This window comes from Bidens hawaiensis, unplaced genomic scaffold, assembly GCF_021521415.1.
Source record: "Bidens hawaiensis isolate Kalapana, Puna unplaced genomic scaffold, B.hawaiensis_p1.1 tig00021383_1, whole genome shotgun sequence".
NCBI classification, from domain to species: Eukaryota; Viridiplantae; Streptophyta; class Magnoliopsida; order Asterales; family Asteraceae; genus Bidens; species Bidens hawaiensis.
This window is the reverse complement of record NW_027493322.1, coordinates 206,753-276,383: the sequence shown is the minus strand read 5'-3', so window position 1 is coordinate 276,383 and position 69,631 is coordinate 206,753. Positions and strand designations below refer to the sequence as shown.

General features: G+C 37.3%; 4 protein-coding genes and 1 pseudogene across 7 annotated transcripts; 2 read left to right on the top strand and 3 right to left on the bottom strand.

Annotated features, from left to right (window-relative positions):
• The first annotated feature begins 22,837 nt into the window (after positions 1-22,837).
• LOC143563450 (uncharacterized) lies at positions 22,838-24,679 on the top strand. The gene has a single exon (XM_077050986.1). The coding sequence runs from the start codon at positions 22,838-22,840 to the stop codon at positions 24,677-24,679; it is 1,842 nt and encodes a 613-aa protein (XP_076907101.1).
• Positions 24,680-35,477: 10,798 nt separating this feature from the next.
• Positions 35,478-40,973, top strand: LOC143563444 (uncharacterized). Of its 2 annotated transcripts, XM_077050983.1 has the most exons (7): positions 35,478-35,649; positions 35,839-35,903; positions 37,819-38,376; positions 38,488-38,801; positions 38,924-39,022; positions 39,422-39,589; positions 40,431-40,973. In XM_077050983.1, the coding sequence occupies exons 3-7, from the start codon at positions 37,848-37,850 to the stop codon at positions 40,572-40,574; spliced, it is 1,254 nt and encodes a 417-aa protein (XP_076907098.1). In that variant the 5' UTR covers positions 35,478-35,649; positions 35,839-35,903; positions 37,819-37,847; the 3' UTR covers positions 40,575-40,973. The 2 variants fall into 2 exon arrangements, with proteins under 2 accessions (XP_076907098.1, XP_076907097.1); XM_077050982.1 differs by having other exon boundaries at positions 35,478-35,903.
• A 939-nt stretch (positions 40,974-41,912) lies between these two features.
• Positions 41,913-46,430, bottom strand: LOC143563443 (uncharacterized). The gene is made up of 9 exons (XM_077050981.1): positions 45,951-46,430; positions 45,050-45,169; positions 44,838-44,920; positions 44,302-44,717; positions 43,061-43,233; positions 42,889-42,974; positions 42,663-42,796; positions 42,282-42,578; positions 41,913-42,193 (listed from the first exon to the last, which is right to left on the bottom strand). Exons 1-9 carry the CDS (start codon positions 46,290-46,292, stop codon positions 41,997-41,999), a joined length of 1,848 nt encoding a protein of 615 aa, XP_076907096.1. The 5' UTR covers positions 46,293-46,430; the 3' UTR covers positions 41,913-41,996.
• A 2,044-nt stretch (positions 46,431-48,474) lies between these two features.
• LOC143563442 (cysteine-rich receptor-like protein kinase 10) lies at positions 48,475-58,485 on the bottom strand. 3 transcript variants are annotated; one of them, XM_077050978.1, is made up of 7 exons: positions 57,651-58,485; positions 50,568-50,711; positions 50,261-50,385; positions 49,958-50,168; positions 49,411-49,648; positions 49,152-49,302; positions 48,475-48,994 (listed from the first exon to the last, which is right to left on the bottom strand). In XM_077050978.1, the coding sequence occupies exons 1-7, from the start codon at positions 58,483-58,485 to the stop codon at positions 48,632-48,634; spliced, it is 2,067 nt and encodes a 688-aa protein (XP_076907093.1). In that variant the 3' UTR covers positions 48,475-48,631. The 3 variants fall into 3 exon arrangements, with proteins under 3 accessions (XP_076907093.1, XP_076907094.1, XP_076907095.1); XM_077050979.1 differs by having other exon boundaries at positions 50,568-50,695; positions 57,659-58,485; XM_077050980.1 differs by having other exon boundaries at positions 50,568-50,695; positions 57,674-58,485.
• Positions 58,486-61,537: 3,052 nt separating this feature from the next.
• Positions 61,538-67,035, bottom strand: LOC143563449 (glutamate receptor 2.2-like; annotated as a pseudogene).
• Positions 67,036-69,631: the final 2,596 nt, after the last annotated feature.

Below are 69,631 nucleotides of genomic sequence, written 5' to 3'. Positions count from 1 at the left end.
ACTGTGAAGAAACACTAAGTGACCCCGGGCAGATTATAGGTAATCTGGGGGCTAAGTAATGTTTCCCACGAAGGTTAGGTCCAGCAGAGTAAGTTGTACTTCAGGGAACCTGCAAAACAGACACCGTAAGCTCGTCACTGAGAAGGGGGGGGGGTTCCTCCTTGTGACCACCCTCCGGCGTGAGAATCAGTCTATATTGCTCTTTGAATATAAAAGTATGTGAATACTATTAGAGCAGTTATCAAGTAAGTTATACGAGATAGTAGATGATGAAATGATAATACCATTTGCTGTCTTTTATAGCCGAATGTGGGTTTCCAAGGGGTTTAGCCGGCCCAACACGCTACCAACTGTAACCTATGCACGTGCCCTACCTGTGAGTGGTGGATAGGTAGCGGCTGACACAGAGCAGGCGTGCCGTGCACTCTTCGTCTTCTACCAACTGCAGGCTAGGCACGTGGTCTGGCAGGAGTTGGTGGGCAGGCGGCGGCTATTGGTCACAGTGCTGTGGCGTGCTGTCTGCCACGCTGCTGTCAGTGAGCTGTCGCATTCTTGGTCAGATCTTTTGTCTTTACCTCGTCAGGTATCACGCAAAAGATCCTCCATCATACGGACTGGCCCATTTTGGCGGGAGTTTTCCCCCTCCCGCCTTTGCTCATTCTTTCAGGTGACACTGAATATTTGTAAGTGTTAAGCCTGCGTGTAGCTATGCTGTGCGGGTAGCCTTCCCTGATGGCTTGTATCCGCAACTGCGGGAACAGGCGGGTTACTTTACCATTGGGAGGCTTTTCCCTGCGTATGCAGCTTGCATACTGCGCGTAGGCTTCTCTGAGCATGGTGGGTCCTGCGGGAGTAGATGGTCTTTGCGCAGACATCCCTGTTCAAGGTGAGTCATGCGGGACCAACTGAGCCCTGCTGGGACCTACCTCTTCAAGTCCCCCCAGTCCAATGTTCTTCTCACGAATGTCTAATAAAGTGAGGTGAACTTTTGGACTTAAGCAAAGGGTTTTGAAAAGGGGTTTTTGTAAGGTTTTCCATGGGAGTTCTTCCCGCGGAAGTCCTTGTCACTTGCAGAAATTCCCGAGTTTCCTGCTTGGTCTTTGGGTATGATGCGGGTAGGTCTGTAACCTCCTCGCAAGTCAGGAGCATTGAGTCTTAGTTGTGCGGATTTTCCCTGTGGTTCTGGTAGTTTTTGAACATAGTGATCAATTATGTTTAAACCACCAATTCCATCTTGGAGCCTCAAACAACGTAGTACTCGATGTTCCCGCAATGCGGGGATATTACTTCCGTTTTCACAAGCATTGCCCAGAAGATCCTTCCTGGTTTCAATTCTCAGCGGGTGCTAGGTATGTGAAGGGTTTTGCCTTTACACTGTACCTGCGTCCGTCTTACGGTTACTTCACTTCCAAGGTATTCCTGGCGTCCATTCCCTGCGGGTGCTAGGTATGTGAAGGGTTTTGCCTTTACACTGTACCCGCACCCGTCTTATGGTTACTTGGTTGCCAAATATTTTGGCTTCAATTCCCTGCGGGTGTTAGGTATGTGAAGGGTTTTGCCTTTACACTGTACCCACACCCGGCTTATGGTTACTTGTTTGCCAAGGTAAGGGATATTTTCCCGCTTACTTTTTTGAACCTTGGTCTTCAAATTTTTAAATTTTGAAATTTGAAGAGTTGGATGGATAACAACCCAATACCTCAAACGTCGTGCGACGGTTTCTTCTGACTGTGTCAGGACGTGCCAGAAGTTATGGCGACATGACATTATGTGGTCATTCCAGTTGCTTTTTCAGGCGCGTGGGCACGGGATTTCGGGCGCGTAGCCGCGAAATCTCTGGCACACGTCCTTTTTGACAGCTGTTGCCAGTTTGCTTTTGCCACGCGTCATAGTTTCATTGCACCTTTGATTTCTCTCTCTTCCGTATTAAATTCATCGCATTAATTGCGATTGCTATATAAAGGGGGAGAAGGTTATTTGCAATTCACACTTTCCACTTTCATCTCTTCTTCTCCAGTAATTTCCGGCGAATTTCTCTTTTTCAGTAAAGCATTGCTCTGAAATCTCTTCTTTCTTCCACCATGTCTTCTCACGATGCTGATGATCAGAAGACTGCTGGCGAATGCCAGTGTTATCTTCCTGTCGAGCTGTACCAGTATATCGTCAGGAAGTTCATGCTCGAGTCTCTCGAGCCTGAGTTTCCTGAGCCCCACCATACTGTGTACGATGCCCCTAGTGGCAAAATCGGGGTTTATGCTGCATTCTTTGTCTACGGGAACCTTAGGTTTCCGTTGACAAAGTTTGTGTACCGTGTCCTAGAGAGGCACGGTGTGCACCTGACAGAGGTGCACCCCATGGCCATTGCCAAGGTCCGGCACTTTGAGTGGGTGTGCCGGATATTGGGCCTTGAGCCCCTTGTTGACCGCCTGATGACCTTCTATACTTGGAGGTGCATCCAAGGGTGGTACACTCTTACAACCCGTATCAAGGGTTTAAAGATTTGTACCACCGAGCGGAGTCTTCGCTCATGGAGAAGAGAGTTCTTCTTTATATCCGCTCGAGCCATCCCTATTGCCATGAAGTTCAAGAATGGCCAGCCGCTTCCGAACCTTCCCGCCATCAACTACGAGGAGGCGGAATGGTTCGCGAAGATATCCCGGGTCCAGTCCCCGGTTTTCCGTTTTCCGGAGTCGGCGATGGTGATGCTGGGGATGAGCCGGGTGTGGAAGGCGGCGTATGCGGATAAGGTTCCGATCGTCCTTGAATATGGTTCGAACTCTACCCCTTATGGTATGTCTTGTTTCTTTTTTGCTGACTACGATTTTTTCTAACTTTCTTGTTGATTTCAGAGGGTAACGATCTTCAGTCGCTCCTGAATCCGCGGGAGGAAGATGGTCCTGCGCGGATGGGTACTCGTGCTCTGGACGAGAACGAGTTGCCCATCTTAGAGCAGACTGCGGGTCGGTTCGTGGAGGTTTACCCGCCAGGCCAAGAGATCCTGAGCCACCGACGGCCAGGTAAGCCTATCTTCTACCCTGAACCTCTCAATGCTGTGCCTGCTGCTGGAGTTCATGACATTTCTTCTTCTGAGGAATCCGCAGAAGGTCCTCCACTGGTGCGGAAGAAAAAGGCTGCCGTCGGGAGAGGTAAGGAGAAAGTGGCCTCTACGGCCGACCCGGTAGTCCTATCTGACTCGGAGTCAGATAACGCAGAGGTGGCGGGGAAGCCCGGTGGTGAGGAGACCACCGCTCCGGAGGCTGCAGGTGTTACCTCCGGGGAGGCAGCGACGACGACGGTTACCGGTGTCAAGAGGCCGGCTCCATCGGGTTCGCCCCCGCTCGTCCGTGCGTTCAAGCTCAAGAAACCCCGTAAGTACCCCCATAATTCCTGTCTATATTTGTTGTTTCAAATAAATTTTTCTAACACTTTTGCTTGTGCAGGTGTGGATGTTGACGCATTCCAGGGTGGAGTTGGAGTAAGTATTCCCCCGCCAATGACGGTAGGCTCGGTCAGCCTTCCCGAGGCGTCGACCCAGGCGTCTACGCTTGCTTCCGCTGGTTCCAGCCTTCCTGAGGCTGTTCCAGCTGAGAAGGTGTCTCCGCCGGCCGTGAGTGCAATTTTTACAGCATCTTTCACGGAGCCGGCGGTTACTGTTGCTGAGGAGACGGCGCCAACAATGGCTACCACGGCGGCTGCCACTATACCTGCGCCACCGGCACCGACGGCCGGACCATCAGGTACGCGCCGGGCTTCCCGCCGATCTACGCCACCTTCCCGTCTGCCTGACCTGTTGGATGGATTTCCTTTAGGTTCAGGTGATGGGTTTGGCGGCTATCGGCCTGTTATTGACCCTACAGGTACGTAGGGTTCTTTTTTCTTTGTATATTTTTGTCATCTTTTCCTAACTGCCTTTGTTTCTTTTGCAGTGTCGGATTCCAATGAAGTGTATGTTCCAAGATGGAACATACGCCGAGGAACAACCCTTCGCACCCCTGTGGAGTGCGTGGACTGGGCTCGCCACGCTGCTCCTCATGGTGCGTTGGGGGAAGCCATGGCTAGCTACCAAGAGGGTAGGCTAACCAATGAGCTTCGGGTTCTCCAGGCCCGAACGCAGCCCCGCGTCGAGCTGCTTTGTCGTGAAAACGACAAGTTAAAAGCAGCTCGCGCCAAAGATGTATCTGAAGCGCGGGCTCTTCGGGAGGAGAACCGGCAGTTGGCCGCTGCCGCAGCCGAGAAGGAGAAGGCATTCAAGGCCCTCGAGGTTGAAGTCCAGGCGCGACTCGAGGCCCGCTCCAAGGCTGCCCAAGCTGTGAATGAACAGCTTCGGCTGGCCAAGGAGACTGCGCGAAACTCAACTGAGAGGGCTGCCAAGGCTGAAGCTGTTGTTGAGCCACTTCGCGAAGAGAATGAGCAGCTTAAATGCAAATTAAAGGCTCTTCAGCATGCTCATGACGCCTTGGCAATGGAAGATGCCAAGAAGCTGCAGGAGATCCTTGACCAGAGGGGTATGCTTGACCGTACTGAAAGGAAACTCAAAAGCGTCGAAGAAGCTGCCGCCAAGGAAGTTCAACTTGCCAACCTTGATAAAAGCGGAGCCGAACGTGCTTACAAAGAAAGTCAAGCTACCCTCCAATGGCTGCTTCGAGAAGCGTTGCCTGAGGTATCTTTATCTTTTTCTTTACGCTTTCCGCTCGTAATTAGAAAATGTTCTAACTTGTAATATTCTTTTGTAGGTTGTGCGTCGGGTCCTTTCAGAGACCTCTTACGACGATGCAATGAGCGCAGCCCTCAACGCTTCTCATGAGGATGGGCAGAAGACTGGCTTCCTGCTTGGTCTAGGGTTTGCTGAGAGAGGCTTTCCGCCCTCCAACTTCCCTTTATTCAATGTTAATACTGAAGCTGCTTATGACCAAGCTGTGAATCAGTACGCTGCCTTCCCGCATCCAGTGGTGGAGAAGGTGAATGAAGCTGCTGCTGCTGATGATGGGCTAAGCATCCTTAAGGCTTTCCTTGGGCAGCCGCGCTCTGACGGTGCTGGTCCAAGCGGAGGTGGCCCTGAAGCCTGATCTTGAAGATCCCTTCCCCCTGCTAGGATAGACAGCCTTGTATAGATTTCTTTTAGGCGGGTAGTTACCCAGCCATTCTTGTAATTGATTGTGAAATATTAATCTCTTTGCGTATAAGATTGTTAATTCCTTGGGTTCTTTGCTTTATAAACTTATGACTTGCATACTTAGTTTAAATTAGCAATTTCCCAAGTGTTTAGAATAAGAACCTTTGAACGTGGTTGATGATGGGTTAAAGTTTCGCCTCCTCCTTCGTGATTGTGCGGGTAAAACCGTCACTTGCACTTGGTAGGATGGCTAATCTTTACCCTCTATCTGACCTGCGTGTAGGTTTTCCTTTTCGAAATTTCTAAGGCATTAAGTTAAACCTTTGAACGTGGTTGATAATGGACTAAAGTTTTCGCTTCCTCTTTCGTGATTGTGCGGGTGTAACCGTCACTTGCACTTAGTAGGATGGCTTTAACTTTAGACCTATATCTGACCTGTGTGTAGGTTTTTCTTATCCTTTTAAGTGTTCATAAGTTAACCTTTTAACGTGGTAGACGGTAAGTTAAGTTTGGCTTCCTTGTTCGTGATTGTGCGGGTAAGACCGTCACTTGCACTTACAAGGATGGCTAAACTTTACCTACATCTGACCTGCGTGTAGGTTTTTCTTAGAACTTTTTGACATTTTGGCGTTGTGTTTATGCGGGTATTGCCGCCATCCACACGCAACTACTTCTTCCCGTAAGGGAAGTTCATAGGTTACAAGCTATTAATACATCATGAAAGGAGAATCATTTCCATTAGAAGTGGCTCTAGGCCTTTTCTTTACAAGTTGGAATTGATCTACATATAACATTTGCGTAATTGAGCTCCATTCAATGTTCTAGGGATGGGAGTGCCATCGAGCCTTTCGAGCCGGTACGCGCCCTTTCCCAGAACTTCTTTGATAATGTATGGCCCTTCCCAAATCGGGGCCAACTTTCCTGGGCGTTGTTGGTTCGAAGCCTCGTTGTTACGCAGTATGTAGTCTCCTTCCTTGAAGTTGCAGAGTTTTACCCGCGTGTTGTAGTATTTTTGCATTTGTCGTTTGTAGTTTTCTTCACGCACGGCGGCTAAGTCTCTGCGCTATTCGGTTAGCATAAGGTCTAACCGTCTTTCCGCATCATTGTCTTCTGGTTGGATTAAGACCCTTGGTGAGGGTAAACCGATTTCGACTGGGATCATGGCTTCAGTGCCATAAGTGAGACTGAACGGGGTTTCTCCCGTACTGGTCTTCTTCAGCGTTCTGTTTGCCCAAAGGACTGTGGAAGCTCGTCCACCAACCGGATCTATGTTCCAAGAGTCTTCTCTTTATGCCTTCGACGATGCTCTTATTTGCTCTTTCCACCTCACCGTTACCTTGCGGGTGTGCCACTGAGGTAAAGGTGTGGGTGATTTGAAGTTCTTTCAGCCAATGCTGTAGCTTCTTGTCAGCAAAGTTGGTGCCATTGTCGCTTACCAAATTCTGTGGAAGTCCAAAACGACAAATAATAAATTCCCAAATAAATTTTTTGATATGCTTTGCGGTTGTTTGGGCTAAAGGTTTCGCTTCTATCCATTTGGTGAAGTAGTCAATGGCTACCACTAGGAACTGAACATTCCCAGCTGCTGTTGGAAATGGGCCTGTCACGTCAATGGCCCACTTCTGAAATGGCCACGAGGAAGTGACAGGAACAAGTTCGTTTTTCGGGCGATGCGTGTTGGGTGCGTAAAGCTGGCAAGATCTGCATTTTCTGATGTATGCCAACGCGTCCATATGCATCCCCGGCCAGAAGTATCCCGCGTTGTTTAGCTTGGCTACCACAGCGCGGGGGCCTGCGTGTACTCCACAGATGCCTTCGTGAACCTCCCTTAGGAGGTAGTCAGCATCTTGGTTGTCCACGCATCTTAACAATGGGCCAAGAAAGTTACGTCTGTAAAGGGTGTCATTGACCAGCTGATAATTCAGTGCTTTACAGCGTAGTTTTCTTGCCTGTGACTTCGACTCTGGTAACGTTCCTGCTTCAAGGTATTTTATTATTGGGGTCATCCATGTTTCTGTACCGGTTTGGATGACACAAATTTCCTTGTGCGGGACTGATGGTGTTTCGAGGAGTTCCACGCGGATGTCCTTCCCCAAGTGGGTGAAGGCCAGTGATGCAAGCTTGCTTAACGCATCCGCAGATTTGTTTTCGCTGCGCTTGACGTGTATCACTTTACAATCATTAAAATCGCGCATGATGGCTTTGGCTTGGGCAAGGTACAGGGCCATTGTGTCGTTCACAGCCGTGTACGTCCCGTTTATTTGGTTTGCCACTAGCATGGAATCTACGTGGGCTTCCAAATTTTTTACACCCATCTTTCGCGCAATCCTCAATCCGGCCAGGAATGCTTCATATTCAGCTTCGTTATTCGTACTTGGAAAATCCAGCCGAATAGCATAAGTATATTCCTGTCCTGCTGGATTTGTTAATTTTAACCCTGCGCCTGAACCCTCGTTACTAGCTGCTCCATCAGTGTAGAGTCGCCAGACTTCATCGATTTCGTGTGCTGGGGAGGGTTGAACCTCCTCCTGGCACTCTTTCTCCCGTGAAGCGGGGACTTCTGCAATAAAATCAGCCAGGACCTGACCTTTAATGGCTGGTCTCGGCTTGTATTGAATCGCATATTCTCCCAATTCAATTGCCCATTTGGCTAGACGTCCCGATAACTCGGGTTTGCCTAGAACATTTGAGAGTTTGAAGTTGGTGAGAATAGTGATTGGGTGACCCTGGAAATATCGTCTCAACCTGCGTGAAGCGTGTATAAGTGCCAAGACCAGTTTTTCCAGGGTAGAGTACCGGGTTTCCGCGTCTGCCAGCACGCGGCTAACATAATAGATTGGCATCTGGATGCCTTTTCGTTCTACAAGCAGGACTGCCCCGGTTGCTCTATCTGTTGCGGAGAGGTATAAGATTAACTCCTCCCCCGCTTGTGGTGCCGTGAGTGTTGGGAGTTCGATCAGGCGTGATCGAATCTCCTGAAAAGCTGCTTCCGCTTCTGGTGTCCAGCGGAAGTGCGTTTTCTTTAAACAATTTCTTAGCGTTGACACAAAAGGGAACGACCTATCCGCATGGTTTGCCAAAAAGCGGTTAAGCGCGACTAGTCGTCCATTAAGTGTTTGAGCCTGTTTTATGGTGGTAGGTGATTCCATTTTGACAATGGCTTCGACCTTTTCAGGGTTCGCTCTGAAGCCATCTTTAGTAATAATGACTCCTAAGAACTTCCCTTCTTCCACCCCAAATGAACACTTGCTCGGGTTGAGCTTCATGTTTATCTTTCTGAGCGTGTTGAAAGTTTCCTCAATGTCTTTCAACATCGCCTCTGGCTCGGGGCTTTTGATGACCAAATCATCCATATAGACTTCCAAGTTTCTCCCAATTTGGGCGTGAAACTCTTTGTCCATTAGTCGTTGGTACGTGGACCCCGCGTTCTTAAGTCCGAACGGCATCATTTTATAACAAAATGTGCCATCGGGCGTCCGAAAGGCGGTTTTGTCCTGGTCATCTACAGCCATGTGGATTTGATGGTACCCCTTATACGCATCCAAGAAGCATTTAAGGCGAAATGGTGCCACCGAATCCACCTTGAGATCAATTTCTGGCAACGGATAACAATCTTTGGGGCATGCTTTATTCAAATCTTTGAAATCTATGCACATGCGCCATTGTTTGTTATTCTTCGGTACCATTACGGGATTTGCAACCCATGTTTGATATTTGCTGACGCGCACGATGCCCGCATCAAGGAGTTCCTTGACTTGGGTTCTGCACGCGTTGGTTTGCTCGGGCCCCATTACTCTGCGCTTTTGTACGATCGGCGTAACGGCCGGATCGCATTTGAGCTTATGCTCTGCCTTTCCCCGGGGTACACCAGTCATGTCGGCTGGTGTCCACGCGAAGATGTCTGCGTTTCGCTGCAGTAAGCGCTTGAGTAAGGTGCGTGTTGGATCAACAATTGTCGGGCCAATGGTAACGGCCTGATCGGGATATTTCCCATTGAATGCCCACTGTTCAGGTTCAGTGATGGTTTGTTTGGCCATCTTCGGTTTGGGTTTAGAGGAGACAGATGCGATGCATACCTGGGGAATGCCCGTGATCATCGCTACGCCTTCAGTTGTTGGCCATCCCATCATGCCGTGGACTGAGGATACCACGGCGTTGAATCTTGCCATCCCGTCTCTCCCGAATAGGATGTCATACGTATGATGTGGTTTTTTCATCACAACAAAATCCACATCCTCCGTGCGTGAATAATTCCCATCGGTGAGAGTGACGGGGAAAGATAGGATGCCCAAGGGAGTGTTCATGCTGCCGTCAAACCCTTCCATTGAAGCGTAGACCGTCTCCAGGCGTTCCTTGTCTTCATCATCGAGCTTGTCGAAGAACTGCCTGTACATCACTGTCGACGATGCGCCATTGTCAACGAGGGTGCGGGAGGTGATGTAGTGCCCCAGCTGGCTTTTAATGATAATGGGGCCTTCTTTGTTTGGGCCTCCCGGCACTCGCGGGAAGCGCACTTCTGCTTCCTTCCATGCGCATGGTTCGGTCATCGGTCTCTTTCTTCCTCTGACCTTACCATGGACCATGTTGATGCTGATGTCGACGGGCTTTCGTCCGTTACCCCTGTACCTGTTGTCGTTCCTTCCTCCCTTCTTGATAGATGCCACGAGGTGTGCGAGCCTCCCATCCTTGACGAATGTCTCGACGATGTCCCTCAAGGATGTGCACTCCTCAGTGCTATGGCCCTTTGTCCCATGGAAGTCACAAGACTTGCTCTGATCCGCATTGGGTTTCTGTCGGATCGCTGGGGCTTTTGGCCATGGCAGTTTTTCCGTGGCAAATATCTCCGTGACGCTCTTGGTGAGTGGCGTCCAACGGTTTTTCCGGTTCGAAGGGTGCGTGTTGTCCCTTCCGCCAACCAGAGGGCGAGAGCTTGAGGGGGTGTCAAAGTTTATCCTTGACTGCCAAATACCTTGCCGCCTCTTTTTGTTTAGCCGGGCGGTTCTCACATTGTTCTCCCTTGTCCTCTGTGTGTAGAGGTTTGTATTCTGGGGGAGATCTCTTCCCAGCTGTTTCTCCGTTTCGGCGAAGCGCTTGGCTGCCGTCATTATGGCATCCCATGTGGATGGCATGCCGTCTTTACCCGTCAGAGTGCGGATAAGTTCTGGGTACTCAGCGCCCTGAATGAAAGCGGCGCGAACGAGGTCTTCGCTGATGTTGCCCAGACTCAGCTTCTTGGAGTTGAAGCGGGTGATGAAGTCCAGTAAGGATTCATCCTCTTCTCTCACACAGTTGAGGATCGTCCACTGCTCCTCAGTGTGCTTCCTCTGTTGACTAAACTGTTGACTGAACTTGTTCTGGAAGTCTGCCCAGTCATAAATGTGGTGGACCGGTAAACGGTCGAACCATGCTCTGGCTGCTCCTACCAGAGTCATCTGGAACATGTAGCACCACGTGGGTTCCGTCCAGTTACTGACGGTTGCCCCCGCAATGAACCTGTTCAGATGGTCATCTGGGTCGGATAGACCATCGTATGTGCCAATGTTGGACATTTGTTTGGCACTCCTCGGGGCGATTGCTTCTGCAATGTCCCTTGCAAATTTTGACCTTCCTGCGTTTGTAGCAGTAGGTCTAAAGGCCTTGGAGAAGTCACGCGAGCTTTTTTCCGTGACTGGTTGGAATGCTTCCCCGAAATTCCTTTTTGGCTGGGGATCCGTTTCCTTACGCTTCCCTTTCGCCCTATGGCGAGGGTTCGCGTCGGTGTCGGAGTCTTCCCTCTCGTCGTCCGAGTGCTCGTACTCACTACTCATGTTGAGGTGCTGGCGAGTACTACCGAATTCCTCAGCTTGTTGGACTGAACGCAAGCGTTCGTCCAACTCAGCCTGAAATTCTCGTTGACGTGCCTCGGCCCATGCCTTCACTTGATCAAGTGTTTGGCGAGGGGCTCGAGTTCGTTTTTCCAGCTGGGTATCAGTGAATCCCAGTGGAATATTTACTCCACTTGCCCCTACATGAGTGACTGGGGTAGTGTTCGTAAAATGTACTTCACTTGCCCCAGCTTGGGTGGCTGGGGTAGTGTTTGTAAACATTGTGTTGCCGGTGTTTACCCCAGTGGCTGGGGTTGTGGTTACCGGAATTTCTCTAGTCATCTTGGAAGTTTTGAAAAACTGGAGAAAGATGTAGTTCTAGCTTTATGCACGGATGGCGCCAATGAAGAAACACTAAATGACCCCGGGCAGATTATAGGTAATCTGGGGGCTAAGTAATGTTTCCCACGAAGGTTAGGTCCAGCAGAGTAAGTTGTACTTCAGGGAACCTGCAAAACAGACACCGTAAGCTCGTCACTGAGAAGGGGGGGGTTCCTCCTTGTGACCACCCTCCGGCGTGAGAATCAGTCTATATTGCTCTTTGAATATAAAAGTGTATGAATACTATTAGAGCAGTTATCAAGTAAGTTATACGAGATAGTAGATGATGAAATGATAATACCATTTGCTGTCTTTTATAGCCGAAGGTGGGTTTCCAAGGGGTTTAGCCGGCCCAACACGCTACCAACTGTAACCTATGCACGTGCCCTACCTGTGAGTGGTGGATAGGTAGCGGCTGACACAGAGCAGGCGTGCCGTGCACTCTTCGTCTTCTACCAACTGCAGGCTAGGCACGTGGTCTGGCAGGAGTTGGTGGGCAGGCGGCGGCTATTGGTCACAGTGCTGTGGCGTGCTGTCTGCCACGCTGCTGTCAGTGAGCTGTCGCATTCTTGGTCAGATCTTTTGTCTTTACCTCGTCAGGTATCACGCAAAAGATCCTCCATCATACGGACTGGCCCATTTTGGCGGGAGTTTTCCCCCTCCCGCCTTTGCTCATTCTTTCAGGTGACACTGAATATTTGTAAGTGTTAAGCCTGCGTGTAGCTATGCTGTGCGGGTAGCCTTCCCTGATGGCTTGTATCCGCAACTGCGGGAACAGGCGGGTTACTTTACCATTGGGAGGCTTTTCCCTGCGTATGCAGCTTGCATACTGCGCGTAGGCTTCTCTGAGCATGGTGGGTCCTGCGGGAGTAGATGGTCTTTGCGCAGACATCCCTGTTCAAGGTGAGTCATGCGGGACCAACTGAGCCCTGCTGGGACCTACCTCTTCAATATGTGAATGTGTTTTATTCCAGTTAGCAACTTTATTATTTGGTTATATAGGAATTCGGGGTGTGTTGCTGTCAAACAAATCTTCACACAATTTGGTTGGCCAATAGAGACTCTAAGTCTCTAACTTGCAAGTTAACCTACCCATATTTATATAAACCACTATAATTATTCCATGTGTTGCTTTCATTTTTATTTTTTGGCATAACTCAAGCTGTCAGAATTGTTTAAAAAAATTGTAATGTTTATTTGCATGACATAATGTGGCAAAGATGAATTAATTGTACGTATTGTTGTGCATAAATGAGTGTTTTTGGACATTTTAAGTTTGTTTTGGCTTTATATTTTTAAGGAATGTGATCCTTAATCGTATGTATCAATATTTTTTGTTTATATCATGTATGCTTAAATTAAGCTCTTATAAATTGTAACCTATTGGGCCATAGGGTATACTCTAACCCATTTTAACTCCACATAAGTTCCACATCACTTATTTTTTTCTCTTTCATTCTATGTCATCCAAAGAAAATGGTTTAACCCCCATTTAACACATAATTAATATAACAAATCAATTAGTAATTAATACATAATTAATGCATATTGTTCTTTTTAACCCTTTAAAATCATAACTCATGGGCTATTTTAACACACTTAACACAAGTGGGGAGTGGTTTAATCCATCTTTAAAGTGTCATGTCACTTTAACCTATGTATAGGTTAAAGTATACCCCATGACCTTAGTATTAGAATATGAACTAAACATTACCTAAACACCTCCCATTGATCCATTTTTTGACAAATGCTACAGATAAGAAAACTAATGAACGTATTGTACAGTATATCACGGACGGGTTGATAAATTAACCAAAAAAACAAGTACCGCGTTATAAATTATTGCGCCACTGCATAGTGTTGGTTTCATGGCTTCCTACTAGTAATCATTAAATGAATATTCAAAGTTATTATTAGTGTTATTACAACCCGGCCCATGGTATTTAAGTAATTAAGTACCCTTCCTCCAAACATGGTTTTTTTTTCTTTATAATTTTTAACAATATACACAGTAAAATATGTTAATGATAAAATTTGAAATTATATACTCTTTTGAATCTTTAACAAACATGATTTGTTGTTAATTTTTGGATTTCACCAAATATTTTGAAATATATAGTAAAATAGTATGTTAATACTTATTTTTATTAAAATACATAAATAAAATGTAAAAGCAAAGTGAATATGGACATGTATTATGATCAATTAAGATCTTAATTTTGGAGGGAGAAAAGTTGTGAGCTTTAACCATAAACCGACATGTGTCACACTTATTTTACTTTATTAGAATAGGTAGGTATATATGAAATAAACAGTACCTAAACACCTCCCATATATCCATTTTTGACAAAGACGAGGTAGCCGGAAAAATCAAATTCGCCGGAAAGACGTGGTCACCGAAAATAGAGGCTATTGAGGTTTTATGTTGAAGAGTGGAGATGGTGTGGGACCCATAATTTACTTTTTATTAATAAAAAATTCCACGTCATGAAGAAAACTAATTCAGTTCGAGAGTACCAAAAACAAATAGTGTAAAAGTTGGGAATGATGGACAACAAATCGAAGGTTGTGAGTGTTATCATTCATCGAGTGAATGTTAAGAGTATTTAAAACCAATATCCCAAACAAAAACCAAATATAAGTGAAATTAGTTATAATAATATAATATTAAAAAAACAAACAAATGACTAACATGTCTGTAACTATGTATTTGGATGTTAACACGTTGTTGACCATGTGTTTTGAGGCCTAACTCATCTTTGACCATGTGTTAAGAAATCTAACACGTATTCGATGACATGTTAGTAAGAAATGGCTAACATGTCTTTGACTATATGTTTGGATGCTAAGACGTTGTTGACTATGCGTTTTGAGGCATAACTCATCTTTGACTAGAGGTGCACAAACCAGTTTAAAACTTAAAACCGGTTTGGGTTAAAACCAGTTCGGTTTGGTCAACAAAAGTCAAAACCGGTTTATGATCAGTTTCTGTTCGGGTTGAAATCGATTTCTTGACCAAGTTACTATCGGTTCGGTTCAAATTTTGATCGGTTTTGTGTTCGGGTTTTGATCGGTTTGTTTCGGTTAGGTTAACCGGTTTTGGGGGTGAAAATTGCAAACCGGTTCCAAACCTACAGTCTCAATCGGTTCTAAACCAATTTCTACATAATCAGCTTCAAACTGGTTCATTTTTTAGTCGATTCAGCTAACCAATTTATTTTCCCAACTATATCTTTAACCTTGTGCTAGACTTCTTTGACCATGTGTTAGGAAGTTTAACGCATGGTCAAAGATGAGTTGGAATTATACATTTTGGAATTTTAAAGTTTGTGGAACATGATTGTTCTCTCTTTCTAAGTTTTGGGGGTGAAATTTGCAAACCGGTTTCAAACATACGGTCTTAATCGGTTCCAAACCAATTTATACATAATCAGTTTTAAACCGGTTTATTTTTTGAGTCGATTCGGTTAACCGATTTATTTGTAACAACTAGTGTTAATTTCGTCTGAATTAAAATGTGCACATATGAATAATAATAATAATAATAATAATAATATCCATCTGTTTGAACCCAAAGATAACACGTACTTTTCTATATCCATCAAAGTTTTTTAAAGATAAACTTTTAAAGCAACATAATTATATAGTAAACACATGAAAAAGATATTTGTGAGTTACTCAAGAGTGAAAGCGATCAAATGTGTGTATAAAATTTAAGTGCCTCATGCGAGTAGGGTTTTAAGCGAACCAAACGTTTAACAAATTGTTTGTGAACCGTTCGACGAGACTCGTTTATGTTCGTTCATTTAATAAATGAATATTCATTAAATGAACAAACCTGAACAAAAAAAGTTTGTTCAATCGTGTTCGTGAACAATTTGTAATGTGTTAACGGATGCTCGTTCATGTTCGTTTGTATATATGTTGCTCAAGAAAGTTTTTTTTTGTCCATTTTAATATATTTAAATATTTCATATTCTTTAATTTATTATCATTAACATAAAATATGAAATCAAATTCTCTCTCTCTCTTCATTGTTTTTACTTTCTTTCACGATATTCACATTATTGAATTAATCATTCTCAATCTCTATACTCCGTCGTGTTTATCTGTGTTTATAAACACATTCATTTTTTAACGAATTAATACAAACATAAAATCTCATTCAGTAAATATTTGTGAGTACACGTTAAAATCTCATTCAAGGTTCAATTGCAACACATTTAGTGATTTTCTTAAAAAATTAATTAATAAAGAAATGACGCCGCATTGAAAAGAAGCATCAAGTGGTTTATTGTAATGATGGCCAACGTCGGGGTAGGTGTACCGTAACCCTAGCTAATCAGAGAAAGTGAATTGTACTGTACGTAGCAAGCTTGGATTGGATCATGAAGGGACGTTGGAGGATTTGCACACATCTAAATAAATAAATAAATAAATAATTAGTTAGGGTACCCTAAATAAAGGTTCAAAAGTTACCATATCTCTGTTCTGGTTTGCAAAAAATATAAGTACGTCTCATTAACATCAGTGTTTACTTTACCATCTTTTTTATGGTTCTCTCTCTACCTTTTAAGTATCTAGTTTTAACAATATAATAATAAACCTATTAGTATATGGGTTAAACTAATATATCATGATACATAATACTTAGCATTAATATTGATATTTAACTAGTTTTGGTCATATAGCAAACTCTCACCTACTATATCAACAATGGAATTTTTAATTAACATATGTTTATGATTATGATTGTCTAGTACTTCGTGTTGGCCCAGGCGGATCAAACAACCGAATCAAACGAACTTATCAAACAAACGAACACGAGATATTGAGGAGACAACCCTCGACTCTTTTCATATATCAAACGAACTTAACAAACGAACTTATCAAACGTACATGAAGATGAGACTCCTTGCTTCTCTTAACTCTCTCTCAACTCTCTTATATCTCTCACCAATAAAACTAATAAACTGGACCTTATTTATAGACCTACTAAACTTGCTCTCCAAGACATACATTTTCTAAACCTACTACAATTCAAATAAGTAAAATAACATAATAAACCTTAACTTTATTAATATTCAAGATTAATCCTTCATTCACCCCCTTAATCTTGAATTGTATTTCTTTTTGCGTTTGTTCCTCCTTTTAAACTGACTATAACATACTTGTTTCACCGATTCTTCAAACTTAGCATTCGTTCCTTCCGTACTTAACTTTGAAACCACATTGTCATTTTCTTTCTTATCTCTCTTCTTCTCATCAATTCGTTCTTGACCAATACTTTCATGAACTCCAAACAAATTATTCGGAATTGTTCCAAACCGAATATCCTTCACTTTCATAATCGATTTCACATCATAACTTTCTTTCTTTTCAACTTCAAAGTTATTAGGATTACAACATACCTGAAGCTTGATGTTGTACGTCATATTCAGATTTCTCTGAACCTTCATCAACAATCTCTCTTTCTTATCATATAGCCTCAATATACCATTGGCTATTTCAATCTTACATCCTTCTTCATCCAACTTTCCCAAGCTAAGAAGATTGGTCTTCAACTTAGGGATATAGAAAACATCACAAAACGTTTTCTTTTCACCAGTCTTACTTACCACAGTCACATTACCTTTACCTTTGATTTCGATCTCGGATCCATCACCAAACTTCACTTGACCCGAAACTTGTTCATCTAAGGTAGTAAAGAACTCTTTCTTTCCTGACATATGATGACTTGCACCATTGTCTAAGTACCATGTACCTTCATTCTTTTCATCCTTTTCAAACACACCAGGGATAACCCTTTCTTCATTCAAACTTACTTTCTTTATTGAACCAACTGCCATGAACAAAGAAGGATCAACATCATCATCTTTCTTTGTCAAATTCACTTCATCACTCCCTTTGCTTGGTTCTTTACATTCATTCGAGTAGTGCCCAATCTTATCACAGTTGTAGCACGTTACATACTTCCTTCTGTCTTCCCATTCTTCAGGGTTTCTTTTCCGGTATTCACCCCGTTCATTCTTACGTTCACCATTCCATCTTGGATTACCTCTTCCTCGCCCGTTGTATCTTCCACGGCCTCTACCATGTCCTCGGTAGTTTTCAACTTTCTTTTCGGTTTGGGTGAATATGAGCTGACTTTGGGATGAACTTTCATTCACATTCTTGAACTTGTTTCTTTCTTCATATGCCTTCAAACGTCCAACCACATCTTCAAACGCCATTGTTTCGATGTCTGCGAGTAGCTCCATCGAAGAAACAACAGGTAAATATTTATCCGGCATAGAGTTCAAGAACTTTCTTACCAAAACCTCTTCTTCAAGTACCGCTCCCAAGCTCTTGTACTTTGATTGTACTCCACCCAACTTCGCTGCATAATCATCAATACTTTCTGTCTCCCTCGTCTTCAATGCATCTAACTCGGTTCTTAGCATTTGAACACGAGCTTTTTGAGTTCTTTCTGCACCAAGATAACGAACTCTTAACGCTTCCCAAATATCTTTCGGTTCTGAATACTTGGCCATCTGAAGCATCACATCTTCAGGTAGAGATTAAGTTTGAAAATTGGTTATTGGTTTTTTCAAAAAGTCATTTTGAAAATACAAGATTTTGGGCTTTTAAAAAACTTTTTTTGACACCATCAAAAGATAAAATAAAAAGGATTTTTGTAATGGGCAAATATCTTTTAACTTATTGGCTTTTTAAAAAATCATTAAGCCAAGCGATTTTTTTTTTAAAAAAAAGATGTGTCTCATTAGCAAGTTACTAGAGAAAAAAAATACAAAAAATTAGGAAAAAAAAACTGAAAAGTTACACCAATCAAACCGGTCATCCCACGTAAGCGTGTTAAGCTTCATCACGGTGTTTGATTTAAAGAAAAGACACGCCTTAATTTTAGCAACTATGGCATCGGCTTTCGGGTTATCATTGTAAATAATCTTATCAATTAATTGCTTTCCATAAATATCAAAGAGAGACCATACGAATAGTGTGAATAAACTTATTTACTAAGATTTTATTATTTATTTATTTTATACTAATTAGTTAAATTTGATCATGTATTAAACATCAAGTGTAGTTGTTCTTCTAGTCCAATTACATGAAGGTGATACTATGATAGTTAAAGTTTGAAAATTTTATATTATTAAGTTTGAGTTAGTTTTCTTAAAGTGATGGGATTCCTTCCCGATAGTGTTCCTAGGTGAGTCGAACATGGAGCATGAAAATCAATATAAACGATTGACATCTGTCTAAGAATGACTCATTCGGGTATTGATGTTAGTTTCAAGCGCTCTTTAAACAAGATAGAAGAGTTTGTTGGAATTCAACTTTCACAGACAAAGTTGATGCCTTTATCTCGGGAATAGGATATCATAACGGGAATTGTTTTATTTTGGGAGTACATACTATTTAGGGTTTTTTAAAAACAGTTTTGGTTGCAGTTGATCGTTTGACTATGTGTTATGTGTTGCAATTTTCTTTTGACTAAACCGCATTTAGATGGTAGTTACATTAATCGATTTATTGCATATTTAGGTGAGAATTCGGTTTTTGTGACGTTGTGCGACTCATATGGCGTGCATTGCTTGCCGGTATCTGATTGTCATATTAGTTGACTTCTGGTATCCAAGTATCGAAAGTGAATTTCACAAAATTTGTGGATAAACATCGTCCATTCACAACCAATACGATCAACAGGACCAGTCTGCTTGGATTTCTGGCTTTACTCGATTTTGGCACCATATTCTTGCAACGATGGCAAGAGATCAAGAGAATTTTCTAAAGATGCGACAGTTGGAAGAGAAGCTTGAAACCACTATATACACTCTACACGCATTCAAGGTTAATTTTAAATCACCGAGTAGGCAAACACGTGCCAAAATCACAGACCGATTTTTGCATGACAGGGATATGTGTAAGGCAAAAAGAGGCTGCAAATAATTATAGAGAACTACAACTTAAAAAGTCATAAAAGTACAAAAACCATTCCATACCCAAAGAGAATTACAACTTAAAAGTCAAAAGCACGAAGATTGGAATATATTTCATGCATCTGAACAAGCAAAACAAATGGTTTTAACATAGGCAGCATCAGTTGTTGCTTTTAGGTTCGGTGCCTATTAATTAGTTATTTATATAAACAAATTAATCAACAGAACCTAAAGAATAAAGAGTTAAAACGAGAGGATTTAAGCAACCACAGGTTACCTTTGAAATAGAATTTCAAAGCTTTGTTAGCTTTCACAAGTTCGGATGAGACGGGTAGATTCCAGCGATCCCTCGCAAACATAGGATCGTTACCGCGAATATATGGTCGTCCAGTTTCAGCCATTTTACCTGTTAATTAAACATCAATAAGAAGAGAGATAATTATTAGGATTAATGCGCGCAAACATAGCTTGATTAATGAACAGTAATACGTACGGGTTATCCTTCCAGAGGTGATGGCATTTGGATAAGGAGGCACGAACTCCCTCTTAAAGGATCTAGGAGGGCGTTTCCCGTCACAAACTAGTACACCTCCCTCAATGTGGTATGAATAGTTCCATTCATCCATATGTTTGTCAACAACATCAATGTAATCCCACACTGTAGAGAAAGTAAGAGCCTTTCCTTAAAAAAAGATTTTATAACTTTTGTTACTTAGTTTATTTTCAAAGTGACATTTGATTCTGTTCCAAATATCATAACTAACAAGACCCAAAGATTATTATTACCCGTAAGTGGTGGTTCTGGTGAAGAATCGTGGTCATGATCAATTGTATTGGGAATCGTTGTCCAACCACGCTCCTCAGATGGGCGAGGGTACGTTTGGTCACCTATTACTGCAAACAAATATGAAACAAGCGGGATTAATTTGGGTTTGGAGACATATTTGATTAAATGATCGGTCAGTCACTCACTACAGGACCGACTAATAATTAAAGGAAAGGTTACTACAACAAGAAGTTAAAAAGAAATGAAGTTTGAGACTTTAAACGATATTAAAAGGAGTAATAATTCGTTTTACAACCGAAACCAAACGAGTGATTACCCAAAGGAGGAAGTGCAGAGGAGCTTGGATTCTTGCTGCTTCCCTAATTTTACTTGAGCTTGGATTCCACCCATTATTATTATTATTATTATTATTATATGATATGGGCTAAAAAATATGTCTATTTTTACATATATTCCCTACTATTTTGAGTGCTTTTGAGCTAGTTTTTTTATTGAATATTATTATTAATTGGCTCATAAGTGAGTTTAATGGTTTCAAGTCACTACGAGCTAAAATGAAGTTTTTTTTACTAAACCTGAGAGAATTAGTAAAATGTTAAACAACTTTCATATCTATTGGCAGTTTTAGATAAAAGAATATGTTTATGTCATAAGTAATGTTTTAATAAAGCTAAAACCTCATGAAGCACCCTACTAAAGAATTGAGAAAAAAATATTAATACATTTTGTTTGTTTTGTTTTGTTTTAACCGGAGATGTATTCGAGTTAAAGAAGAAAATTAGTATTCCATACACATAGCATTGGGCCCACATCCCTTTTATTGAAAATAAAAACCCTACAAACATCAATATAAGTATTATTCTTTTCATCCAAGAAAGCGGGTTTTGGAGATCGGCCGAAAGTCAGCAAGAACAGGTGGGGGCCGCCATTAGTGAGAAGGCATACAATATCATTATTAGGCTGAGGGGTGTGGGGGCTCTAATGGGGGCGCGAGTGGGGGCTCCAGCTAATAATATTGTGACGTGTGGCAGAGAGAGAAACTGGATAAGGGGGGTGTTGGAGCCCCCGTTGGAGCCCCTGGCCCTGGTGTGGAGGGGCTCCAGCGGATTTTTTTTTTTTTAATTCTCCTCCAACGGCTCTTTCTCCTACTCCAACGTTCACTTTTCTCTCTCTTCTCCCGCGACCACACTCACGCCTGCCTGGGGGCTCGCGCTCGCGCCCCGGTTCGCGCCCCGGTGGTGTGGGGTTAGCGCCTGGGGGCGCGAGCGGAGGGGCTCTCGCGCCCAGGTTAGCGCCCCACACCCCTCAGCCTTATAGTTATTCATGTGGGCAGCAGAGGCATAAAGCAGAGCAACAACAACATTACTATTATTGTTTGACTTTGGAGTCACGAGAGACACATAGAAAGAAAGAAAGGGTTGTTTTTCTTTTACCTTCAATCATTATTATTTGGTGTTGATCAAGTTATTTTATTATGAACTCAATTGTTAAACTTATATATTTTATGTTTTTGAACATGATTATTGGCTAAATACTTTTAGTTATCTAGGCTTGTGATGATGTTTTGTTGATTTTTGGACTTGTCGGTTTTCAGGTTTTGTTTATGGGATTTTGATTAGTTAAAAGTTTTGAGAAGTTTTATTGGATGTGTCTCATGCGTATTTACTTTTGATTTGTGTCTGAATGAATGTTTCACATGTTACTTGATTGATTGTTTTTTCGATTATAGGTTGTATGTTAGGGTTGTTTACTGTGTGTTTGCAACTTGTTTGTGGTTTATTGAGCTCATTCACCATAGAAACTGATTTTTGGCATATTATTAGAAGTATATATTCTTACTAGCTTAAATATCCAACGGGTGATAAGTTGTCGGGTTTGTCTGCGTTGTTAGGGTTTTAGGTTAAATTATCTAACAGGAGGTTTGCCTATTTTTGCCTTAATTTCACTGTTTACCTGTGTCCTTTAAACTGTTCAAAACCACCCCGTGTACTTTGGTGCATTGAGATAGTGAAACCGACGGGTTAGCTGTTTTATAGGGTAATTAATCATAATTAGTGAACTGACAGGTGAACTAATAAGCCGGTGTTTTTACATGATCTCTAAGATTTCTTTTTCGGTGACACCTTAAGAGTGATTAAGGATCCATTAAGTTTCCTAGAGCTTCATACCTTTAGATTCCCGGTTCCCATAACATTTTCCTGTAACCGATAAAAGTTCGGGTCGTCACAATTCGGATTCCTTGCCTAGATAACTCTTGCTCTCATTTGAATCTAATAAAGTTTTTTTATTTAGTAATTTAATTTTCTAGTTTACTTTAATTTAATTAAGTAATTAATTTAATTAATTATTAGTTTTTAAAATAAAATAAATAAAAAATCCAAAAAATATATTTTCTTAATTATTACTTTAAATTAGCTTTTAGAACTAGTCTCGTTAATTAAATAGTGTCTCTAGGGTTCGATATTCTCGGTCTTCCCGTAGCTATTCTACACCCGATAGGTTCACTTGCCTGTTGCTAGTGGTTTGGTTTAGGGTATTCCAGGTTTTTATTACTCGTTCTGCTTGGTCATTATTTGCTAAAATTTTATATACCACTTTGCGTACATCAAGTTTTTGGCGCCGTTGCCGGGGACACTTGATAATAGCGAACTAGTTTCTATTTGCTTTATTTGTTTTTAGTTTTAGTTTTAGTTAATTAGTTTTATTTTATTTTATTATTTAATTGCTCTTGATTGCTATTTGTGCCTTGACTGTAATTTGTGTGCTCTAGGGATAAGCTTGGGTCCTTACTCTTATTCTTGTTTTTCAGTGTATGCGACGTACACGTTCACTAGGACCACCAGAGTTCACTGCTTCAGACGAACTCGAGAGAGATTTTCGTGAGCGACGTAGGGAGTTTCGGGAGATTGCACGTGCTCTACGCAAAAGCAAGGCACACGTCTCTGATTCCACTTTAGATATGGGTGACGCTAACCCACCTAGGCGTACGGTTCACTCGAGAGCGAATGAGGGAGTTATGGGGAGACGGTCTGCTATCACACGTCCGGTGATGCCCGATGCTAATAACTGGCAGATTCCAACCAACGTCATGAATTCCATCACTAATTCTGCCCCATTTCACGAACTTGAAGACGAGGACGCGCTTGGCCATCTGAATAAATTCATTCGTATTTGCGACACTTTCAATATTGCCAACGTCCCTCGTGCTTCTATCTACCTTCATCTTTTTCCATTTTCTCTAGAGGGTCGTGCTTCGTCGTGGTTGGAAAACCTTCCCCCTCGGTCCATCACTACCTTGGATGATCTTCAAGCTGAATTCCTTAAGAAGTATTTCCCGCCATCTAAAGCCTCGCGACTTCGTGATCAGATCTGTTCCTTCCGCATGGACCCTGACGAGCCATACCCTTTGGCTTGGGAAATGTTCCATAATCTGCTTAGTAGATGCCCCCAACGTGGTCTACTTGAATGGGCTGTAGTCGAGAAATTCTATAACGGGCTGACCTTTGAGATGCAGAAGAGATTCAATACGTCAGCTGGAGGAAACATGTTAGAGAAGCTGGATATAGATGAGTGTGAGTCTTTATTTGAGAGTTTCACCCTAGCCGAGCAGCAGGAGCCGTCCGCCCGAGGTGCTTCTAAAACCACCACCTCTTCCGCTCGAGGCATCTATCAGGTCTTGAATGATACTACCATCGCGGCTGCCTTAGAGGCAATGCAGAAGGATATCCGAGAGTTGAAGAAAATCGCTCAGAAATGCGAAATCTGTCGCGAGGGGCACGATACAGTTGATTGTCCGGTCGATCAACAGGAGAAGGTGGACTACTTGGGTAATCAGAATCAAGGAGCGAATGCTTACGGTAACTCAGGATGGAGAAATAACTCCAACTATGGTTGGAGGTCAGGAGGTAATGCTCAGGGTTTTCAGCAGAGGCAGGAGCATGTTAGTGACCCAGAGGCAGTAGGAAGTTTGAGTGCGGGGAAGAGTAGCGGTATGGATCCAGATCTTAAAGAGCTTCTAACTAAGCAATCTACGATGCTTTCCCACCTTATTGACAGAGATAATAGCACACAGCAGAGACTGGCTGAGCACGACACCCTATTAAAGAACCAGCAGTCCTCGTTTTTGGAAATGTCTCGAAAGGTGGATGAGATGATGAAGCAGATGCTACCTAATAAACAGGTCGGAGCGTTTCAGGGCAGCACAGAGCTTAACCCGAAGACACATTTGAAGGCGGTGACCACCCGTAGTGGCAGAGGAGGTGATCGAGAGCGTTTGCCGGCAGATGATGAGGAGCCGGTGGACGAGGAGATAGAGATGGAGATTCCTGTGAGGACACACGAGAGGCGAGTCCCAGCAAGTACCGCGTCAAACGGTGGGCTCCTGCAGAGAAAGTTGTTGAGAAGAAGATTGAAGATAAGAAGAGTCCCAAAGTCTATCTTACTCGAGTTCCGTATCCTGCGGCAGAAGTATGCGCAGGAATATGGACATTTCTTGGACATGTTTAAACAGCTAAAAATCAATCTTCTGTTTGTCGAGGCACTCCAGCATATGCCTAAATATGCAAAATTCTTAAAAGATCTTCTTTCAAATAAGAAGAAGCTGGAGGGGCTTTCGACAGTATGTTTGAATGAAGAATGCTCTGCGGTAGTCTAGAACAAGTTGCAAGAGAAATTAGCAGACCCGAGACACTTCACGATTCCGTGTTTGTTTGGCAGCTCGACTGAGAGCTACGCGTTGGCCGATTTAGGTGCTAGAATTAATCCGATGCCGTATTCTCTGTATAAAAAGCTAGACCTTGTCGAGCCAGTCCCGACGCGCATGAGTTTATCCTTGGCCGACCGTTCGGTCAAATATCCGCGGGGAATTGTGGAAAACGTACTCGTTAAAGTCGATAAATTCGTTTTCCCTGTGGATTTTGTTATTCTTGACATGGAGGCTGACGATCAGGTCCCACTCATTTTGGGACGACCCTTCTTGCGTACTGTTAAAGCGCTTATTGACATCTTCGACGGCAAAATCACACTTCGTGTAGGGGAGGAGAACGTCACTTTCGATGTCGTCAAATCAATGAGGAACTCTGGTAGTCAGGACGATTCCGTTTACTTTCTTGACACGTTCATATCTCAGTTTGAGCGATGTCTTGACTACATCTCTGGAGCAGATTTGCTCAATCAGGAGGACGGGGTTGATGTTCCTTTGGAGCACGACCTGGGCATTCTTGTCAGCTCACCTCCTGAATACCCCGAGGTGTTCACGGTTGCCGATAGCACCGAGGGACCGAAGGAGAGACCATCTATTGAGGCACCACCGTCCCTCGAGCTTAAAGAGCTACCTCCTCACTTGGAGTATGCTTTCTTAGACGGTGATGCCGATTTGCCCGTCATCATTTCTTCTCAGTTGACGGATGATGAGAAGTCAAGGTTGGTTGATGTGCTCAAGGCACACAAACAGGCTATTGCGTGAAAACTCATGGACATTCAGGGCATTAGCCAGAACTTTTGCACGCACAGGATACTCATGGAGGATGAGTACAAGCCTGTAATCCAACCTCAGAGGAGGCTCAACCCTAACATGTCGGAGGTGGTCAAAAAGGAGGTTATCAAACTCCTCGACGCAGGTCTGATCTATCCCATCTCCGATTCTTCATGGGTGAGTCCCGTTCAGGTCGTCCCTAAGAAGGGAGGGATGGCAGTTGTCACTAACGAACGTAACGAGCTTATTCCGACTAGGACAGTCACAGGTTGGCGGGTATGCATCGACTATAGGAGGCTTAACGACGCTACTAGGAAAGACCACTTTCCTCTTCCGTTCATCGATCAGATGTTGGATCGTCTTTCGGGATGACAGTTTTACTGTTTTCTTGATGGATTTTCAGGTTATTTCCAGATCCCGGTCGCACATGAGGATCAGGAAAAGACCACTGTTACATGCCCATACGGTACCTTCGCGTACAAACGTATGCCTTTCGGTTTATGTAATGCTCCGGCTACTTTCCAGCGTTGCATGGTAGCGATATTCCAGGACATGATCGAGAGTTCCATGGAGGTTTTCATGGACGATTTTTCGGTATACGGGGACTCATTCGATCAATGTCTTTCTAATCTTGAGAGGATGATGAAGAGGTGCATAGAGACTAAGTTGATGCTGAACTGGGAGAAGTGCCACTTCATGGTGACTGCAGGCATTGTACTCGGGCACAAGATTTCACGCGACGATATTGAGGTAGACAGAGCTAAAATCGACACCATCAGTAGACTTCCTCCACCGACTAGTGTGAAATCCGTTCGTAGTTTTCTCAGGCATGCGGGTTTTTATCGTAGGTTCATTAGAGATTTTTCTAAGATCACCCGGCCCAAGACTCGTCTTCTAGAGAAGGACATCGCATTCGACTTCGATGCTGATTGTCTGAAGGCGTTTGAGTTTCTCAAGGGGCAGTTGGTTAACGCCCCTATCTTAGTAGCACCCAACTGGAGCTTACCCTTCGAGCTCATGTGCGACGCTAGTGATTTTGCAGTCGATGCTGTTTTAGGTCAGCGGAAGGACAAGCACTTCCATCCTATCTATTACGCGAGTAAGACCCTCAATGATGCTTAGGAGAATTATACGACTACTGAGAAGGAGCTTCTAGCAGTGGTCTTCGCGTTCGATAAATTCCGTTCATATCTCGTGTTGTCCAAAACCATCGTTTATACTGATCATGCGGCATTGCGATACTTGTTCGCCAAGAAAGATGCCAAGCCTCGCCTGATACGATGGATTCTCTTGCTTTCCGAGTTCGATATTGAGATTAGAGATTAAAAGGGAGCGGAGATTGTAGCCGCGGATCACTTATCACGTCTGGAGGATCCGAAGAGAGAGGAGATTAGAGAAGATGCCATCGGGGATAAATTTCCCCATGAGTCGTTGATGATGGTGAGAGTGAGATTTGAGAGAGAGCCAGTTTTATACGTGAGTGCTGAAGAGGAGGGTCTTCCATGGTTCTCCGACATTGCGAATTACCTGGCTGAAGGAGTAGTGGTCAAGGGCATGAGTTATCAGCAGAGGAGGAAGTTTTTCACAGATGCCAGCCACTACATATGGGATGCGCCGTATTTGTTTCGTGTAGGTGCCGATCGAGTGTTGAGAAGGTGTGTGAGTAGGGAAGAGGGCCGTGAAATTCTTAGGCATTGTCACGAGGGTTTAACTGGAGGCCACCATGGTTCTTCTTCCACCGCTAGGAAAGTTCTAGATTCTGGCTTTTATTGGCCATCAATTTTTAAAGACTCACACGAGTTTGTCAGACAGTGCGACGCATGTCAGCGCACTGGTAACATCTCATCCCGTAATGAGATGCCCCAAAACCCTATTCAGGTTTGTGAGGTTTTTGACGTTTGGGGCATTGATACGTTTGACGCATGTCAGCGCACTGGTAACATCTCATCCCGTTCCCTTCTTCTCGAGGGAACCGATACATTCTCGTGGCTATCGACTACGTTTCCAAGTGGGTTGAGGCTCAAGCCTTGCCCACTAACGACGCCCGAGTTGTAGTGGGATTCTTGAAAAGGTTGTTTAGTCGGTTTGGTACTCCCAAGGCCTTGATCAGTGATAGGGGCACACATTTCTGTAATGCCCAGATGGAGAAGGTGTTGGCACGATATGGGGTCACCCATCGATTGTCCACCGCCTATCATCCACAGACGAGCGGGCAAGTGGAGAATGCAAATCGAGGAGTGAAGCGAATTCTAGAGAAAACTGTCGGCAAGAACCGAAAGGGCTGGTCTGACAAGTTGGATGATGCACTTTGGGCTTTCCGCACAGCATTTAAAACGCCCATTGGGACCACACCCTTTAGGATGGTTTACGGGAAAGCGTGTCATCTACCGGTTGAGTTGGAGCTTAGAGCATATTGGGCGTTAAGATCCGTTAATCTAGACCTAACTCAAGCTGCGAAAAACCGGTATCTCCAAATTCATGAGGTAGAGGAGCTGAGAGATGAGGTGTGTGCGAGATCGTGGAGTTATAAGGAGTGTACGAAGGCGTTGCATGATCGGAAGTTGAGGAAGGTGAAAGAGTTCAAGTGTGGGGATCGGGTGTTGGTTTATAATTCACGTCTGAAGTTATTTCCAGGTAAGCTTAGATCGAGATGGGTTGGTCCGTATACGGTGAAGGAGGCATTCCCGCACGGTGCAGTTGAGTTAGTTGATCATGAGGGGAGAGCGTGGAAGGTGAACGGCCATAGGTTAAAGCATTATATCAGTGGGCCGGTTGATTCGGTTGAGGAATATGTATTTCTTCTCGACATCCCTACTTTGATTGCTTGATAGGGATAAGCCTCGGGAAATACCCGAGTGTAGAGTTTGTATAATATTTTAATTTTTCTATTATTATTATTATTATTATTATTATTTTATTTTGAGTTTGTTTTAAGTTTTTAGAGTCTGTTTGATGTCTGCTTTGGGTGCTTTGAGCTTTGTGTTGCAGGTTTGGATACTTTCGTTCTTACTCAATCTCCATTCGGACGGAGGCGTTCTGAGTTTTTTTGATTGTAGAGGGTACCCAAAAGATGCGGCCGCGAATGAAATGCTATACAGTCGCTTTATCGGAACATGACATATGCAGATAATTGCCATATTACCAGGGGAGTCTTTTCCATTTTCTTTATGCTTGCTTTATTTTATTTTATTTTATTTCTGCTTTATTTTTTTGTCTTTTTCTAGTCCCCTATTGAGGACAATGCGAAATTTTAGTGTGGAGATGGGAAACTGACGTTTTTAATTTTATAAAAAAATATTTTAAAATAAAAAAAAGTGAAAAAAAAATCGAAAAAAAAAATTATATAAAAAAATTAAAAAAAATTGAAAAACTTTAAAAAAATTGTCCCGAAAATTTATTTTGCGCATAATGGAAAATGATATTTTTGTTTAAGGTTGATCTTTTAAAACTACTATTATATATGAGGTTAAATAATAGAAAGCACATTTAATTTGGGATGTGTCGGTAGACCCAACTAGTTTTGATAGCCCTCTTTAGCATATTTTATATATCTAATAATTTGAAAAACGGTGAAACCGAATTTCGATGCTTAGGGAGGATTACCATAATCTAAAAACTTTGAGATGGTTATACTTAGATGCACTCAAACAAGCACACCACCACATGTCCATCTTTTTACGAGCTTAGAAAATAGTTATATATTTAGAGTGATATAAAAAAAAGCAAAAAAAAAAGGAAAAAAAAAGTATGTTTTGAAAGTGTATTCCAAGAGTTGGTTCAGAAAAACAAATGCTTGTGAAAAAAGTTATGTATTCTAAAATGCCAAAGAAGCATTCTCAAAAATAGTAAAAGATGCCAAAGATGCACATACTAGACGGGACTTAGAGTTTACTTGTTACCAAGGGGATAGTGACTCTGAGGATACACTATTGGGACTCGAAGGTTCTTAGTCAATAAATATCAAATTAGGGATTTATAGGACAAAGTCCAATAATATATAGGAATAGCTCGTACGACCTCCACAGGACCATTCATCCATCAAATTTCACCGAGTGCATTTAATTAGTACCTTCGTCTTCAATCTCTTACGATTTATCATTTTAGGGTTTGTAAGTGTAGAAAACTGTGGACTTCGCAAATGTATATATGCACATCCACTACTGCGAATGAAGTAACTCAAAATAAATTTTAAAAGAAACTAAAAACATATAAAAATGATTTGTATAATTTTAACTTCGTTAAAAAAAGTTATAAACAAGTAGGGATGGCAAAAAAAACCAAACCCGATGGGGAAAACCGAAACCCGCCCCGAACGGGGCGGGTTCGGGGACACTTAATCGGGGACGGGTCCGGGTTCGGGGTTTCCCCGTTTAAGTTAATCGGGTTCGGGGCGGGTATGGTATAGCCTGTACCCGCCCCGTATACCCGCCCCGTATACCCGTTTAAAACCCGTTTAATTAAATATAATTTTTATATTTATATATAATATATTATTTATTATTTATTTTCCCAATAAGGCTGCCTAACCCATTTTCCCGTATACCCGTTTAAAACCAGTTTCCTACTTTCCCATTTGGCCATTTACCCTAACCCTAGAACAACCTCCCGCCCGCACGCCGCCGTGCATCTCTGATCTCACAGCCCGACTCGCCATTCTGCAGTCGCCGTTCCCCATTCTAACTTGTTTAAACAACCGACGGACAAACAAATCTAACTTGTTTAAACTTTGATCCCGACAAGTCAAGGAAAGATCTAGCCGAGATGGTTATTGTTCATGAATATCCTCTTGTGATTGTTGAACATCATAAATTTAGAAAGTTTGTGACCGGACTACAACCTTTATTTAAGGTTCCATCACGAAATACCTTAAAGAGTGATATTTTGAAGATTTATGACTTTCAAAAAGAAAAGACAATGGGGTATGTTTCATTAATTATTTGGTTTTAATATAATTAGTTATTACTTAATTGCCTTTTAATTTATATCTTTGATTTATTAAAGGATCTTGGAGAAAAATCAAAGCCGGATTGCAATTACCACGGATATGTGCACATCAGGTAATAATGTCTTTTGTATGTGTAATGTGTTTGGATATTGAACTTTTTGTGTATTAATATTGTATTGTAATTTTGTATCATTTTCTTACAATCGGGTTTTAAACGGTGAACCCGACGGTTAAATGGGGATCCCCACGGGGAATTTAGCCCGTTTAAAAACCATTTATGCTAGACGGGTTCCCCGAATACCCGCGGTTTTCCCCGAATCCCCGATGGGGATTCCCCGTTTAGTCCCCGCGGGTTTTTAGACGGTTTTGGTAATGGGTTTTATAAACCGGGGCGGGTATGGGATTGGCATTCCCCGCCCCGAAACCGCCCCGTTGCCATCCCTATAAACAAGTGAATTTTATCATTAGTATAGTTATATAATGTAACTAGGTTAGAACATTAAGCAAACATTTCAAGTCACAAGTAATTTTGTAATATAGATAATAAGATACATAATGGGATCATAAGTTATAAGTGTGTCGTTATAATACGGTTTAGTATAGATGTAATTTGCACCCGTTACATAAGGCAACTTTAAAGACCAACATATGGTTAGGCAAACAAGTATTTTAAGACCGTTCAATACATCTGGCATGTATAATCTTTCATCAAAATGGTCATTAACACACTTATCACGCATTCCCTGTTTGAACTTAAATATTCCTTTTTATCTCTAGAAAAAACTTATGATTTGTTCAAAAACTTCATTTGTAAGCGCAAGTAAGTAAGTAACGCTCTTTGTTAAAAAGGATCATGAAATAAAAATTGTACCATTTTAGATATGCATGTACATTAAAAACAAACTATATATTGCTTCACGTAAACACGGTGAACTAACTACTTCACCTATATGTTCTACTCCTCTTACAGTTCTATTTATTCCATATTGATAATTTTTTAAAGTTTCAAAATTTTTAGTAAATTGGATCATTAATACTTTTACATAGCATAAATTGGATGTGAGGAAATTAGGGACTATATCCAAATTTAGCCTAAACCACATGATCATTCATGAAATTTTCTCTAAAAAACCAATTTGAAATTTTTTTTTTAATACTTTGATCATCTTAGTTTTGACTATAATAATTTGGCCACCATACTTATTATAAATACCCATTAAAACTTTTTTTATATATACTTTGCCCACCAAGATTTCAACTTTTGTTTAAAGCCATCAAACTTATAATTACTTTTATCTTTTATATTTTGGCCACTAAACTTATAAAAACCAACTTTAAAACTTTTGCTTTTTATGCTATGGTAAGTTGACAACCAAGTTTTCAACTTTTGTCACAAAATATTTTTTAACGTCATCATAATAAACCAAACCGATCATTTCAGGTTTTCAACGAGATAACCGGTGAAGGAGTTAGGGTTCCTTCATGAATAAGTTCCAGCTGCTACATTGTGTGGGATCTTGGGTCTCCAACTTGTTCTATATAATAATTTGTATATTTATACATATGCGTATGTGTTAATTAGCAAATTTGTTATTTGGTTATAAAGGAATTCGGGGTGTTTTGCATGCCAAACAAATCTTCACACAGTTTGATTGGCTAATAGAGACTCTAAGTCTCTAACTTGCAAGTTAACCTACCTATATTTATATGAACCATCATAATTATTCCATGTGTTGCTTTCATTTTATTTTTGGCATAACTCAAGTTGTCAGAATTGTTTAAAAAAATAGTAATGTTTATTTGCATGACATAATGCGGACAGTTTTCTCAATTTGGTAGATTAATGGTGTGAACAACTTTATATGCTTAAACGTGTACCATGCTAGTTCTAGAACTTATATGCTAGTGTGTGTTCATATTTTGTTTTGTTTAGTTAAGTTGAATTAAATAATCAATTCTCACAAGTTAATTAAGGACTTGTTTTCACAGAGCTGAATCCAGGAAATTTGGTTATTATCGAATTGATAACCACGTTTCGTTTTGTTGATTATCAGATTTTGTTTTGTTTACTACTGAATCATTTTTTTATGTACGCGTATACATACTTTTTATAACCATTTGTATATATAAATACATAAATATTATTCATTATTTAACTGTATTACATTATAATATTATCATCATATGATATTATCAAATAGCAAAGAAAATTATAAATTTAGAGTGTATTTAGAATAATTTGTTTGATCTAAGGTCTAAACAAGGGGTGTGCACAGTTTGGTTTGGGCTAAAACCAAACCAAAAACCAAAACTTTAGTTTTTTGATTTTTGAAACCATTCAATTTCAGTTTTTGGGTTTTTATTTTAGTTTCGGTTTTAGTTTTTTCGGTTTTTGTCATTTGAGCTTAATAACTTTATGTCCGAACAAAAAGTTGGTAAAAAACAATGAATTTAGGTAAAAGACTTTTGTTAATTATCAACTAATTGGTTATTTTACATCTGGCCAAAAGTATTTGAGTTATATATTCATTAAATTCTTAAAATTTCTTAAATAAAAAATAAAATCTAGAAATTTGGTTCAGTTTGATTTTTTTGGTTTTTATTACATGAAAAAACAAAACAGAACTATAAACGTAAAATCAAATCTCGGTTTTTGTTTTAGTTCGGTTTTTTGGTTTGAGTTTTTTGATTTTTTTCGATTCAAGTCGATTTTTCGATTTGCACACCTTAATCTAAACTAGTTGCATTCAAGATTAATTCCTTTAAAAGAGGTATTTATAGAAAGTAAAGATGAGTGAATTGAAAAATCATGTGAACTATAACTTCTTAATCTTAAAATTATTTTTACGTAAACTTTTTTATTATATACAACATTAATGCCCTTAAATGCCACTAAAATCATGTGACGCAATAATTACCCAACAATTCTTTCCAAATTTCTTTCTTATTGGCAAATTTCACGTGCTAACTTGAGTTTTTTCCTCAAAATGGATGAGGTGAAAAAATTATTTATTAAAATGGGTGATTTGAAAATATTTATCAAAATAAGTATTTTTCATTTATTCCTTTATTTAACTAAAATATAACTTCTTTCTTATTTTTTTTATATAATCAACCAATTATTATGATTTTCTTTTTAGTTTCTCTACAATCAACTCATTTTAGAATTTATTTATTTCAACTAATTAGTTATAATTTTTTTAATTATGCCCGGGTAAAATAAAAACAAAATAATAAGCTAAATGAAGGTTAAAAATGAAATAAATGTCCTAAAAAAATACTTAACAAAACTTTTAAATTAATATAAATGCTTTATTTTTTTATCTGTCTTTCTTTAACCTACGAAGTCAAGATAATCGACTTTTCATTTTAGCAAACTAAACTATAGTTTCTTTAATTTTTTTGGTTTCAGATATAACTATTATTTAATCGTCTTTTTAAATTATGTCTTTATTTTGTTTAATTTTTATATACCTAGTTGCATTATTGTTTTAGGATTAAATACAGATCTAGTTCAGTAAAAATCAGTCAGATATTTATGAATCAACATTTTATGAATATTCCTACTAAAGACGATTTATATCATGATATGGTTTTGGAAAAAAAGGCAAATTAGTCTTATTATTTAAACACACGATTCTTTTTTCTTAGTTACGATAGTGTTTGGTTCAGAAATAAGGTTAAGATTATGTTATATATAGGTTTTAATTAAAATAAAGAATACAAAAGAAATGATTATTTCAAATGCAAAGGCGAGAATTCTTTATACAGATTTCTAGTAAATTTTAATCATTAAGTAATAAAGAAAAGTCTAAAATGAGTTGCTTGTAGAGAAAATAAAAGAAATTTATAATAATTGGTTGATTAAATTGAAAAGAAAGAAAGAATTAGTTAAATAAAGGAATAAATGAAAAATACCTATTATGGTAAATACTATTTAAATAACCTATTTTGGTAAATTATTTTTTCACCCCATTCATTTTGATAAAAAACTCAACTTTGTCTTGAACTCAGATATTTATTAAACAGTAAAAGCCTTTATCTTTGTCAATGGGTCATCACTCATCAACATTAGGACCACATGTCTAATACATAACTAGTTTTAAACAATAAACTGTAAAAAATGTAGACACCGCTTGTACCTATTGCTTTGAATATAACATAATACAACTTTTAACCGTCTATTTTGCACTTCAAACAAATGTTTATATATATTTATACTTTGTTAGAGCATGTTTGAGATTGAGTTTAAAAACTGCTTATTGGTTATTTTAAAAAACCATTTTGATAAACCAGGATTTGGGGCTGTTAGAAAACTGTTTTTTAACCATATCAAAAAGCTAAAAGAAAAATGATTTTTGTAATGGGTAAAACATCTTTTAACTTATTGGCTTTTTGGAAAAGCCAACAAGCCAAGCGAAAGTTTTTTTAAAAAAAAAGAGTTGTCTCATTAGCAAGTTACTAGAGAAAAAAATACTAAAACTTAAGAAAAAAAGCTAAAAGGTTACACCAATCAAACCAGTCATCCCACGTAAGCGTGTTAAGCTTCATCACGGTGCTTGATTTAAAGAAAAGACACACGCCTTGATTTCAACGATGGCATCAGCTTTCGGGTTAACATTGTTAACAATCTTATCAATTAATTGTTTTCCACAAATATCAAAGGGAGACCATACAAATAGTGTGAATAAACTTATTTACTTAGATTTTGTTAGTTCATTATCTTTTTATTTATTTATTTTGTACGAATAAGTTAAAGCTGATTATGTTTAAAAAATGAAGTGAAATAGTCCTTCTCGTCCAATGACATGAGAGTTATACTCTCAAGTTTGAGTAAGTTTTCTCAAAATGATGGAGTTTCTTCTTAATAGTATAAACGATTGACATCAGTTTAAAAATGACTCATTCAGGTATTGATGTTAGTTTCAAACTGTCTTGAAAATAGAAAAAAGTATAAAAAAATGCAACCACTTTGGTATATCTTTATTATTTATTGATGTAATAATTTGCAAATAAATTGGGAATTGTAAGCACGGAAAACAAAACAAATAAAGTTTCGGTTAAAAGCCAAAATTAGAGAAATAAGCAGACAAACAAACAAAGAGGGTTTTCTTCATCACAATCTCTTTCTTTATTTCTCCCAAAATAATAATATTATCTACAATTAATACAATCGATTTCAAGGCTCCGATCAACCCTCATTAGGGTATGTTCTTCATCAATTCACCCCCAATTTCACCAATTTCTTTAATTCGTCATCAAATTTCGATCTTTAAGTAATTCGAGTACGTAAAACACTAACTTGATTCTGTTCACACCTACACCGATCATCATTGCTTGAGAATTAAGGGTTTTTGTTGGATTATTAATGTGTTGATGATCGTGTTTCTTTTAGGGCTTTTTTTGCTCAATTTGGTAACTTAATTCAACCGAGCTCTGGAGTCTGTTGATGATAAAAAGGTACGATTTTTATGATAATTTATGTTTGTTTGATGGTTTTGTGAAGTGGGTTTTGTCGGAAAGTTGTGATTTTTGTTGACTTGTTTTGGGTATTTTTTGGGGGTGTGGATTGAAGTTGTTTTGATTATCTTATTGGAACTGTGAATTTGGTTTTCGGGTTTGAATTATAATTAGAAATAAGTAAATGAAATTAAACCCTGTATATGGATGCTCTAATTCAAGATGAACACGTAAAATTAAGCCGGAAAGATTTGATTAAATGCTGATTGCAAGATGCTTGAAATTAAGTTTGAATCATGAAAGTTTTACTAGGGCAACAAGATATTTTAGGGTTGGGTTTGATTGGTAAATAGAATTCTTGATTGCGTGTGTCGATTTTCAGTGCAGTTGTTTATCGTGAACTCAAACGAGTCCATACTATTTAGGGTTTATTAATAGCAGTTTTGGTTGCGGTTGATCGTTTGACAATGTGTTACTTGTAGCAATTTCTTTTGACTGAACCACATTTAGATGGTAGTTGCATTAATCGATTTATTGCACATTTAGGTGAGAATTCGGTTTTTGTGACGTTGTGCGAGTTATATGGCGTGTAGGGGTGTTCTTCGGGTTTTTTTGTCGGGTTTCGGGTTTTTTGGGTCGGGTTTTTCGGGTTTTTATGAGTGGAAATATAACCCGAAAACCAAACCATTCTAGTTTCGGGTTTTACGGTTTTCGGGTTTATTGGGTCGGGTTAGATCGGGTCGGTTTGATTCGGGTTTCAGGTTAACTAAAGGTTGTAAAAGGCCTGAAATGATTTACAAAAAAGGTGAGTTTTTTTTGTCATCATAGTGTACAATCCCACTTAAATAGTATTATTAAATAACACCTCGTTTAAACAACACCTCGTATATGAACATTGCATTTAACAATAATTATATCGAACAATAAGAAATATTAAGAGCAATCATTTAAATGTAAAAAAACACCAAAATCTCAATCCGTAACAAGCAATTGTTAAATAGACAACTCTTTGATTGGAACTTTGAAGTTGCTTGATGAAGAAACAGAGCCGTATGTATATACTATTATTATCTTTGAATTATATTGTAGGTATAAATGTATAAGAGGTAAAGATTCATACCTAGAAAATTTTGGCATTTCAAATCACTACTTTCTCGGGTTATTCGGGTTAACCCGAATTGAGGAAATCCTATCCAAAAACCGATCCGAACTATTGCAATCGGGTTCGGGTTACGTGGTATCTCGGGTTCGGGTTATGCGGTTTGGATGTGTCTTCGGGTAGGGTCTATTCGGGTCGGGTTCGGTTCTCGGGTTCGGGTGAAAATTGACAGGCCTAATGGCGTGCATTGCCTGTCAGTATCTGTTGTCATATTAGTTGACTTAGGTTATCCGTGTACCGAAAGTGAATTTCACAAAATTTGTGGATAACATGGTTGTAAGTTGAAGCATATTTGGTAGATTATCCAAGAACGTTATCACTCGTTTAATATGTTTCTTTCTTAAGCGGTCCATTATTAGAATATTGTATTGATGTTTGTATATAGAAACTAATCCGAACAATATTACAATAGTTTTTAGTTAAAGGGGTTCAAGTTTCTTTGCCTATCGGTTGCCCTAGCAATAGCATGATTTATTTCCCTTTTGGACTGTCCCTAAATAAAACAATTCCCGTTATGATATCCTATTCCCGAGATAAAGGCAGCAACTTTGTCTGTGAAAGTTGAATTCCAACAAACTCTTCTATCTTGTTTAAGGTTTTTTGATTGCGTGTCGTGCAATTTTGCAGTTTGTTATGACGGGCTTTCTTATCACTTATTTTAGCTTTATGGTTTATCTCTGTGTTACTATAGATGTCGTATAAAATATTTTTGTATTTAATATTCTAACCTAGTTTATATTTTTCATGATTGATCAGGATTTACTTGCAGCTCATCATTCAACGACATGGGACAACGGAATATACTTTATACAGGCCCACCACTTGAAACAGAACATGGCCGTATTCTCCCGGAACCTAGTGTAGTACCTTACGGTGGACTACCGAGTTTCCCGCAACCTACTAATAATAATCTCACAATATTACCTGGTTTCAATCCTCAACACCTACCAGAAAATCACGGACCTTTGCCACCTGGCATCACACAATTCAATGGTCCAGATCATCCTCATCCTCACCTTCATCACCCTGCCAACAATGTATACATGACGCCTAATGGTGCCCGAGTTTTCCAACCTGCAGTCAATCATGGGATTCAAAATCCATTTATTGATGCGTTTAAAAGAAAGAACGCTGAAGGGTTCCCGGGAAATATGCAGTATTATTACCCGACACCTGGCTCTAGTTCTTCGAGTGCTATCGGGGTTGACCCGGTCTTAGCCCATAATAATGGTCATTTGATTCCGGGTAACTATGGTGGTCAACATATGCAGATGGTTTTGTGGAATCATGGGCCCGGTCTACCTTATCTTCAAGGTAATATACTAATATTTATGAATACTGTTATTACTGCCAAACTAATTATTTCATTTTACCTTTTCCTTTTTAAGATAAATTGTGACTTTAATATTGACTTGCTTATTCCAGGACCTATGCCGGGGGCTTTTGTGCACCCGGCAGCTGTCACGCCTCATCCGGGTCCCCACACTATCCACCACCCGCCACCGTCGCAGCCGCCAATGCAAGGACCTAATATAGACTTCCATTCTCAAGTGGCGTCATCTTCACGCAGACTTCCAACAAATCCTTATCAGAATGGTATTGAGCTGCTCATGCCTCGGTTTGTGGGCCCTGCACAGCCAACTGGTGTTAGAGTTTTCCAGCCTCATAGGCGGGAGCTTATGGTGGAGGCAACTGCAAGGCATCGGGCCTTTCCCCACTTGAGGGTTCTCCCTGAAGATGTATTATATTATACTCATATAAAATTTGAAATCTTGTGATTGCTTTTGAATATTTTGAAACGGGAAATTGGGACGTTTATTTGTTGGTTTTTTTTATAGTTTACGTGTTTTTTGACTTGTAGGGGGTTGCAATATTTGATATTTCTGGTTATCGTGAAGCGGGACATTCGGTTGATCATCTTAGAGATATGCGTTTGGACATCGATCACATGTCTTACGAGGTAAGCTGTCAAAGACCTACTTTATTTAAGTAATGTTTTTTTTTGGTTTTAAGAATGAACTAAGAAAGTTTACTTTTAATCCTATGTAAAAAATGTTCTTAAAAGGTTAATTTTTTTATTATGTATACATAATGGAATGATAAGATAACATGTCATAATAAGGATTAATAGTTTACGTATTTATTAGATATGCAATATTAGTAATCTCCATATATTAGAGTATTTTTTTTAATTGTCATTACTTGGGGATTGCTTACATGCTAACCAAGTTATTGTCGGATTGAGATATCTCTATCATGCAAAGGGTCATTAGGGTTATAATTCATTATTCATAATTTTTGTATTTTAATATCATTGTTTGCTTCATATAATTCTTGCAACATTTTCCGTTTTATACAGGAGCTTCTTGCGCTTGGTGAACAGATTGGTAGTGCAGGCTCGGGTTTGTCAGATGAGTTTATTCTAGAACATTTAAAAACGAAAGTACTTGCATCATCTAAATCTTCTTCTGAACCCGAAGGCGCATCTTCTGCTGATCAAGAACTTAATTCTTGTGTGATTTGCCAGGTATTTAGTGAACTGTAATTTCATGTTTGCATTTTTTTGGGTTCCTACTTGCTTATTACCATTTCTTTATTATCACCTTATTACATGTTCTTGATCAAATATTCTTGCTCAGTTGCATGTATAAACATATTTTTCTTCTTGCGTTATGGTGCACCATTAAAACGGTTAACTTTATAATACATCTCTTGTGCAAATTGCATAAAAAGGAAACCAACTTTGATTATCTTTCTATTTTAGGCGAGTGACGTTTTTAGGTTAAATTTAGAAATCATCCATCGATATATATCACAACTTCTGGCTCAAGGTATATCTTATAAGTTGGCCGGTAACCGGTTTCCATATGTCATGTCAGCGTCATGTAGGAATAGAAGTCAACATGGTCAATGCTGTTATCATAAGTTGCAACATCATCGTTTTGATTTGGTTCATATTACCCTGAATTGAAAAGTCAATAGCTCGGGCTTGGCTCGTTTCGAGCTCTATTTAAATAGATTGAACTCGGCTTCTGATTAGTTTTTCAAACTCGAGCGCTCGCTTATTACTCGCGCGTTAGCGGCTTAACTCGTTTACCCCCCCCCCCCCCCCTCTCCCCCCCTACTGAAAATTTTGACTATCTTTTTTGTGTTTTTTTGGGTAATTTAATGTTTTTTCTTGTAAAAATAGTAAAGTCAGTTACCTTTTTGTGAAAATTTATTTGTTTGTCGCTAGTTTTGGCTTCAATATATAGTTATTGATCCTATATTGTCGTTCTCTTTTGGGTATGTCAAAACTACATTTTATATCTGTTATCAGTTTCAAATCATACGCTATGTTTGCTCATTGATGATTTCTGTTTTTACAGACCGATTATGATGAAGAACAAATCGGGGTGCTAGATTGTGGGCATGAGTACCATGTCGAGTGTGTGAAAAAGTGGTTGACTGTGAAGAACAGCTGCCCGGTTTGCAAGTCAACGGGGTTTGGTGCAAAAGCAACGCAGTCGTAAGAGAAAGAAGAAGGCTTGTAATGATGATGTTATAAGTATACAAGTAAAAAAGAGATGGTGGTGTTCTTTCTTTTATAAATTATGGTAAATATGAAACTTTGTTTTGGTTCTTTATGAGATGAGACAGTTGACAAAGTGTTGAAAAGAAGGTGATCTCTCCTTTGAACCTTTTTGTATAGACCCTTTTTCACTCTGTTTGGAGTGATGTGTACTTATGAATGTTAATATCAGGTTGAACATTCATTCAGTCTTTCATGTTTTGTGTTCTTGATGTGGCATGCATGTATAGCCAGTATGGCCCTTTTGATATGTGTTTTCAGTCATTAGTTCATCATTAATGTTTTTTAGTAGGTTTAATTTCACATTATGGTAACCAAGTTTCTTTCATCTTTTTGACATTTGGTAAAAAAAATTTATAAATGCTTTGTTTTTTATAAAAAAAAGGCTAATTTGAAAACATACTTAATCTTGGTTACTATTTAATGATTTTTGGGTTTTTTTTTTCCAGTTTGACTTGTATTAAATAATCATGAAAGTTGGTTGTTATTCAGTGATTTTTTTTCATCAATACGTATTATTTGATTTAACTTGAAAAACTGATTGATTTTAGTGATACATTTGAAAACTTAGTTACGATTGTATTAATTAAGGTATGCTTATTTGAGAGCACAAGTGACAAGTTTTGATTCATATGATTTTACATCCTATTTTAAGTGTTGTTTTGGAATGATTTGTTTACAACTTACACTTTTTTCATGTAGAGGTAGGCCTCCACGACTCTACCAATGGTCCGTGTTTAGCCCGTTTATATTTGCTGTAGTCATTGATGAGTTGTTAAAGTCAATTCAGGAGGCGATTATGTGGTGCATGCTTTCTCTGAATGTATTGTCTCAACATAAAGTATATAGGATCTGATTGTGAGGCTAGAAGAGTGACGTAGAGAGCAAAAGTTTAAGGATTAGACGCTTAGAAGCAGTGTCTTTATTGCGACTTAAGTGGGGGTAAACGTCAATGATGAGAACATCCAGATCACCATCGAAGGCTAGATGTTTCCATGGGCAACCAAGTTCAAATACTTTGTTTGTACAGAGCAATGGGGACATGGATAATGACGTACTGACGTAGTCCATCACCTCCATTAAGGTTGGTGTAGATGGAGAGCAATCACATGGGTATTGTGATCTGTGACAGAAGGTTCCCAACTAAATTATAGCAGAAATTTTATGGGGTTGCAGTTTGACCATGTTATACGTATCAAAAGGCCGGCCATCAATGTTAAAACTATCAAACAAAATTGCTCCCAGTGAGATATTACATGGCGATACGAAAACTGCAATACCGAACAAGGAATACAGACTAACTTCTATCAAAATTTTGAATTACCCCCTCTAATAAATACCAACAAAAATGGGACCCAAAGGCCTATGTATACGAATTGGCCCAACACCGCGTGTTATGTTGTGCGAATCCAATAGCATTTTCCATGTGCTCTTTCAAGATTAATAATTCTTCACTTTTTAATTTTGTTAAATATCTACAAGCCGTAACAACATACGTGGATTCTGGACCATAAAGATGACACGCGGATGCTGCTTTGTATGCTACAAGCTCCAAGTTCCCTAAATAACATATCATGTTAAATAAATTCATAATATCGAACGCTCTGAAAAAGTTAATGTCAAAAAAATAAATAAATAAATAAAATACCTGAATTAACTTCTGATAGTAGCATAGTTTGACTGAAATGACGTGTCAACCACCATCGACAACGTAATTTCCAATTCTTTTTTGACACATTAACTTGAAACATATCAGGGATATTCTTCGAAGAGTTAATGTAACAACTTTCACCATCACCGTTGACACAACTCGACATTCTATCATCATCACATCCGGAAAGTTCTATGAAGCATGAAGCAAACTCTTTCCAAATATCACATCCTGCATACGTAGCATCTAAATGCAAAGCGATCATCTCTACCAAACTTTCTCTACTGTAAACTCCTGAAAATTTATACAAAACAGACTTAAGTATATATGAATCGACAAGATATATAATTCAAACAATATAACGAGATGATAACATACCCGCATGATGCAGGTTTATTAGCTTTGAAAGTGAGTGGCTACAAGTTGGATCTTTTCTTAATGTGTCCTCGAAGCAGCTGCACAATTTGTTCGCATCTTCTTTGGAAAAATGTTCAAGAAGGCTAGCTTTTAACCTTCAATAATAAAAGAGTTTAATTAACAAAATTACAAAAGGGTAAAAAGTTTCATAAACATATGAAAATTTAATTAAGAAACTTTTTTTTACCTAAAAGGAAGTGCAGCATGTGAATTTAGAACAACACTTTCAACCTCTTCTATAGCTTCTTTGACTTGATCCCCAAACAAAAGCATCTGTCAAAATTGAGTTTTGATTATAAACTCAAATATTCAGAAAAGTCTTTTTAAATAATATTTTTTTACTATATAATGTAGCTTGCCTGTATTAGAGGAAGTAAAGCTTCAAAAGCTGGTGGAGTAGAATGAAGAGCATTCTTTAAATGATCAACTGCAGCCTTATAGTGGTCATTTTTTATACTGTTTTGAAGAGAGATGAAATCCTCGAAACTATTTGTTTTTGGAAATCTTATAGGCATCAACAAATCTTCTAAATCTGTATCAAAATCAACCAGATGCATGCAAGTTTATATAAAGAGTTAAGTGCCATTTTAGTACCTGTGGTTTGGTCAACTACGCAACTTTAGTACCTATTCTTTATTTTTGTGCAAATGGCTACCTCAGTTTCAAAAAACTTGCATTTTTAGTACTTTTTTTCTAACCCCGTCTATTTTTTCCGTTAAGTCGAAGATAATTTGGTAAATTCGTTATTTTCTTTGTTTTTTTCTTTTCTTTTAAATGCTTATAACTTGTAAACCCTAAATCCACAATCATAACATCAAAATCCAAATCCTAAATCCTAAACCCTTTCTTCATATCATCATAGGGTTTGAATTTTTACGATATTTGGGGATTTAGGATTTGGATTTTGATGTTTTGATAAGGAGATTTTGGGTTTACAAGATATAAGTGTTTAAAAGAAAATAAAAAAACAAAGAAAATAACGAAGTTATCAAATTATCCTTGACTTAACGGAAAAAATTAACGGGGTTAGAAAAAAAGTACTAAAAATGCAAGTTTTTTGAAATTGAGGTAGCCATTTGCACAAAATAAAGAATAGGTACTAAAGTTGCGTAGTTGACCAAACCACAGGTACTAAAATGGCACTTAACTCCTATATAAATAAGGAATACAAAAAGAACTAATGTAAACGGTGCGAGAATATAGTAGTTTAACCAAACACCGAACACCAGAAAAATTACCATGCCGCGTATGATATTGCTAAGACAAATTTAAACACAATATCACAGTTTCAGCAGTGTACCACTTTCGTTAATCAGCACGTTTTGCTCAATAACATTAATTTGAAAAAAACTAATGTGTTTTCTCTTATAAATTACTTAAAATCAGCTTTTTTGGTTCGCTGTGGCTCGTTTCTTTTTTCCAGTTTTTGGTTGATTGCAAAACCAAAACCAAACCAAAAAATCGATTTTTTAAAAAGCATAAAACCAAACTGTTGGTTTTTTATTGGGTTTGGTGATTTTGGTTTTATGCACATGGCACACCTCTATAATCAAAAGTATATAAGCCAAAATGCCCTGTATAAAAAAAATTGAAAACTCACCATGTGTATTGAAAATAGAACCATAAACTTTGTCACCAGTATGTGGGAACCGCACAGTGTTTCCATTTTGATCACTCTCATCAGAAATCATATGGAGTTCATCAAAATTCATATGAAGTTCATCATACTCCGGTTTTTCTTTTTTCACTTCTTGTTTGTAATTTCCAACAGAGGTATTTGAATCTGGCTTTTGAATTTCCACATCAGCGCCTTCTTGTCCATTAGAGTAATGAACTGACATCATACCTTGGGACTCGGACATCCCTGATTGAATGGAAGTACTAGACTCATGTGAATCATCATGTAAACGAACACAAAACTCTTTCGATATACCCTTGTACCATATATGACAATAAGCTAACCCTACAACCAAATTTGCTATTGGGTCTTTTGAAAAGTCTCTATCTTGCTTAAGACTGACGATTAAATAAATTTAATTAGTGTAGGAAATAATCTTGATTAAAGTTCACATGTGAAAGAGATAAGTGAAAGAGTTACCAGCGAAATACTTTTTTTCGCAAAACAAAAATGCTAACCTTATTATAGTCTGTATGGCGTCATCAGTTTTACTTCGCGAAAGATGGAAAAGGAGGAATTCTAACTGTACATCTAACCTACCCTGCCAAAGATCATGCGTTCAATTATTAGGATATAACACACAAGATGTAAGTTATAATCATGTTGCAATAAATAATTGATGATTAATAGACAAAAGTATCATATATAATGCAACTTATTTAGACAATACCTTCAATGACCGTTTATATTTACCATCACCATCCTTCTTCATCCATATATCATACACTTTCCGGACTGTTTTATGTTCCAATTTTGCAGCTTTCATACGTTCTAAAAGCTCCAATGTAGCCTAAATAGCAAAAGAAAACCAAATTGTTAATTGCTAAATACTATCACAACAATAAAAAACTCAAAACCAATTAAAACAGATACGTGCAGCATTTGCACAACTTTAATATATACATCATGAAATTTTAGATAAAACATGTCATTTGTAAAATTTTAGCGAGCGTGTTTTTTATTTGTAGAACATCTAATATAAACCTGGTGAAACAGTCGGGTTAAAACGGGCCAGTTTATAAAAGGTTATATTTTGTTTCGGGTAAAAATGAGCACGGGTCAGAACAGGCCGATTTAGAAGGGTGCATCAATCTGTGCTTTAAGATCTGTTCGGGTCAAAACGTCTTTTGGGTCAGAATGGTTTTCGAGTCAAAACGTGTTGGTTTAAAAAAAGTTTTTTGTTTTTAGAATACTCTACTTTCAGCTCGGTTATGAGTTCTAACTTTCTGGTTTTTAGCAACGGTTACGAGCGGCATTGGTCAAGCATGTTTAAATGCCGGTTCCGTTCATTCAGGTGCCTGTTACATCTACTGGGCCCGAAGAAATTCACGTCCAGTGCAATGCTTGCAAAAATCGTAACCCAGCCCTTCGGGTCGGCAGGTTTGGGTTACGGGTCGAAACAACTTTCGGGTCAAAACGAATTGGCATTGGTTAATCGTGTGTTTAAACGCTGGTTATTCGGGCCCAAAAACTATCATCAAAAGCCCTAATTTTTATAAGTTCAATTGAATTATAACAGGAATGAATTTAAAGAACAAATGACATGAGTTATTAAATTTAATTAAACATACCCAATACTTATTCCGATTACTTCGAACACCACTCTCCTTATACGTCCCCTTCAACAACAAACTCAACACACCACACGCTTCCTCCCAATTCTGCCGCCTAACCAGTTGCCGGAGAATACACCGGAGTCTTTTCCGATGCTCCGATCGCAAACTCCGTAACTCTCGTCCAATACCAATACCCCTCTTCAAAACATAAGAAGGCTTCCGTACAGACAACAATATCCCCTTAATATTCTTCTCCTTAACAAACACGTCATCGTCGTCTATCTTGCTCTGTTTTCTCTTACTTGTTTTGGGTTCGTTAATAGGTGTTTGTTCGTCGAGTTCCATGGGATCCTCCATTGATTAATGTTAATGGGTCTGAAGAGATTTATGCAATGGTTGAGAGTTCTCCGGCGAGGAGTGTGGCGGCGACGGAGGTACGCCGGTGATGATTAACGGCGATGTGTACGGGTTATTATAGTGTTGATTTCGTTGAAGGGTTTTGAACGAAAGTGTACGAGGAGTCTGGTTGGTAGCCCAATGATTAAACCCAGCCCATTTATTTTCTTTTAACAATACTTTCTTTGTTTCTTTTAAGAGTAAATACTTATTCACCGGTCACCCCTAGGGGCGCAGAAGCTAGGGGTGTTCAGTATTCGAATCGGACTTGAATAACTCGAAATTTGATTTGACTCGCATTTGAATTTGACGTTTCGAATTTGATTTTCAGTCATTCGAATTCGATTTGGTTCGAACTCAATTTTAGTAATCGAATTTCGAATCGAATACGAATTTATGATTCAATTTTAGTAATCGAATTCAAATTATACATTTTATTTTGATTATATATATGCATACTTATGAAAACATAAACTACATAAATTTTTTAAGTTATAGATATTAAAAATAAAAAGTTCATCATTTTGGTTAATAGTTAATGTAATTGGACATTATCATTTTGAATATTTAGGATATGATAACTTTAAATGATTTATTTATTTTATAGACTTGTATTTTTTGTTGTTGAAATCTCAAATTTATAGTGGTTTTAAAATTGAAATATATTTTTTTAACTGAATATCGAATCGATTCGACCTTCATTTTCGAATCGAATCGAATTTCGAATTAGCTATTTTGAATTCGAATCGAATTTGTCAAATCTATTTCGAATTCTAATCGAATTCGAATCCAGCATCAAAATTTCAAAATTCGAATAATTCGATTCGAATAAATTTGAATATTCAAAATTCGATTCGTTGAACACCCCTAGCACAAGCTAACCGGTTCTTAATCGGTTTGTAACCGAAAACCTAACTGGTTACTACTCGATTCAATAAAAATCGGTTTATAACCGGTTATACATTTTGGCTCAAAAATCTGTTAGGACTGGTTACAAAACTGGTTAACCGAAACTGGTTTTAGGTTTTTAATTATTTTTTTTAAACCGGTTTCTTTTCCGGTTATTTACTTGTTAACCGGTTCGGTTATACCTGAAACCAGATACTATTGAAAACAACTAAACAAGGGCCCATTAAAAAGTATATGAGGAAAACCAGATGTACATATATGTTTATGTTCGAAGTAGAGTGTGATTCGTTATACTCTCATAGGTCAATGCATAGATATATACATATGTTTGTAAGTGATGAAAAAAAAAATCTTATTTCGTTAAAAGTTTTTATAACTCGTTTTATGTAGTGAGATGTTATAATTTAATGTATAATTTGATTATCACATGTCCTGTGTTGTGTGTGCTATTTATTAGTACGTATAATATTGAATAGAACTAATCCGAAGTTGTGTTTATTATCACTAACATGAAAGGGATTGAACATACCTAGATATACCACCAAGAGTGTTAATACTCTCTAAATCTCATTATCAGTTTGTAGAAGGTTATAAAGTTTTAAACCGATAAAATATTACATGACCCAATCGTGTGACTATTCTCAATATATAGTGACTATTTCTCAATATATATTATGTGAAAAGAATGTTGTTCATATGGAAGAACCGGATAAAATTGTCCATTTTCACATTAGAGAAATGCTCATGAATTAGTAATATAATTAAGCAAGTATGAAATATTAAAATGACAACCTACACTACTTCTAATTTTTTTTTTTTTTTTCTAATTTTAGAAAAAAAAAGTTGTTTAACTCATGAAACTTTAGATATGGTCATTATATTATGGATGGATTGCCTGATTTTCATGATTGAGACACATTTCTCCTAATAAAGAGTCATGTTGTTACATACACGTAGCTATTTGTAACAACAATCTACACTACTCCTAAACTAAACAAAATTTTCTCTAAATTAACTCTATGCTCAAGGATTGAACCCGGGATTTCTCACCAATATGTATAAGCCTTTACCTTCGGGCCAACTACTCAAGTGGCCTTAGCTATTGTTTTAGAACCTAAAATCTATAGGGGTTGTGTAATCAAAACAATATTTACATTGCTGCGTTATGTTTCCATTGTAGAATAATTGCATGCGATTCATTTAGATTACAGAAGATGAGAAAAAACTACAAAAGTGAAATAAGAAAATGAGGAACTATTTGAATTAATAGAGACTCACATTTATGATACAAGTGCACATACAATCCTTTACCTTCACATGCAATGTTTAATTGTAGAATGGAATATGTTTTCAAAACCAAGCTAGTACCAAATAAAGTGCATTATTAAAACTTATCTAGGAATTATCTCAGATATTGAAACATCATTTAACGAAAACTCGGATGATTTTGGTATGTTTGGTTTTTCTATACCACCACTGCTTGTCGAGGAACTATACTGATGAAAAAGTGGCATTTTAGGATCAATTTTACCATGCATGAAGAATGCAGGCTCTGATGGTACTGGAATGGTGAGAGAGAAGCTATTGAGCATAAGAACAACAGAGGCCATGGTTGGCCTGTTCGCAACATTTTCTTGAACACATAATAACCCAATGTGGATACTTCTAATGATATCATGCAACGAACCTGATCCTGTCCTTAACGTGGGATCTATAATATCTGCCACTGTCTTATTCCGCCAATTTTTCCATGCCTCCAATAAAGAAAAGATTGGTTTGTTAGCACACAAGTACAATAGTGAAACTAAATTTTTCAATGGAATGTTATCGTAAATATATATATATATATATATATTTTCATGTATATGCTCTTCTTCGAATTAGATTTTAAAATATATGATGGATACTTACAAAGCTAAGAAGGTCCTCAATGCTCTCTCCTTTCTGAAAACATTGGTTCTTTTGACCCGTTATCGTCTCCAACACCAACACCCCAAAACTAAACACATCTGATTTTACTGAGAACTGGCCATGCATTGCATATTCTGGAGCCATATAACCACTACATAAGAAAATAAAGTAACTAGAATATTAGCACTTGCACTATCTTGTGAATAAAACAAGCTTCATAAACTTCCAAGTATCAAATTTTTGAAGATTATATACTTACCAGGTACCAACAATTCGACTTGTATCACCTTGAGTTTCCTCAGGTTTAAACAACCTTGCCATGCCAAAATCTGCAATTTTAGCATTCATTTCCGCATCTAACAAAACATTACTAGCTTTTAAATCACGATGAATTATTCTTAGACGAGAGTCTTCATGAAGGTAAAGAAGTCCTTTTGCAACACCCTTGATGATCTTGTATCGCTTTTCCCAATCAAGAAGTGTACACTTATTTTGATCTACAACAACCATCAACATGTATAGGCATTACTAACAATATCCTATAAAAAACCATATTTTGCTATCCAAAAATTGTCATTATGTTGATCAGTAATAAGCTCTTTAATTTTTTAAAGTTGAAATCAATTTATGGGATATAAAAATAATTACTTTTTTTTTCAAGAAGTTACTAAACGTAAACCTTATCCTAAGCGTTTCATACTTTCATCTAGTTATCAAAACCCATAGTTCCTTCAAAATTTGTATAAATGTCTGTTGTGGGGCACAATATATTGGGTGGAAAAGAGGACCGCTCTTAAGAAACTTACCAAAAATAAACTGATCAAGACTTGCATTTGGCAAGTACTCATAAATGAGAAGTCTTTCCCTTCTTTCTATGCAAAAACCGAGTAACCTAACCAAATTACGGTGTTGAAGCTTCGCAACTAGCAAAACCTCATTCTTAAATTCTACATCACCTTGCCCAGAGTCCCTTGATAGTCTTTTTACCGCTATATACTGTCCATTTCCAAGCATACCCTAAATATCATATGATAACATATATCAATGTTCTAATAACTTTAAGATTATATTCTTTTGGCACATAACAAGCCATATCAATTCGTGTATACCTTGTAGACCGCACCAAATCCGCCTTTTCCTAGCTTATTATCTTCAGAAAAATTATTTGTTGCAGATTTCACTATACTAAAGTTGTACTGCAAAGACTCGGCATGGCCAATATCCATTGTTTCAGCTGATAAAGAGAAACATAGTTAAAAGGTGTTTCAATGACTAGTTGTTATCCCTATACAAGCACCATGGCTCAAAAACTGGTATGCGTATCATATCAAGATGACAACATTAATGTACTAATTAACAATATTAACAACGCATATTTGAGTTCTCACTAATATGAATTTTTTACTTAAAACTTACTCTCTGTAGTTTCAGTTGTTGAAGTTTGCCTCCTTTTCCTCCATCGTACGAAGATACAAATGCTAGTGATTATTAACATGGCAATGACTACTGAAATAATGACTATAATTGCCGCAATCGTGCTAGAACTTTTTCCTACAATGACTACATAGAGTAATAGCGATTTATAATAGTCACAATAATAATATGGGGACGGTTAACGTACAAATGAAATTAACGTGCTAAACGTGAGAATCAAGTAGAGTAATTATATATACAAGTAGAGTAATTATGTAATCACATTATAGAGTAATTACATAATTACTCTATAATGTGATTACATAATTACTCTACTTGTATATATAATTACTCTACTTGATTCTCACGTTTAGCACGTTAATTTCATTTGTATTTGATCCAAACCCATAATAATATAATACCTTATGTTGATAATTTAAACATTTATCAACCAAAATTCAACTTCTATACAATATGTGAAATAATTTAAGTTTGGTTAAGTGCCTGCAAACACTTCCAAGTTCCAATGGATTATCTAGATTATTGGCCAATGGCTATGCAAGAGGATGTAGCAAGAGTTCATGGATGTAACAAGAGTTCAAGTTGGAAGTCATTTTACATGGTAACATGGACTTAATTAAAATCCAAAGAGATGCTGGTTTACTAAGAGAACATGATAGTCGTAGTTAGTAGAAAACAATAAGTTTCATGTCAAATTTAGCAGATTCAATAACCTTTTTCTGTGTGTTGAAATAGTGCTATGAAAATGAGGCATGAAAGTTAGTGTTGAGGTATCACGTCAAGAAGTAAAAGTGATGATGATGACGAAATCAACAAACTTTGGAACATTGGTTTGGAAGCGAAGGTGGTGAACACAACAAATCAATAGTTAACATAATCAACAACACATAACGAATAAACATTTCAAAGGGATGTGGCCCGGACCAAATGAAAAAAACGTGGTTTGCGCTCCCCCAAAGATGTGGCCAATCCTAACCATAGTCTGCATCACTTAATTAAGTGATGGAGCTAATATATTGGACATGGCCCTCAGTCGTTGGTGTAGTGGGTAAAATAGACATTTCACATTCACTTAACGGATATAGTTAACGATTATCTATGTAAATGACTGCCATTGTATGAAAAGAGAAACATAAGGAATAAATGAGTAATAAGTTTGTAAACCTTAACTAAAAGCATATTTGTAATTAATGAACTCTGAGGACCAAGTGTGCAAAAACACTAAACCACATAAACCAACCAAATAATTAACTCTTGAAATAATTATATACTTCAATAAAGAGTTTCGCAATAAATAAAATTTACAAAATTTAAATTTTAAACTTTGGTTTTATTAGTCTCTACTGAAAAATGTATACCTTAATTATATAACAGGGAAAAATTAAAATACAAAAGGAGACAAAAATGCGAAATGTGAGAAAGATTCTTAACAACATAAAAAACCCATAAAAAACAAATTAAAAAAAAAATAAAAAATCATAAATAAAAAACGAAAAAATTAAAAAACCAAAATGTTTCCCACGTCATTCCCATTAAAAAACGACAAAAACACACAATTAATGCCGAAAATGAACAAACAACACAATAATAAATAAAAAAGGACGCATGTAGATCGCAAAACATAACACAATGACGAATAAATATAAGACAATGTTGATTAATATAACACAATATCAAGAAAAAAAATAATGTTAAGGAAAAAAGACACAATAAATGACGAAAATAAACAAAAAATACAATGATAAATAAAAAGACACAATGATATATTTCTTCAACATTGTGTTTTTCGAGCATGTTGTTTTTAGAACAAGGAAGACGGTGGAAACATTTTTGAACATTTAGATTTTTCGTTTTTTATTAAATTTAGAGTTATGATTTTTGTTACTAATTTTTCATTATTTTTAGGGTTTTTTTAGCTACAAATCATTCTCACCATTCTCATTTTTGTCTCCCTTTATAGAATAACCTGGTCCAAATATAATATTTTTAATATTAGGTAATCCTTTTAACAAGCTAGTCGTTAAACTTTTACACTTGAAGCAGTTATGAAGCGATTAAACTTCTTGCCGCTTTATACAATTTTATTTTTCCATGCAACTTATTTGTAGTTAAAAACACTTCAATCTTCATGTTAAACTAAATGGATGCCAACGCGATGCAACGGAAATGCGAACCTTGGTGATCATGTAACAAATTTATGCGTGTTCATTATTCGATTGAAACCGTGAAATTGTTCAAACTAGTCATTGGTTTGATTTCACGGTTGATTTTTTCTTTAAATTTTGGCCAGCCGATTTCAATTTTCAACGAGTTGGTTTCGGTTTTCGACGAGAAAAAAACGTTACTAACGGTTTTGCTCACGTTTAATTTATAAACCATCAAAACTAAGCCGCAAACACCCCTAAGTAAAATGTTGTTTTTTAACTAAAAAAACTATATCAATATCATATTTAAATTAAAGATAATAAATGCTTATCTTTATGGTGCAATGTTTTTTTTATAAAATATTAATGTATGAAAAAGCTATGACCGTTTAAAAATAGGGGGGGGTGGGATTAAAAGTGAAAATAAAAAGAATATATAGATAAAAGATTAGTGGCCATAGTTGTAAATATTGCTTAAATTTACAAAAAAAAATGATTAAATTTAAAGGACAAAATTGTAACTTTTTGGATTGAGTTGAAAATGAACGTGATATTTATACGCTTCAAAGACCATATTACGCTTTCCGACATGCTTTGTGGGTTGTACCTCATATATTAAATTTTGTATATTACTTAAAAAAATCATTTTAATTTGCTCATTATCCTCCATTATGTATAGCATAGATATGTTAAAACATGTGAAATTTGTTTAGTTTGTATATAAACGGTCATACATGTATTGTGTGGTTGAATCAAATACAAATAAAAAACTCATACTAAACGTACGAATCAATCAATTTCCCATATAGTAATTTAAATTACAAGTAGAGTAATTATAAATTACATGTACAATAATAAAATTATATAAGTAGAGTAATTATGTTATAGTACCAAATATAAGTAGAGTAACTGTTTTCATAATTAGAGTGATTATGTAACCATACATTGTGTCTCTAGATTTAAGGAGTAGAGAATTAGTTTATTAAGTAAAATAATTATGTAATTTTAAATTTTTTAGTTGAAACATATAATTACACACATATGAATAATTACTCTATTAACAATAATTACTCTAGTTATAAAATAACCATGATAACAAAATTAATTAATATATTTACAAAGTGTAATTAGCTGTATAAGTAGAGTAATTATGTGTATGAATAGAGGAATTGCTTTACAATGTTAATTAGTTTTTTTATAATGTAACTAGTTTTTACCCTCTATATTACGAGGGCTGTTTTACATTATTCATTTTTTAATATTTATATACTTTTTTGGAGTTAATTTTATTTGTTGCAAGAAAATTTATAATATACTTAGAGTTTGATGACAAAAGGGTTTCACAAATAACTAAGATGTTATAAGACGATTCAAAAGTTATCTGGGTTTGCGCTTATTTTTTTACTATAAAATTGTTTTTTAATTATAAATAATATGTTTTTAAAAAAATCATATAATAATTTTTAGTATATCCTAAAATAGGATTTTCATATCAATAATTTGGTGAGAATAATTTTTAATTTATTAAGATTTATAACCCGTTTAAGGAAAATCTGGGTTTGGTAAGACCCATACCGTGAATTCGGGTCAATTGCATGAGAAGTCTCCATTTAAAAACCAAGCAAATCTGGTGACTCCAAAAATAAGGAAAACGACCACATCGCGACACGTAAGATTTTTATGGTTTCGTTTATATAGATTATATTTATATGTAGAATACTTATTTTTTAAAGTATAGTAATTAGTTTTCTAAATAGCATAACTATTTTATAACTAGAATAATATATTTTTTAGTTTCTAATTAATGGAAGGAAATTAATATCATAAAATTTGAAATCATGATTTGATTGTATGTATTCATGATCTCATTATCAACTCATGAAAATTGGTTTAAATTTACGAAAATATGATAGTCATAGTTAAACAAAAAGTCAAAATCAGTTTGATCGAATACTGGAATTGATGATTTCATGTTCATGAATTAAAGATCTATTCATATTCGATTTACATTCAGTTGTTGATACTAATTGGTAATTGATCTCAGATTAAAGAGATACAATTCAGTTAATTAGTGAGTATGGCTTCGTTTCATGAGTTCAACAAGATCCATATAAAATTGGAATCAAAAGCAAACATTGGATGCAAATTAACGAAGCGTAGATGGATTTAGTACAATGAATGTAACATCTCGAAAAAATATCATATTTATTTTGGGTTAAATATGTAAACTTTAAAAATATAAGAACCTAAAAATATTTTAATAATAAATATGGTAAAGAAATAATAAGATATATATAGATTATATTAAGTTAAAAGAATTCAATATTAAGGAAATGGGGAAAATGATTCCATCCCACATGGAAAGGAAGAAAATAGAACTCATTCACATGAGTATAAATAAATAAGATAAATTCCATCCGACATGGAAAATAGGAAATATTTGGAAGCTCTTTATAATGAGTTGAGTTTACATAGTAATATTCTTATATGCCATGCATGCACCGGTGATACTAGCGGAGGGTGCGAAGCACCCGACGCACACAAGCTTGGGCGCGGGTGAAGGGCGCACTTTCCACTTCGCATGCTCGCATCACCGCTTGAGAGCCGCCTTATTGTTTTTGGAAATTGGAAGCAAGACCAAGAAGCGACAAGTCATCAAAAGTAAAGGGACTTAAAAGAAAATTCTGGATTTCAAGACCCATCGTATAGCGATGGATCTGGAGATAACCCATCGCGATACGCGACGGGTACATCACATTGCCCCAGGATGGGCGGTGTCGCGATACGCGATCACCTAACCTTTTGGGTCATCGCAGGCGAAGTAATCGTGGACACACGTCCAACCACGTGTCACCACATGGATACACGTGGTCGGTCTACTAGGCCAAACCAATCAGGCCTAGTGCACCGGTGGTCCTAGTGGAGGGTGCGAAGCACCCGACACACACAAGCTTGGGCGCGGGTGAAGGGCGCACTTTGCACTTCGCACGCTCGCATCACTGCTTGAGAGCCGCCTTATTGTTTTTGGAAAATGGAAGCAAGACCAAGAAGTGACAGGTCATCAAATATAAAAGGAACTAAAAAGAAAATTTTGGATTTCAAGACCCATCGTATAGCGAAGGATCTGGATAACCCACCGCGATACGCGATGGGTACATCACATTGCCCCAGGACGGGCGGTTTCGTGATACGCGATCACCTAACCTTTTAGGTCATCGCAATACATGATGACCAGGCGATGTAATCGTGGACACAACGTCCAACCACGTGCCACCACATGGATACACGTGGTCGGTCAACTAGGTGACCAATCAGGCCTAGTGGGCGGCTTCACGATAGGTGATGGCCAAACCAAAATTCCATTACGATACGCGATGGAATATAATATTCAGAGGCGGTTAAGCGGTCCATCGCGCTACACGATGATCTCTTTTTTAGCTCATCGCGTATCGCGATGGGTCATAATTTCAACTCTATAAATAAGGGTGTCGGGCTCTGCCTTGTGCATCCCCAAATTAATCTTCGCTCATATTATCTCGATATTCGTGTCTCGATCACGATGATTCGTTTCTCGAAGTACGTGCAAGGGTTGAAGCTTTGTTTGTTTGTATTCTCAATTACCCGCCGACAAGTGGAAGTGCTGCCCGCGTCAAGGTTAGGCATTTCATATAAGCTAGCCATACAAGGTAGGGGTACTGCCCGATTATTTTATTATGTATGGCTTAGACCATAGTCGGGGGTATAGTCTATACGTTGATGAGATACTAAGTGAAATATAGTTTTTATAAGACAAGGGTATAGGTAAAATATTATTACTTTATAATTACAAAAATTTTGTAATGTTTCTTAACAAAGAAGAAACCTAGTATATGCGTTTCTTCATGAAGAAGAAACATAGTGTTTTATTTATAAATGTTTTTGACTAGAGGTTCAAATAATTATCAAGGTAAATAATATGGAAATAAGACTAAAGCTCTATAGCTAAATAATTGATCTAGTATTTATACTTGGTTATTCTCATACTATATGTTCTAGGTAACTTTAAAACAAAATCAGTGAAAGCGCTGATCAAAACAAAGGTGAATACGCTCATATTTATAAAACTCTTTAATCGAGTCATTTACTCATAAACCAAAGTTTACATGGGATAATGTATCCCTAAAACTTTAGTATCTGGTAATTAGGCTAGTTATACTGTGTTTGGATTCTTATATATGTGGGTAGAGGGTAGGCATACCCCATCACGCGTTGTACCAGGCCCCGTCTCATTGAGCCAGTCTATAGCGCTGTGAGGGTTGGGCTAATGTGATATAATTGGTACTCCGGAATAGATGGCCGCTGATTGTTTCGAGTATGAACTAAAGGTTTTCATAAATGTTTTTGCATTAGCATGTGTTGCTATGTATTTTATAAACTATTTTATAGGTAATCAAGAATAGTTGTTTGAAGATGAAGAATAGCCATTAGACGATCTGATGACTCAGATGAAGTTTTTGCTATTAAAATAATGTAAATTATGGTTTATAACTTCAATTCTTTTGTAACAAACTAACGTGTGTTAAATTCCCGTATTTTAGAATATATTAATATTTTAATCATAACTTCCGCTTTACAGCCTTAAACTCTGATATATTTACAAAATATGTACCAACTATTGGTCACAAACCTAGGCCTTAAGTTGGGGTGTGACAATGAATTAGAAGATGTTTCTTCAACAAGAAAAAGACGCGACTCACAGTCGTTTATGAATAATTACGAATTTGCCACCACCATTTTCTTCACTTCGCACGTTTAGCACAAGATTTTAGTTTGTATGTTAACTTTCCGCCGTATAAAATTTTAGTTTGTATGTTAACTTTCCCTATGTACTGTGACGATAAAAATTGGAATCTAACTTTATATATAAAAAAATAAATAATACCTGGTGACGATGTTGGAACCTGCTGGGAAGCCTGGTAAATGGGCGGTGCTGGTGACGAAGATGGTGGTGGCGGTATGCCAAGAGTACTATCGCCGAAAAACCTGTAAATCTCGTACCTGAAGTTACACGTAGGTATAACAGTTCTCCCCCCAACCATCCCGCCATGCCCATTAATGACAAACTGATTTACAGCCCATTCCAAACAATCACTGCACTGTTCCTCGGATAAGTCTGGAGTGCACTGCATAAGCCCATAAATTCTTGGAAGATCTGGCCCCGTAGTGTTCCCGCTCGCAAACTTCTTTAGTGAATCGCCAGCAGCAGCCTCAGCTCTCAGCTTGCTTAACAACAGCCTCAGAGCCCTATTAAACTGATCCTTATCTGTCGCGTTTTGAAGGTTCCAAAAATATAGCGTAGACATTGCGGAAGCATTTACGTGTCCCAATACAGTTTGGTTGGAGTATTGCAGCAAACAGTTATCGTAGTATATTATTGCTTCCTTTTGGTTGGGGCAGAATTGTTGCAAGTTAACAATGGAGTCATCTAGACAACTCCGACATGCATCTGGATTGACGTCCCCTCGACAAAGGGCGACAGAGTTGACTCTATCGCTGCCTTGGCCACTAGAGAAGTTGAAGAAACCTAAGCCTGAGTTTGTGGAAGGAAGGGCGGAGAGGGCGACGCTGAGGTTTATCTGGTATGTACTGTTTCTTGTGTAATTAGCAGCGTTTTCGCAGTAATATTTAATGAAAGCGGGTGGTTGAGCATGGGTGACGGTATTGGTTAAGTGTATGAAACTAACAGTGAGAAATAAGAGGAGTGTTCTTGTGAGCATGGTCTTGTCTGGTTCTGTTTGCCTGAGATGGTAAGGATTATATTGAAATCCATTAATAGATCTACTGTATATAATATAGCCTGCATGTGTTAGAAAATATCGTTCACAAAGTATTGACGTACTATAATGGGCAGACTAATTAATGATAGAAGTCTGCTGCGTATAGAAAAGTATGGAGAGTGGTCCATATGCGTTTTAAGAGTCAACAATAGTCTACGACGTATTTTTTTGGTTCAAAACGTTTACTTTAATATCATGAATTCTTTTTTTCTTTCTATTTCTATTTTTTAAAATAGTATGTTACTATAATTTTCCCAAAACTTTTTTTGAAACATTTTTATTATATAAACCTGTTTAAACATAATGATTTTTCATTAATGATCGAATATGACAATTTTTAATGTGAATTTTCAAAGAAGAGAGTATGTCAAGTGAGAGAGACAGGAGCATTTAGCCTAATCCTAAGCTTGAATCTCAAAATACTAACTAAGCATATAAATACTAACAAATTAATTAACTAGATAATAATAAGATATTATTTCGAGCTATTGGCAATAGAATGTCCGAAATAAACCAGGAGTCAAGTTAGTTGCCAACTGATATTGTAAGGTGAATACGTTCAACCTTTATTTTACGTGAGTACGTTATCCCTTTTTAACGGTCATATTCTTATGAGACAAATTGGTGTTTGTCTCAGAGAATCAAAACGATTTACGCATGCGACTGGATCCAAACATAATTGACAAATAGCAGGCATGCTATGCGTCAGTCTCAAACCATACTTCCAATGGGCACTGTTCCCGGAAATATTATTGTCTTGTGTGTGTATGTTAGTGGTACTCCCCAGGGACAAGCAGGAGCCTTGCTGAGCTGTACAGAAAACTATGTTTGTGTTGTAAAAATATTTCAGAAAATGTTTTAGAATCAACGATTCACCAGCATATCGCTGACGTATTTTCCAACTCATTTTACAGGAATCAGTAAAGGTTAGACCAAACAAACAAGACAGAATAGAAGATTGGAGATATAGTCATTATATGCTATCTGATGGCTCAAATATTTGAAATCATGAATAATGTAAATTATATTTTCTCAAACATACTTTGTAATATAAACGGGTATTTCAAACCCGACAACTGATAAAGAATATTTTATTTTAAAGACTTTCGCTAATAAAAAACGCAACTATTATATATTTACCAAACCGATACCAACAATTGGTCATACGTTTAGGCCCCCGAGTCCGGGTGTGACATAAGCAGAAAATCATATCCCTATTGAGTACAGTTTATGTAATATGAAATGTGTTTTCGTTGTCGAATTTGAAGCAACAGTTTATGTGATATGAAATGTGTTTTCGTTGTCGAATTTGAAGCAACGCAAAAAGAGCTACAAAATTTTGCGTGTTATATAGATTAAATAGAATCATAAAGAATTACACAATGAAAATACACTTCCAACATTGTCTTCAAGTTTGTTATTATATTTATTATTTATGGTTAAAATTTATGTTAATATTAATCTATATTTTTAAAAAATATATATTTTTATTTATAAAAGAATTCGGATAGTAAATGAATTTTTCCAAAATCAAATTTCCCATAATATGTAAAGAAAAAAACATAATTATTGTAATTATTTTGTCTAGTTTTGAATTTTGATTCCTCTTAACTGATATTTTTTTTGTATAATACCAACGGATTATATAGAGTCCTATATTGTTTGTCTAATCACATTGTTTTCTCGTATCTCTCTAAACCAACCATTTGAGATTGTTCATTATTTCTCTTTTTATTTTATAACACTATTTATTTTTATTTATTTTCTTTTACAACAAAACCTTATTACAATCCAAATTTGAAAAACAATACTGTATCATCTTTGAACACAAAATTTGAAAAACACCACCATGTTTATATACCCAACGATCCGGATTTATTCAAAATTTAACACTTATAAAAGAACCAACCAAGCAGATCGAGACTACTAGGCCCATAAACAGTTTACCACAACCATGTGGTTCTAATTTATCATATGGAGCTAAAATAATAAGAATTTTCCTCAATTTGGCAAAATTTGGTTATCGTTTGATTATAAAAAACGAGTAGATCATTAATAAGCGCGATAACTTAATCGATTATATATTACTTGGTTGTCAATTTTAAAATTAAACATTTAACAATAACTTTCAAATATATAATTTCCCGGAAAATATCATTTTATAAGTCCTAATCTTCATTACTAATTATTTCACTTTATTCAAACCTCCCTAATTCTACTTCAATATTTGAGTTCCTACTTAATTTGGTAGCAACAAGCTACCAATGGTGTTCCAACTAAATGTTAACTGTAAATCAGTTAAGTTAATTATAACTGTCTCTTAACCATCAATTAAAGTGTTGCGATAGTTCACTCCTATATAAAACAAATACCCGGTCTTATTTTAACATCGAATTTTCACTTAAGATTTCATAGAAAAGAACTTATTTTTCTTTGCAGAAACTTTTTGTCTAATCCGACTATTGATTCTGTGTTATTTAAAACACGAAACTTGAATTCTGTAAAGCTATATATGGTCAATGGTACTTAAAAATTCAAAGACATCAAGGTCAGTCTTATTACTCATTCAAATTCAAAGTCGTGAACAATACTTGTTTTACAAGCCATATTATATATAATTATATATGTCTACTTGTGTCATTTTCGATGATGAAATTTTCAAGACCCAATATGTACCTGCCTCTTACTAAATCAAATATCTTCGTAACCATAGTTAATTATGTAGACATGTTTAACTATTTGGTGCACTTAATGGGTCAGATTGGTGATTAATGGTGATTCTAGATTAAATATGCGTACGACCAGTTATACGACTACAAAAGATACGCAACAAGAAATTATTTCACAAGCAATGAAACTAAGGGTAAGCTGATTTACAAATTACAATTAATTAAAACATCTTTGTACATAACATGATTTACAAGAAAAAGAAACTGCGCTGCTGTTGTACCTATACCATTAACTTATGAACGTTTATCTATGGGAGTTTTAATTACTTGTAATGACACGAATCGTCTTCTCTGTTATCTAACTGATGAATGTTTTGAGTGTGCCTAGCATTTTCTACACTGGCAAAACTATGCTAGATGATCGGCGAATGAGACGTCGCCAATCTTTAATAAATGTTGATATTAAGTTTGTATCTTCTAGTTTTGACTTTTTAAATTCATTGATGCTTATGATGATGTAGATGACAAGAGCAATCGTTGATGTCCCTCCGGTTAACACAAACAGTACCCAAAAGCTTTGGAGGTTAAGCTTCCCGGCTTCATCAGGTGAAGATTCTTCATCCACACACTCCTCAGAAATTAGATGTTTAACCTCGAGTGCTTTGAGTTTCCCGCTTTCCGATACATCCATTAGTGCCTTGTTGGCTTGTGAAAGTTGTGGAAACCCCTTATGAAATGCCTGCATAAGTTATACAACACCGTGTTAGAATATCTATATACTATAGACCCTATATATGAAACTAACTCTTAATTTTAAACGAAAATCTATCATATTTCTTCGCCTAAACAACACCTCATAGATATCTACGTTTACACCGAGCCATTGCTTATTATAGCTAGGTATAATTGTCTTCTGTCTTATAACTGATTTTAAATTCATTACTATCATTCTGAACATGTAAAGGGAAAGAAACTATAACACTAGAGATGCATATCTTCGGTCTGGGGAACGCTCAGGGGAAAGAAACCAGAAATCTTATGGATCCAAGATGCGACACAACTAAACACTAACAATGACTAGTTATAATTATAATTTACAGTTAAATATTCCAATTTATACCAGTTATGTAGATGTGTCAGTAAAACCGTTTACTCATAACTGAAAACGATTCAGGTTATGTATATTTTCTTTTCTCAAATTAATGGCTCAAAGGTCATCAAAATTAATGGATGCAAATTCATATAACATTTATTCAAAATTTTGGATAATTTTATATGAATTATGAGAAAATAAAAACAAGAGGACTTACAAATCCGAAGCCTCCAACTTTGAATGTCTCGCCGGTTCTGATAAAACTCTTGCAGTACTGAGCTAGAAAGACTTTAGCTGCAGGAACTTCAAGAAAGATGGCCTTGATTTCACCACTATTAAGGGCCTCGGCGTATCCATGGGTCGAGTTATAGCTTTTGATACTATAATTATCAAACGTTAGAACTTCGTTCAAATATCTATTTATAAACGATCCGTTGCAGTAGCCCACCGTTGCATTCATGTTTCTAAGCATTTCAACGCTCGTTATCGTGGGCTCAAGCCGTTGAGCCGTGAGCATACTCGCCAAGCTAGCCGTGTAACTTTGTGTGATAATTAGTGCCACAAATAACCACATCACCACCACCATTCTTGACAAATTACTATGCATCTTATCACCTGTCAAAGAAAAAAGATCATAAATAAAAGGGCAAGCTAGCAAAGATAGCACTAAAGAATTGGCACTATGGATGGGTTTTGTGGTGTAAGCGAACTAAGTTGCTCGTGAGCTACTAAGATAGGCTTGCTAAAAGCTTGAAACAAGGCGAGTCAATGAAGTAAGTTATTAGCGCCCTATGAGTTTTGGGGCGCCTTTAAAGTTTAAACCCTTAAGGGTCACCTGCCAGCACAAAATGTGTTTTATACTGCTTCATTGGTTAGTAAGGTATTAGAGTCCTATGAGTTTACAAGTAACGGGTTCTCGCTTTTGAAAATATATCAAGATCTTAGAGCATCTCCAATGCTTGGTGATGGTTTGAAATTCAAACATTTTAATTAACCACTCAAATTCTATCTCATTTCATTCTCACTCCTTCATCCTCTCACACACACCTTACAAACCATATTGAAATTCCAAACCCTTTTCACTCTCTCTCCTCCTCTCTCTCTTCCACCTAGGAGCCACCTAGGATTCAAACCTCCTAGCAACACACCATTGGAGATGCCCTTAGACATCACAATACTACGAGTTAGTATAAATTACCACGCAAAGTGAAGAGTGTGGAGAATGCAAGCCAAAGGATGATTCCGATTTGGGTTATGATGGAGCCTTGAAGATCTTTATTGTGGTTTCTCTCAATTAACCAAATAATAAACCCATTGTAAATAGTAATTGCTGCAGTTATCAACCACATCTTTGCAGTGAAAGGCTTCAAGAACAACCATGGCTGGTTTGATATTCTGGATCTAACTGGTACAATCATCTCCAAACCCGACTCGGTGTACGGCTGCGTGAAATCCGCAAATTCATGTCTTTCCGATAGGATCGTTACATCACCCGCTACAGCATCAAACCTCTGCGACAAAATAAAAATAAAATAAACATGTGTATATCAAATTAAAGATTTTTTATTTTTATTTTATGAGTGTTAAATGGTGAAAATATCTGACCTTTAAATGTATTTCTTTGATCAAGTCATCATATGAACCATAAAATGGAATTCGTTCATATGATAGATTCATGTTTCTCATCATTTCATCGAAGACATCAACTACGAACCCACTGACGTCACCGGTAACATGATCCACCTGCACGAATTGCCGGAACAAAGATTGACCAGGTACACCGACCTTTAACTTTTTCCCTGAACTTTCAACCAGATACCGGCTACTTCTAGTAGCATACCATGGTTGGGCTGGCCACAGAAGCTGTCCTATATTATCAATCGAATGGGTGTAACTAGTTTCTCCGTTGATATCATTTTCAACCGTCACCAAAAACCCCAATCCTTCGGTCCAGTACACACTATGATATCCCTTCCCATTCACATTAACAATCTCTACCGTATTCGCTAGAATTGGTTTCGGTTCATGGAAGTTTTCTACCACCGTTTTCAAGGCGTTATATCCTTGCATGGCGAAGATTCCAGGCTCCTCTTCCTCTTCTTCCGGGTAATCGGAATGAAACATTCGTCGAAATCTTTTTCTGAAATGTGAAAACTCCCAAGTGTTTTCTGGGAAGTAACTTTTGACTCCCACCATACCTTTCAGAGAAGAAATGACGGTGGAATTAACGGAATGGAAGTAATCCGTTATTCCATTACTTGCAATCCATAGATACCCATCTCCGATCATGTCCATCTTCTTGGCTGTTTGAAACAACTTAACCCCGAGCTCGAAAGACGTATGAACTACAAACACTTTACGTTGTTGTCTTTTCACAACCTCAAGCTCTTCATATAAGGAACATGAAGTACATGTGAGGGGTAAGATATTGGTTAGCTCGGAACCTTTTTGACGAAGTGCCTGAGTGAGATGAGAAATGATTGATGCTGATGATGAGGTTTCATATATGAGAGTGACTTGGTGTATGTCCATTGAGTGTAAAATGGCAGCCACTGCATTCATCTGTGTGGATTGTGTGGGAACTGCTTGAATGAAAAATGGCCATTGATCGGTTGCTTTTGGTGGAATCGCTTCAGTTAGGGATAGAAAGACGGGTATGTCATGATCAGGTTTAGTGTCACTGATAACCTCGGCTATGGTTGATGCTTCTTCCCATGTATGGCCTCCCAAAATGGCTTTCACTTTGTGTTCATCAATAAGTTCTTTGGCTGCATGTAAAGATAGCGGAGAAGAGGATGTTAAGTGGATGTGTGGGCATGGTTAGACATGATAATGATCGAGATTATTAAGAAAAAGTTAAGAGTGGTTAATATATCTGATAAGATAAAGGGAGAGAGATTCACATGATTTGAGTAGTGAAAAGGACTCAGACGACGACGCTAGTTAAAGTTATATCACTGGTTATAAAAAGCGCGTTTAAGACGCGAGACATCCTTGGCACAATGGTCGTCGCTTTTACTTACCTAAGGCGCATGTTGTATAAAAGGCACTCATTTTTACAGGCCCAAAATTAATTGGGATGAGTGGAATTATCAAATTTTGTTAGAGTTACCTCTTTAATTGAGGACATGGTTCAGGATAGGGAGTCGTGGACATGTAAAATTAAGGTTAATTAAGAACTTTTAGGATAGATTACAAATATGTGTTAGTTTTATTTTAGAGGTTTAGATTTTCTTATACTTCAGGTGGACTTTGCATTCGATTGTCTTTTATGTATCTATGTGTATGTGTGGTTTTTATGATGGTATATGTACATATGTCTATAAGAACTATGTTACTTTTCCACCACTTCTCTTATTATTTGGTTATGATTGCTCTCTCTTTGTTTCTCTACATTTAGTTATTATTGCTTGTCTCTATCATTTGTTATTGGTATAGGGTGTCTTTTTGAAAGCAATATGTCTATCCTTAGGATTAGAGAAAAGGTTTTTCTACGACTCATCGTTCCTAGATCCTACCAATAGCTATGTTATTTATGGAATTTCCTAGATATAATTGTTTTTTTTTGTTGTTGTAGTATATATCTAATGTAATCATGAGCGACCCTTAAGAAAATTTTAAACTAACTCAATGAAAAATTTAAATCAACCCAATAAAATTTTGACACCGACCATCAAGAAATAACTATTTAAGATTTTAAAATTTTACAAATAATTATATAAACCTATTATAAATTAGTTTAACAAATGTATATCAATTAAGCTCATATTATGCAATTAAACAAGTAAGCTCTTTTCAAAATTCAAACTAAATCTATTAATCATTAAACCCCTATATTCAATAACCATTCTAAACAATTAAGCACAAATACCATTTAGCCTTCACATTTTAATAGTTAAAAAAGTTAAAAACTATCCGAACAAAATAAATGAGAGCCATATTTCCTATTAACCGCCCCGGTATCATGGTAGCACCAGAAGAGAATTGTTTACCTGCAACAGCCGCATGAACAGGCTTGTTTGGAGAGTTTTTAAGATATAAAACCAACCGTTGATCGGTTTTGACGTTGAGATCATGAATTGCTAACTCGAACGCCACTTTAGCCTCTTTGCCAGGCCTAGATGTTAGGTCAAGAATGGCACCAATTCCGGTTTCATTTCGGGCTGTTGGCGTGGTAGTCAAACTATCGGTTGCTAGCGTTGCTTGAAGAAGAAGAAAACATGGTAATGAGAAAGCAGCCAAAGAAAGAATCAGGTAATTAGTAGTACAAACATTATGCATCTTTTCTTTTCGTGGATAAATATATATGTATCTCAAAAGGTGATGTATATATTAAATTCTATATGTTGATCATATATGTCTTATTAATTTATAATGATACTTCCGTAGCTAAAAGTCTTTATGTCCGTATCATATCACACGTTTGTTTGGTAGAAAAGTATTGCCCAAGAATTCCCTGTAGCTGTTATTGTGGACCTGTTAAATGGAGACGCTTTGGGTCACTGGTCACATAATATATTCTCTTAATTAAGCATGATGTCACCGTTTTTTGTCTTTTAAATAATGGTTTTCAAATGTCAACTCTAACCGTCCAAATCATCATGTCAACTAGCACCAGGATTTGACTAATCCAAAGAGAATGTAGCATGTAAGCATGACAAGTATATTGTCAGAAAGATCGATTTATTGAATTGAAACATTACAATACTTAGAAAATAACAATCCGAACTTGGTCTGAGAAAAGCCTAATCATCGGGTGAAACTGATTGAAATACAGAAACATAATACGAGACTACATTGTTAGAGCCTTATTTTTTTAGAACAAGGAGCATACGAGCAATCTACAAGACCTTCCAAAGTACGATTAGAGACGTTGGAGTGCCGGTTGGGACTTGGGAGGGACGCTCCTTTCCTAAGATATGAAGATGCCAACGGATAAGAAGGTTGAATGTATGACCACAAAACTCCAACCCAAAAGCAAGTGATCGGGAAAAAACCATGAAACATTAATAAAACAAATCCAAGAATAATTGTAATAGAAACAATTACAAATTGGAAATAATCTTGTATTTTAACATATTTATCTGTGTGTCAAAAACATCAACTCTAACATGGACATGTTTATATTTGTGTGACCTGAACATGATACTAGTAATTCATTTATCTAAATGGGTCAAATGAGTTGATATGTGTCAACTAGGCGGCAGATATAAAAATAAGTTCTAGACAAGTTAAACATGTCATAAATGAGTTGGGGTTGTAAAGAGGTTGTAATAAACGTGTTAGATGGGGACGCAAATGGGCCGGTTAGCGGGTAATCAATATAAAATATATTCACTGTTTTGATTTTTAAACGGGTTGACGGGTCGGGTTAAACATCTTTACTTAAGCACGCCCGTTTTAGTTAACAAGTTTAATAGGTCAACCCTAACACAACATAAACAAATCAAATATGAACCTAAAACCTTATTATTTCGGCATTTCGAGGGGTGTCAATAACTCCAACCCCTAAGTTATAAAATCGATAAAGCTTAATTGGCAGTTTTACAACCAAATCAGTTAGATTTTGGTTTACTCTATGCCGAACTGATAAAAAACAGTTTAGCACGTTTAACCTTTTAGACTAGAGATAGCATTCAATGAGACAGTTGTTGATAATCTCAGTCTCATTATAAAATTAGTGTTCTCATACATGTAGGGTACCCAGATAGTAATTGCTCATCATGCATCGAGTATTGATCTTACTTAGCTAAACGCTACACGTTGGGGTTCCCAATTACATTTTCACCATTCTAATTTTTATATAGCGTAAATTCATGCTTAAGGAAATTTGAATTATAAAACTAAAAAGACACTAGATTCGTAGATTACCTAATTACCTTAAGCTAAAACAAAATAAAATACAAAAGAAATAAACCTGTTTAAACATAATGATTTTTCATTAATGATCGAATATGACAATTTTTAATGTGAATTTTCAAAGAAGAGAGTATGTCAAGTGAGAGAGACAGGAGCATTTAGCCTAATCCTAAACTTGAATCTCAAAATACTAACTAAGCATATAAATACTAACAAATTAATTAACTAGATAATAATAAGATATTATTTCGAGCTATTGGCAATAGAATGTCCGAAATAAACCAGGAGTCAAGTTAGTTGCCAACTGATATTGTAAGGTGAATACGTTCAACCTTTATTTTACGTGAGTACGTTATCCCTTTTTAACGGTCATATTCTTATGAGACAAATTGGTGTTTGTCTCAGAGAATCAAAACGATTTACGCATGCGACTGGATCCAAACATAATTGACAAATAGCAGGCATGCTATGCGTCAGTCTCAAACCATACTTCCAATGGGCACTGTTCCCGGAAATATTATTGTCTTGTGTGTGTATGTTAGTGGTACTCTCCAGGGACAAGCAGGAGCCTTGCTGAGCTGTACAGAAAACTATGTTTGTGTTGTAAAAATATTTCAGAAAATGTTTTAGAATCAACGATTCACCAGCATATCGCTGACGTATTTTCCAACTCATTTTACAGGAATCAGTAAAGGTTAGACCAAACAAACAAGACAGAATAGAAGATTAGAGATATAGTCATTATATGCTATCTGATGGCTCAAATATTTGAAATCATGAATAATGTAAATTATATTTTCTCAAACATACTTTGTAATATAAACGGGTATTTCAAACCCGACAACTGATAAAGAATATTTTATTTTAAAGACTTTCGCTAATAAAAAACGCAACTATTATATATTTACCAAACCGATACCAACAATTGGTCATAGGTTTAGGCCCCCGAGTCCGGGTGTGACATAAGCAGAAAATCATATCCCTATTGAGTACAGTTTATGTAATATGAAATGTGTTTTCGTTGTCGAATTTGAAGCAACAGTTTATGTGATATGAAATGTGTTTTCGTTGTCGAATTTGAAGCAACGCAAAAAGAGCTACAAATTTTGCGTGTTATATAGATTAAATAGAATCATAGAGAATTACACAATGAAAATACACTTCCAACATTGTCTTCAAGTTTGTTGTTATATTTATTATTTATGGTTAAAATTTATGTTAATATTAATCTATATTTTTAAAAAATATATACTTTTATTTATAAAAGAATTCGGATAGTAAATGAATTTTTCAAATTCAAATTTCCCATAATATGTAAAGAAAAAAACATAATTATTGTAATCATTTTGTCTAGTTTTGGATTTTGATTCCTCTTAACTGATATTTTTTTTTGTATAATACCAACGGATTATATAGAGTCCTATATTGTTTGTCTAATCACGTTGTTTTCTCGTATCTCTCTAAA

Coding starts and splice junctions, on each gene's coding strand:
- LOC143563443 (XM_077050981.1), bottom strand. CDS start 46,292: ATGGAGGATCCCATGGAACTCGACGAACAAACACCTATTAACGAACCC. Junction 44,921..45,049: donor AATATAAACGGTCATTGAAG/GTATTGTCTAAA, acceptor GATCTTTGGCAG/GGTAGGTTAGATGTACAGTT. Junction 42,579..42,662: donor AATAAACCTGCATCATGCGG/GTATGTTATCAT, acceptor ATAAATTTTCAG/GAGTTTACAGTAGAGAAAGT.
- LOC143563444 (XM_077050983.1), top strand. CDS start 37,848: ATGGGACAACGGAATATACTTTATACAGGCCCACCACTTGAAACAGAA. Junction 38,377..38,487: donor CGGTCTACCTTATCTTCAAG/GTAATATACTAA, acceptor TGCTTATTCCAG/GACCTATGCCGGGGGCTTTT. Junction 39,023..39,421: donor TCGATCACATGTCTTACGAG/GTAAGCTGTCAA, acceptor CGTTTTATACAG/GAGCTTCTTGCGCTTGGTGA.
- LOC143563450 (XM_077050986.1), top strand. CDS start 22,838: ATGCGACGTACACGTTCACTAGGACCACCAGAGTTCACTGCTTCAGAC.
- LOC143563442 (XM_077050978.1), bottom strand. CDS start 58,485: ATGCTCACAAGAACACTCCTCTTATTTCTCACTGTTAGTTTCATACAC. Junction 50,386..50,567: donor AACAACTGAAACTACAGAGA/GTAAGTTTTAAG, acceptor TCTCTTTATCAG/CTGAAACAATGGATATTGGC. Junction 50,169..50,260: donor GATTTGGTGCGGTCTACAAG/GTATACACGAAT, acceptor TATGATATTTAG/GGTATGCTTGGAAATGGACA.